Genomic DNA, 72,089 nt, shown 5'->3' with positions numbered 1-72,089 from the left:
ACAGTGAACGGTCATCTTGCGTTATTTTTTTTATTTTGACATCATGGCATCTGCCACACCGGGCGGCTCGTGACAGAATATAGGGGACGCGGTTAAATATTGGGTAATAATTTCGTTATTTCACTTTTTTAGAGGCTTTTCTTTAATAGGGATAATTTAATTATTACATATTTCGTACAATTGATAATTGTAATTGATAAATAAATCCTGACAAACCTTTCAAATTACCTTACATTTGACCCGGTCGAGCCGCCTACGCCTGTGGGACACTTCTAGACACTCCTAGGACTTGAAGTACTTCTACTCCGCTCAGAAAAAAAAGACATTTTAAGCGTCTCTATGGAGATACACAATGGCGCTATTTTCGATCGCTTGAAGATAAACACTTCCTTATGAAACTCATTTTTTAATTCACTATTATACATAATTTTCCTGCAGCTGTTCAGTTTCATTATAATATGTATTTAAAACGGTCAAATTACCGTGTGAGCAACAAGTACTGATTGAGTTGGCAATAAATTCTGGTGATTTTTGGTGACTTTTATGTCATGTTCCAACGAGAACCCCATTTTATTAATAAAAGATTACAAAAACCAAGACGTTTAAATTTGAAATGTATACCAGCTGTCAATAATGTCAATAAAACAAACCGAAATAGGTACAATTCACAGTCTGGAAAATTTTATGTAAAATTTTTTTTTGCCAACTGTAACAGTTATTGTTGCTCACCCTGTATAAAAGTTAGACGACAAACAAAAATAAAAAATCTTGTAGATGTCTCTTAAAAGACATTACCTATGTATTTACATTTTCATACCAAAAAGCCAGAAGTACTGCTTTGTGCTGGTTTGTTCGCGGATTATTTCAAAGATTTAGCTAATTTTGGTATAAAACATCTGAACAGGAGTGACTTTTAAAACTTGTTAAACCTGAAAACGTGCACTAAATAATAATTGCTACTTTGTGTAGTTAATTATATAGAAGAGAATTTGGAGAGTCTGGAACAAATAGTTATGTGGAAGAGATTACAGTAAACTATTTATTCCAGTCTCATACACATATTTTTTCACCCTTTATTTATTTAGGAATTATTATTACAGGTTATAAAATATTTATTGTTAGTAGGTATTTAGTTGCAAACTGTGCTGTAATAGATATTAATAAAGAATAATTATATATTTACTTTAAGAACAATTGGGCATGAAGGTAAATAAATAGGAAATTTTAATTGTTGGCAGGAAATGATAACTGGCATGTCTCTGGTTCTGACTGCAAAGAGAATTTTCGTAAATTGTGTTTAACAATCTAGGACAGAGAATCTTCAGAATGACTTTTCTTTGATCTGTTAGCTAAACTACATAATTCAGGCAGAAATCCACGACCTCACTGCGTTTTTGCTGAACTTTATTTCTGTGCCACATAATAAATGGTATCATTGAAAACAATGTTTATTTGCGCATTTGAAGTCTTTCCAACGGCCAACGAATCCGTGAAAGTTGAAAAAATAAGAATACTTTCCTTGATGTATTTATTTCACGCGTACATGTGTATATTTAAATTATGTAAAGAGTGTTTATATAAATTGTCCGCAGACGAAAGGCAAGTCTCATCACTGTCTGTTATGAAATTGACAATTTATTTTATAACGAATTTCCAATTACATATAATATTTAACACGATTCTTCTACAACGTCTTGTATAATTGCTCAAATATAAAAGAAGTACCTAATGAATAACATTATCAACCAATATTTCACTAATGCGGTTGAAAACAATAATAGAACCATTTTGCATCGAATTCCTTCATGAATTCCGGTTCTTCAAGAAAATATTTATTCCTCGTAATGCACACACTAAGTAAACGCATTCTCTGTTTTAAGCCAGTTTATTTGCGCATTGCATTACGTGTGTTGATTTTTCAGGATTGAAAGACAACTTTATTTTACTTGGGTTCATTTAAATACTAAAACATAATTTGAAATTAACGTTTGTTTTAAGATTTACAAAACATGAAAGCAATATTTATTATTAAACGCAATTTTTAACTACTTCGCAGAACGAAGAAAAACACAACAAATTTAAGTTTCTGTGTGGTAAATGTGCTAAGTAGATATACAAAATTTTCTCTTAAAAATTAAAAAATTGTTTTGTAAGAAAAATTAAACTTTTTCAATATCTCTCGATAACCTTGCTCCCCTTCTGCGCTCAGCATTTAGTTATATACTATCGGGCGTTCATTTACATTTATCCTCAAAGTCGGCCATGAAGAGTCGCCCGTCTGCAGAGTAAAAACACAAACAACGCAAAAAGTGGTGTTAGATTTAAACAGCTGATCCTGTAATCCGTGGTGGGTTCATAATCGAGTCTCCAGCTTTGAGGATAAATGAACACCCGATACTATAAGTAAGTAAAATTAAAATTGTCTGTTTACATAATGCTAAATATTGGGAAAGAAAATAACATATTATAATGATGAAAATCGTTATAATCTTCTTAACATAATATAACAGACAAAATTTATATCCATGTATGCATCACTTGTCCGCTTTTAAGTAAAAAATTACTGATTATATTTTGATGGATTTCTCACTAACAGTTAAAATGTTTCTTTAGATGCAGGCACTACCATGAGGGGGGGGGGGATCAGTAGTAACAAAATAATTGAAGCAAGACACTTTCAGAGCGTTGTAACCCCAATTAGATTTTTCTCCAAATATAACTTACATCACACACATAGTTTGTTTTTCATTAAAAATATAATATTTATTTTTTCTGTGGTCAAACAGATTGCAATAATATATTTATCTGGACGTTTTTCTCGTGGAGAGTTTCACGTAGTCTGTGGTAAATTGAGTGACATTGATTATTTATTTTAATTTTCCTCACGAGGGGAAACCGGAAACACTGTTTACAAAGAAGCCATTAGGTACATCAAACTTGCCTCATGAGGATAAACCGATGGTATGGTGTCAATGAAAGTGGTATCAAATGAATTGTTTTTAATCTTTGGTGTTAATTAATAACAGGAGCAGCCTTGACTTCACCCAAGTAAATTTTTATCTGCTCTGAATATGTTACGGTTCGCCATTTGTGGTCTTTTCATTCTATCCTATAAAAATATTTTTGAGTAAAAAAAGCACACATAAACTTGTGAGAAAAAACCAATTGGATCCTTCGTTGTGTTCTACTTGATTTATCGTTGTTTAATTCAGATTCTAGGAGAGACCGCAGCATTGGAAGTGTTATTTAAATGAAGCGACTGAACACACTTCACTTAAATTTTTATATGTATAACACAAAAAAGTCTGTTTTGGTTGAGTTTGATCGAAATAAAGCTTATAAACAAATTACTAAAATAAATAAATAAATTTATCAAATATTTTGAGATGCGAACCATGTATCCCATAAAGATTTAATTTGTCTCCCCTGTTAAATTTACTGTTCCCCTGTTCCTGATGGAACAACCCAATCACATCTAGAATACGGTGGGACTGGTGTTAACCGGGCCCACTTAAATTTGACGATGGCTTTTGTGCTCTACGTGAGAATTCCTAGATAATTAAAGAAGACGGACACTGGGCACTTCCCCCGGACGAGAGGACTCTAAAGGAAAAAGTAGTTACAAATTCTACTTGAAAAGGTTGTTTTGGCTAAAACACCTTTTCCCATTTGTTCGATTAAATTGGGTTGTAACGAATTTAAAAACAAATTAAAAGGAAGATTTAAAATAAAAAGTTTTTTTGTGAAATGAATGTCAAATTAAGTTGTGACTGGAAATAATATAAATGTACATACATAAGACTGCTTTTGGTAATGAAGGTACCGTAAGCTACTTCAAAGTTCATTAACCAAGCAGCAAGTAGTCCGCGTTGGTTCCGCATTTTTTTAATATCTTGAAACATCCCACTTTGTCAACCACTTCTTGGTCAAAATTTTATTCAGTTCATGCATACTTCATTTATTTTAAAAAATCTCAATTTGACGGATCCATTGGGATCATTACTATACCTAGCTAAAAAAAATACATATTTTTTTAAATTTCACTCTTCAGCTAAAACCACTTGCGTCAAGCCGATTTAATTGACTTGTACTTTATCGAAGCTAAAATAACAAGACTTAATTTTTTTTTCGGATAAATTTTTCAATTTTACTAAAACTTTTTGCTTTGACAATTTTACGAGTTGAATTTAGGCATTTTTATTCTGGTTAAGCCTGAGAGCTTAAGCTCGAGGATGTAACCTTTGAAAAAAATGCCCAAGTATCAACGAATAAAATTGTCTAAAGCAAAAATGTTTAAATGAAATTTGGGAAATTGATCAGATATTAAAAATAAGGTCGTGTTATTTTTGGCAAAATTAATTCCAGAATACAAACTTTAACGTTAGGTAATTATTTATTGAAATTTTATTAAAAACACAATTATTAAAAACAATTTGAGAATCTGACAGGAGTACCATGCAATTTTAATCACTTTGGACAGATGACAGAGTAGTAGGACGTTTTTATCGGGATAAACATTTTTGTTTGGATGAAAGCAGGCGCTCTGATTGGCTGAACACGCACGTTTGATGTACGTGGGAATTAATCACTCATATCTACTTTTCAGTTACAGTTTGAATTGTGTAACGTAAACTTTAACACTTAGAAATATGTTAAAGCTTCAAATAAGATGATCTCGATGAATAGCAAGCCTAGAATGTGATGTACCTACTGGAAGACTATAATGAGGAAGCGCTGAGCTGAGTTTGTCGACAAAACTTGAAAATGTTCAAGTTAGGTAGTCATCTTGAGGTATTTCATTTATTCAAAAATATTCAAATCAACTGGAAAGATATTTGCATTTCTAAGACACTAAATACAGATCTCATATCGACAATCAATTGTTACAATGTTTATTTATTACATTTCATTTGCAGAGTGTTAGAAATGGGAATATTTATGTCTGTTATATTTGCCAAATTTCTAACTCGATTCAATTGAATTTATTAATTATTATATACTTAATTTACATTTAATATTGAATCTATCTAAACACAATCTAAAGTGAAAAAGAAACAGTATCACCCACAATCGAGTTTGTCATTCGCAAGGTAGAGTACATTCAGATTGACATGAGCATGGGCGTGATTTGCGGCGCGACAACCAGTTAGACTCTACTGTTTGATGTAAGTAAATCTTTCTTTTTTAACAAATTTAACATTAAAGTACCTACTTATTGAAGAATTCTTTTATTCTGTAAAGACACAATTCAGTTGGAATTTACATTCATTTTTAAGAGATAATTGTTTTAATTCAACAAAAATTAATACAGCTTCAAATGCCTCCTTATAATACGATCGCGGTTGATCCAAAATCAATTATAATAACCTATTTTAAAAATATATACAGCGTGTTCAAAAACTATCACCAAAAAATTTTACACTGCAATTTCTCATATGCGAAATCGTAATGAAACGTTCTTTTTTATGCGTCTGTATGGTTTTACAGAGGTTTAAATTCCTATAAAAAGCAGCAGAAATCACAGCAATCATTTGATTATACTGTCCAGTCATAATAACGATCTATACATTGCAAATTGTAAGGTAAATCAATGTTACCAAATGTAAATTTAAAAAAAAATGAAATAAAACTATCGGTTAGAAAGCATGGTAAAAGCATCTTAAAATAAGCATCTTAAAATAATATGAACACACATGAAGTGTTTAGATACATGATCTCTTTGTTCCAGACTTTGTAACTCTTTATCTTCTGGAGACATACAAAAACTATTTTTTTAGAATGATTTATTATTCAGTTTAGCATATTTTATCATGTTCTGTAAAGTTTTGACGACTGTTTTGAAACACCCTGTATAAATAAAGTATACTTTGGAAATGAAAGTAATAACAATGAATTGAATTCGTTCCAAGAAAATAAAAATTTCTCCGAATGCTGCCCACCCATTTGAAAGATTTAAATTAAGGAAAATGATTTGCTATGTCATCATAAGCCTCTGAACAAATAAATACTGAAAGCAACTACATATTTTTAAAATAACCGTTTCCAGACAACCGTAATCATCTCATTGAAATAAAAATAAATACATATTTTCATAAAATCATAGTTATTTATGCTAAAATTATTTAATTATTCTAATACAGTTAAAAATAAATACAAATAATAAAAAATCAAAAATGCATTTGGTAAGAGAAGACATCTAGATAAGTTTTTATCATTATGGTTTACTTAACCCCAATAATCATGGTAGGTACGGATCGTTTAACATAATGTGCAAGACATGATTTCCATTTTCCCCAGAGGAAAACTAAACTTACAAATTTCACATGTTATGATAACATATCGTGCTAACTTGTGAAACTTACAGCAAGTGTACCTACTTTACAAGTTTTCCTGACTTTATAATTTTACTTACTAACAACAAATTTCTAAGCTTATTAATGCAAATTCTTTATACATTACATACCTATTATCTTTTGCAGATTTCTCTCAAACGCGTTACTTGAAATAATTTCAAAGGAAGCTGATTTTGTTCAACACGAATGAAATAGCTTTTAATACAAGTAAAACGTCAGTTGGTGCATTTAGAAAATTTTGCTCAAACACGGAGCGCATACATGTTAGGACAAAATAGTGAACAGTCGACCAGTACAACTTTGCGTAATCCCTGGTTCGCACATAAACACGATTCAGCTGGTTCGCCTGTTATTTAAAGCGAAGCTGCTGAATCGTGTTTGTATGTGAGCGGGGTATTACGCAAAGTTGTACTGGTCAACTTGTCCGGGACTATTCTGTCCTAAAACTGAATTCTGATCATACAATACTATTACAAAAAATCTTAATTATGTATAACAACGTGTCTCAGAAATAAGTACATTAATTTTAACCAGTGACAGTTCCCGTCAAGAACAACAAAATTTTTATGTATCATTTTTTCGAAATATAATTTTCATTTCAGTATTTTTCCCCCGCATAAATTAACTAACTGTCTATTTACTCGCATTTTCTAGTTATTTGACCCAATGACAGTGACCGTGAAATAATACTTTTTGTAAAATCAACATTGTGTTTTTAGAATACAGTTTTTCCGCTCTGCGGCTGAGGTCTAAGTTTTAGTTAGTTTTGTCTGACTCCACAAGGCAGGTATTTAATTCTGTAATTTAAGCCAAAATGTTGTGAAAATGGCGAGTTTATTTTCGAGTAGTGAATACATAGATATTGTGTTGGTGTATGGTGAAGCGTCGAGAGTGCTCCTCGAGTCTAGAGAATTTCCGTGCTTCTTCTTGTGGGGGTACATGAAGGACTTGGTATATTCGATCCCAATTGACACAATTGAAGTTTTAAGAAAACGGGTGGAAAATGCTGCCACAATTCGCAATAATAGTGGAAGAACTTCGATGCAAAACGATGGTCAACTGTTTTTTAAACGGCTACCTATCCTTTTTAAAATTGACTCTTATAGAGGATTTCTTTCCATTCATGTCTAAAAACTTGACTTTGATGCAATATTCAATATAAAAAATATTTTACAACATTAAAAAAATGTTGTTACACAGTCTAGGACTCGAATACAAATCTATGAGGGGCGTGATAACCAACTCAATAGACCGGGGACCAATGGCTTAACGTGACTTCCGAATCACGAGATAGAATATATATATACTTATATAATGTTTATTTACGTCAGGAAAGCATTACATGTAAACACATGGAGCATAAAGTTGATAATGTTGATTAATGTTGATAAATATCCTATTTATTCTTTCTGTTGAACGTTGCACTAAAATGAACTTGTTCATCATTTACCCAGAAAAGAAATTTCCAAGACTAAATTGAAGAAGTATACGTGTCCATTTAAAAATAGTTGATTATTGTTTAGTTTAGTAAAAATTTAAATAGTGTACCTAATACCTATTGAATTACTTAAATGTATAATATATAAAAATAATATTTTGTTTTGCCATCAATCATGAACATTTACTTTTATTTCAGATAAAAAAATATAAAAATACTTGATAAAAACCTTTAATACAATAAAAACATAAATGTTTACATTCACACAGACAAGTTAAATATACGAAGCTAGTAAAGAAAGCTGTTTGCAGTCAAAACAATGGTATCGTCTTGTGAGTACTCATTAATATTGTAATAAATTTTCAGTTCAACATTTTTTTTTTTCACTTTTTTGAACTAAGCCACACTAGGCGAAACGTTGAAACTCTAAATTCAAGACAATTCCATATTAAACACTCTGAAAAGAACTAAATAAAGCTAGGTATACAGTGAAATATTCTAGAATGATCACAGCAGAGAAAATGGAAATTTTCAGAGCGAAGGAACTTTTTGGATTATCCACAACTAACAAAATAATTAGCATATTTAGAAACTATGAAGAAAAAACACAAATTTCGTATTCTACAGTATCACTCTGCACATTCTTGTTTCTGAACAATAAGATAATTTTAACCAGTGGAACTCACACATTGCCATTGCATCAGTGACGGCTCGTTAGGGGCGGCAGAGTCGGCCGGGCCGTACCACACAAAATTACGAATTTTATTTTCATACTTTCTGATAAAAAAATGTTTACGTTATTTTTCTTCAAAGACAAATAACAACTTAAATTACAATTTACATTTCTGTCTCGTACCTATTATAATTACATTGTACTGTGTACCGTATGTGCTGTGAATACACATATTATGTAGTATAAATACCTAAACGCATCCAGGATAGTTTTGAAAAAAAAATGCGTGTGTAAATAAAAATCCACTTAATAAACGCAAAATTCTACTAAACATAAATTATGATGTCTGTTCGCCTTCATCGTTTTTTTTTAATTGCCTCAGTAAAGACCAATTTAAATTAGATATTGAAGTTAAAGTTATTTTTTCACCATTACAAAAATTAAATGCATACGAATATTTAAAAAACTACGACAATAATTGACAAAGCTGTTCCTAGGCTCTTGCGGCAAGTGTTTATTAAATAGGTAATAAATACATTCGGCCAAGGAAGGGGAAGGGTCGGCCAGTGACGTATTTGCCGAGTGCACACAGACTAATCTTTGCACTGCGATTTTGAAACGATGAATACATTCAGAAGTACGTCCAGCTGTCTCGTCTCACCAATCTTAAGTTATGTTGCTGTAACTTGTAACGGATTGCTTAGCTCGTTTCACACAACCCCGGCAAAAGTTAATTTGGCCGACAGCTGTTTCAGCGCTGTGGCGCTGCTAAACTGAGTTTGCTAAGGTAACGACAACGGTTGCGCCAATATTTCCATCTCACTTAATTTGGAGTCTATGCAATATGCAAGTTAATCGACACGATACAAACATCCCGTGACACGATACAAACATCCCGTAAAACAATGAGTTGTTGCTACCTTATTTATTTTATCATCCAGAACCTTAGAGTTTGCGTTTGCGTAGGTTAATTCCTTAATTTCAAATTCACGTCTGCTCCTAACCGTTTAACGTATCGTCTTTTGTTTCTGTTTTGTGTGTTTAATCTGTTATTAATTATTATAGTATTATTTAAATTGTGAGTGTAAGTGGTAAGTAGGTAAACACACCGACAATGGCAAATGTAAAAGATGTAGTGAGTACCAATGCCGATTTGATTAACTATTTATTGGTAAATAAATTTCATACATTGTCTTATGATGACAAAATATTTGTGAAGAAATTGCCAGTTCCACAACCCTCAATGGTTGAACAAAAAAATCGAAAAAAATCGAAAAGTGGTCATAATCGCGCGTTTTCTAAAACTCTGTACCAGAAACATATATGGTTAACGGGCAGCCAAGTGCACTTGCTCTTGTTAGTTTTACTATGTAACATTTTTTTAATTATGAACCTACATTTGTCACGCGGATGCCTATCAAAAAGTTAAATTGACTAATTAGAGCTTTACCGATCTACCCATGTTCGGCCGACCCATTTTCGCGAAACACGAGCCGTCACTGCATTGCATATACATACTCGTACATCGAGTTCGAATATTTCTCACAAAAAGCTGTCATAAAACCATGCCATAATTTTGTTTGACATCGAAACTTGAGGTAGTAATTGACACGGACGACCAAGTAATGAATCTGAATTGAAATGAATAAAATCAAATGGATGAAATTAATAAACGTACTCTCTTTTGGCTTTCATAATTTTATTTCGAGATTTTGGGTAAATGGTTTTGGCGACAGCATTTATTGATTTAATTTAGGCTAGAAATGAAATGAAATTATACTTGATTCTAATAATTTCAACATTTTGCATAAGTACACCATTATGTATTTACTTATCTTATTAATCATCAAAAATATCTAGCTCTATATCCAGACCTCTCTCAATACAGCTACAGTAATGTACAGGAATCTGGAACATGACGTTCAGGAAACTTCTCATTGTGCAAGAGTTCAGAGTTGTGCTCGTGATGCATTTCCAAATGCTTGACCACAGTTTAGAAATGGTATAGAATTGGTAATAGTCGAAAACTTAAAATTTAGAAAGAAAAAGATAATCGATGACCGCATGATGCTGCAAATTGATTTAAACTACCTACCCTTGTAAACTTACTTTTTGTGTGGGAATTTATTTTTATTAGTGTTTTCGATGCTGCCTACACCTGTCGAACAACTCGTTAATGCGGAAGAGGGAAAATGCGAAATAATATCCTATTTTGGATCATCCTTTTAAAGAAAAGTTATCTGTCGTACTTAATCTGAGAAAATTCCCAGAAAATTCACAGAACAGCCATGACAAAAAAAAGTTTTTCTTCAAACGTCCGTAAATTATGACATTATCCTGCTGCATTGATAATGCTAAAGTGTCACTTCATTGTCATGGCATCTAACGAGCTGACGAGCGGCAGATAAAGTTATTATCTCCGCTGAGGGCGACCGTGAAGTTATTATCTCCGCTGATGAGCGGCAGTAAAGTAAACTAGCTAAATCATTTGAAATTCGTACCTGGTTTCTTAACATGTCTTAAATAATTTGTTATGAAGGTTTGAAGAAAAAATAGTATATGTTATTTTAATTTTTGGAAACGAATTGTAATCAGTTGCAAGTAAATTTTGTGTTTATTTTCTTGATATTTAGATAATTACTTACATGTGATTTTACAATCTTTTGACTAAGACTGTACGTAAAAGTAAACAGAAGCACACTGAATTCAATTTTCATTGTATTTCTGTTAAAGTTCTTAACGTATCTGTAGTAAAACGTGCGATATGAGTGTAATATTGCATACCGACGTCAATTATATGCATTTTGTTCACTTTTATTGAAATTAAAACAGGTACATAACCTCAAAAACCGTGTTTTTCCACATATAATTAGCGATTACATGGAAAATCCTCGACCAACTTTTTTTGTAAATTCATTAGAAAATTCTACGATATCGATACTTTGTGTGAAAAATTTAAGAAAAATTGGCCATTTTGAAATATGTTTTTGGTCAATTTATATACGACCAATGATTGATTTCTCATAAGAACGCGTGTAAAATATCCCGAAACTTTAAAAGGTAATAAGTTAATAACTTTAGAATTCCTTGATCAATTTTTTTTTAATTTGGCACAGTACTTTAGCATGGATAGAAGGACTATTGTACCAATTTTGAGCAATTTTCGCCATTATTCAATGTTACTCCAGTTCATCCTTAATATTTCAGTATCCTTTTCTCTGATGCTGCCTGGCAAGTTGTCCAAAATGTTAATGCAACGGCAACAAAACAAATGGCTCTGTGTTGTGTGCAATTCAGAAATTTGGAATTTTGATGTACTGTCGGGAGCAATAAATTTTGGTCGTCAATGTCATTTCAAAATTTGGTTAGGTTGTCACAAACTTAAAAAATGTCAACAATGTGTCAAAAAAATGAGGACAAAATGACAATTAATGTCATACATGATGTTAGGTTATGACATTTACGACTGTTTTACAATGGAGCATTTTCGATTGCGTCAAAGAATGACCTTGACGACCAAAATTTATTGCTCGCGACTGTAGATATATTTTGAGGTTGGGATACAGCCTTCTTTTTTTTTGTAAAACGGCAGATCGTATTTTTACAAGGGTAATGAAACTTAGGAGTGTACAAAATGTTGCTCATCAATTATGTACTTCAAAAGATGACTGCTCAAATACCTTCAAAATTTAGATCAAATTTTTAACAAAATCTAATTTTTTGGTTGGATCAGACGAGCGATTTAGATAATTGTTTGTGTAGACACGTATTTTTTAATGTTTAACAATTTAACAATAATCCGCTTAATTTTCAATAAAGAAACATGTGTTAAAATAACATTTTTTAAGTTTTATTATCAATAATTGAATCTTTACCGTCTGACATATCTAGATTTTAAATTTCATAAAAATCCATTGGCAAATAACCGAGATATTAGGCTCGATATTCTTAGATGGGACACACTGTACTACTACTGCAACTGTTGTTGTTAATGTTATCACCTCTACCTTGCATATTTGAACTTCACTGGTCCGAGATCCGTATATAGGCGACTATTGCCCATCCCGTCTAGATGCAAATACCGAGCGATCATTTAAAAAATAAATCGAGTTTGCTTTGGAGCCTATGCTATAGCATGGGTTGCCATAGGTAACACGCCGACTCGATTTATTTTTTAATTGATCGCACCGTATTACGTTCCCAGCCGAGATTTAAATAATCCCGGTCATCGATGACGTCACGTGCATGATGTCTTAACAAAACCGGGATTCGTATGAATACCGGAGCCGGGAGGCTAGTCACACCATTAAAATAAACGAGATCAAAACTGTACTTTTCGAACCCTAATTTCTTCAAATTCAAAAGATATAGATTTTTTTTAATTGTTGTAATAATTTCCTAACATGAGTTGACATTGCCCCACCGAGTTGTTCCGCGGACTTTGGGATACCGGTATATTCTTGTAAATATTGATTTTGTAACCCATATGAATGTTCAAGTCAATAAGCAAACAGAAAAAATGTATAATTTACTCCGAGATAATTTTAATTACATACTGTTAAAATTTTAAACAAAATAAAGCTTCTTTAATTAGGAAAGGTTTTTAAAATTATTCATATGGTAAACTTCAACGTAATAATTTTTTATACTTTGTACTTTGATAATATGTAACTAAAGCGTCGTTTTCATGGTGGCTTTACAAGCGTGGCTCGCTCGGCTTGGAAACCGCTCGACCAATGAGAGCACAGCTTTTAGAAAACGCCGCGGCGTGGCTCGGACTTTGCTAGAATAGGAAATATTTCTATTTTTCAAAGCCACGCTCAGGCTTTGGAAGCTTGCGCATGCGCTCGAACTCGCAACTACATAATCAAATCAGCTGATGGGACAGTTCAACGCTAGCTCGCTCAATAGCGCATGCGCGCTGGCGTGGCTGTCTTGAAGTAGCAAGTCACCATGAAAATGAAAACGACTCTTCCAAAGCCAAGCTAGCCGAGCGAGCCACGCTTGTAAAGCCACCATGAAAACGACGCTTTAAAAACAATGATACAAGCCGTGTCTGCCAATTTTAATTTTCACTCAGTCGTAAACACCAAAAAAACATCTTCTTTACTTTTCTTCGTGCATTATTAAATTTTGATTTCAGGAAAATTAATTTTCAGATCTTTTTGCCATCGGCACAAAACATATTTAGGTTGTATACGAGGGTGTCGTGTCTGAAATCAGTCCATCCGCTACCGAGTGCAGTTTCGACACATATGCGACAAACATAAAGGGTAGAATTTAGGTAATCACAAAATTGCAACTTTGAAGAATCTAAAAACAAATAAATGAGTACCTAGGGAATGGCAAATCGATTCAGATGGACGTGAAGACAAGTGAGCGATGTACAAACTGATTCACATAACTTTCCGACCCTGGCAAAATTTAAATGCAGCCAGTAATACGTTTTTTAAACCCAATGGTTTAATAGATTCCGATTCAATGTTTGAAATAAAATGTCCGTTTGCAGCAATAGATGAAACAATTCAAGAAGCTATCAAATCGAAAAAGATTAGCTATTGTACAATTGACTTGTCCATTTTAGAATTGAACATAGCGATTTTACATTGTATGTTCAGCGAAATAAAAAACGCAATGTATACCTACATGTTTATATTATACAGTGTGAACATAAAGTTATTTTGAAAAATGCCATCCTGCGACGTACAACTTGTTTAAATGACGTCATTGATTTTTGCGCAATGACGTCATCACCAATTTTTTTAAATGGCAACCCCCACTTTCTTCATCTCTTTCTGATAGACCTTCCTACTACCTAAACGACGAATGAAAAAAATTGGTACCTTACATAACAATTTTTTTTGAGAAAAACGTAAATTTTATTTTAAAAAAATAATTTAATTTTTTATGTAAAATTTTTAATTAAACCTCAAACAAATACAAACAACCATCTAAGGTTAACAATAAAGTTTAACGTAAATGTTGAAATTATTCCCTGCCAACCATTTGGCACTTACCGACACTTTGTACACTGCGCTCAATAATGTCAGGGCTTTTCGTTCCATTTTAGAGCGAATTTGCTATTTTCTCAAAAAAATTGTTAAGTAAATTACCAATTTTTTTCATTCGTCGTTTAGGTAGTAGAAGGGTCTATCAAAAAGAGAAGAAATAAGTGGGGGTTGTCATTTAAAAAAATTGATGGTGACATCATTCGACCTGTCCGAGCGATTTTCTTAAAAACATCGCATAACGTTATTATGAATTTTGTTCCAAACTTTATGTTCACACTCTATGTATCAAGTACAAAGCCAGTTACATACCTATTACAAAGCGGAATCGGTGTTAATTTGTCGTCTACACAAAAAAAGATGGGAAAGTCCAAAAAGATACAACAATTAAAAATGTTTTATCTGGGCGCTTTGTTACCTGAAATAATTAATTCCAGGCGTGCCAAAAATAGGCCTGTTAGATGCATATTAAAAAAAGACCTATAATAGCAATGATTAACAACATGCAACTATTACTAAATTACGGGTATTCAGCATTAATTAAATTACAACTTCTGTAATTTTTCGTTAGAAACTTTCTGGTTTCCCAAAATCGTAATAATATGAAAATTGGTAGCCGCCTATAAAACACTGCACCAAGTTCAAATATTTTCAAGATGGAGACGCTTCCGGAAATACCGGAAATCCACGCTATTTTTGTTTTGTTTTGTTTTTAACGGAAAGGCCCCATTTTGATTTCATACTTGGATTCTACGTTAAACTTTGAGTTTAGTACCATCTGTGGACATTAAAAGCTGTGACATCCGAAAATTTTTCATTGTGTATCAAACTTTCGCTTTGTCACAAATTGTCAGATTAACTATTATCACATTGATATCACACTCTTGTAAAATTTAAATAATTAATATAAGGCCAGTTTATAGAAAGAGAATTAAATATTTAATTCCAATTAAATTTTAATGCGCCTGAATCCGCAACTTCGATTGGTTCAATCTGATCACGTGTTCAGTTAATCTCGCATTTTATTACGATTAATGTAATTTCGCTTCTGTAAACTGACCCTTAATGTTTCCATTTTTTTTTTGTTAATTACATACCTGTTTTGACCACCAACAAACCGATTCCTTGAATAATTACCAACTACATATTTAATTGGGAAAACAAATAATATCATTTGATATGAAACAAACTGAACTTGAACTTGACGGTTTTCATAAATAAACGCCATTCACCCCGTTATAATTTTTATAACCTTTTTGTAAAAAACCAAATTTAACCGACACAAATTTTGTAATTTTTGACCTTATACAATTGTCATCTTGTCCCAGCTTTTAATGTCCACCGATGGTACAATTGGTTGCAAAAAAAGCGGAAACTGTCACAATAAAATTGACACATTTTTAGAATTTTTCCATAGTGTGAAATCTTCTTACGAGAGATAGGTTAGAATTAACGTCAAAATTCAATTACATTTTTTAAAATTATTTGATAGGTATTGTCAAATAGACAATTAATTGACAAATGGACAAAATCAAATTTACATTAGGAAAATTTTCGTTTCCCGATTTTTTTGCAACCAACTGTTTGTACAGTGGCGGCCATTAATTTGGAAACACCAAGATTTTTTTATTGTAAATTGTTTGTCACTTTGACAATGTTATTGACATATCAATTTCGGCTGCGACAGTCTGTTGAATGCGCTCAACGATGACATGGGTGACATGACTCCATGACATAACGCTTACACTATCAAATATTAGAAATATCCAGTAAACTAGATTAGGCCAGTGTTTCCAAATTAATGGCCGCCACTGTACGTCTTTTTGTCAACACTTCTATCTGTCATCGTTTTTGACCTATGTCATCTTTTTCGCAAAAAGGCGGGGTTACAGGGCTTCATTAAAAACTCCTGAACTCCAACTGGTAAAAGTCGGAGTAAAAGCCTGCTTTATTTAGGTATTTACTAAACAAATTCTGAACTTCTAATAAAACAATTTATAATAATTTTAGGGAGGAAATGTCTTGTTACTGAGAAATCTAGAGTAAATTCACTTTGCCTTTATGGACTTAAAGCAACAAAAGCCGGTTTAATACTACATTTAATAATCTTTTAAAATATAGCGTAGCCTGTAGGAAAATCTATTAGCTAAAATAAAGTATACAGCTTCAGGGGACTAAATCTGACATTTAAAAATGATGCTTTCATTTCATCTAAAGCACACTGGCGACTAAAAGACTGTGTGATTGGCAACTAAAACTGAGCTTACAGTTTTTATAAGGCTTAGCGGTCCACTAAATACCTAGTTGTTCAATGGCAATTGATTGATTTTCAGGGAACATAAAACAAAATTTTGAATTGCCAATCATAAAATCATATAAATTGAATAATCTAAAAATTTATAAAATCTACAAGGATATCCGATATAAAATGTCTGAAATGTTATCTTGTCACAATTCTCGTATCCTAAGCTATATATGATCACGGTTTAACTAATTTATTGTAGGCATGGTGCGGTTTCGGCATAAGAAGTGAATAGTAACGAGGCAAATGTTCTGAGAAAGGTGGTCCATGCAATAAGTTCCTGCTAATGCTGAGAGCAGCAACGATAATAGTTATTTATGCAACAAGGAAAATCTGGTGTAAATTAAATCGTTTTAGAACCGGCCATGGCAAATGCAATAATATGCTGTTTCACTGGAATATTCGTGAAAACCCTTCTTGTGAATGCGGTGCAGAAAAAAAAACCATCCAACACATTGTGGAAGAATGTCCCCTTACTAAATTCCAGCAAAGTTTCTCCAAACTACATCTACTTACCGAAGACGCCCTAAATTGGCTACAACAAATTAAAAACATATAATTTACCATAATTATTTTGTGAATTTCGAATTTTAATTGTCTTTTTCTTCATACGAATATATATATATATATATATGCAACAAGTGCAAAAAGTGAATGATTATTGCACGCGACGTGAAAATTGTGCAATAACAAATCAAATTGTCAAGTACAATAACACTTTTTGCACGTGTTACGTACAACATTTTTTCTACGATCGAATAAAAAAAAAACGTTGTATTCAATTCGTTCCTGTGTAAATTGGGCTTTTTTTGGCACTCGTGGACCTTTAAAACGCTCGTTTCACTCGCGTTTAAACTGGCCCAATATTTTTTTCACTATTACACTGAATGAGAGATTGAGAGGAAGAGCTTCTCTACTTATTACTGCTTTAACTAAGATAGCCTCGTTATTGGCGAGCCACAACTATAGTAACGAGAAAAAAACAACGATAAACAACAGTTCAGTCCTGTGCGTGCAATAAAGATTTTTTTCCACTGAAAACAATGCAAAGAACACTCATTTTTTGCACGATCGTAGAAAATAGTTATTTATGATGTAAGTGTTAAAAGTGAGATTTTGTAAGTGGGGTAGATTGGGAAACGAGCGCAGCGAGTTGACCAACCCCACGAACAAAATAAAATCACTTTTAACACGTCCATCATACATCTATTTTTTATACAACTGGTTTGCATTGCATTAAAAAACGCAGTCGTATTTTTGATGTCTATTTTAATTTCTGCGGCAAAAATCAGGTAGCTAGTCTTGTATTGACATTTGTTTATTAGAAACGTCAAAAAAGTTTTCATTACGTTTTGTCAAACACTTTCAATTCCACATTATTGCATTCGTAAACATGGAATGCAAAGAAAACGACGTTAACGATGCCGATATCGACGACAGATTTCCCGCTGATTACTAAAAAAGCGGCAAATAGAGCCACTTTAACATTTATAAATAAATAAAAAATAACTAGTGTTAAAAAAATTTTTAATGTGTTACATACAAGATTTTTTCTAATTTTGACAAAAAAAAGTTTCTTCAAACGTTAAACGAAGTAATGAATTTCATTAATAATAAATTATTATTGTGTTAAAATATCAAGTAGGTAAGTAGGCACGGTTATTTTGCTTAAAAACAAAAAATATGACAGTGTCAAATTGATGATACAATAAATTTTTCCTAACCAGTTAGGAAAGATTTTACTTTTCGTAACCAGTTACGAAAAGTGTGACGTTTCCCAACGTCAGTTAATTTTGAAAAGTGTCACTTTATATGTCAAAATTAGAAAAATACTTTTTTCTACAGCCGTCAAAAAAACGTGACATTTTTTAATCGCTATCAAGTTGCAAAGGACCCTAAAAAAAAATTTTTTTAACAGTGAAAAAAAAAAATTTTTAACAGTGAAAAAAAATTTATGTTTTCTTCAATTAATTTTATTCAAACAGAATTACAGGCTATAGAACAAAACAAAGAGAACTATGGGTATAACTACAAATTGGTACAATCACTCAAACATCACTTATTATTGAAATAAATATTAATTGTGCATTTGGAGCCACTATTTCCTTCATTAATTCCAGAGGACTTCATTACAAATGATTCGTTCTTCTCACAGATGTTTTCGCACACTTCTTCGCACTTCTTTTTCACTCCCTCAGAAGTGCAAACCTGATTGTCTGAAATTTCGACAGCCATGTTCTGTTGATGGGAAGTGGAGGGTTGACAGTTTGAAATTTTATGTTCTATGTCATCGATTGTCAATTTTACTAACTCTTCTCGACGACAAGCGCCACTTACGCCCAAAATGAGCACAACCTGTATCGAATCATTATTATTAGCTTTGTTTATGTATACATAATATGATATGTGTATATTCATTACCTTCTTCAATAAATTTTTTTCATCGGCAGCTTCTTCTATAAATTTACTAATATCTTCTTGTGTTAAAATTTTTGATTTTTTCCCTCGATAACCAACTGATTTGTTTTTGAGATAGGGCACATTGGTGGGAACTTTTCGGACGTCGATGTTTTCCTTTACATTTAACATTGCTTTCAGCATGGAGAAGGTAGACCATAGTGTCGGTGGTTTTAGCTTTGCTGACTTTTCATCCAAATAAGCCAAAAGCACTTTCTCCGATATTCTTACTACATTTTTTGTCGTACACCATTCCCGAAATTGAATGTACGCTCTCTCATTTTGGATTTTCGATTTTCCAGGTATTATGGTTGCAATTGCAGCATTTGCTCGCTCCGTTACTTCAGGCGGAGTATCGCTTTCACTGTCATAGTCACAATCCATCAGTTCGTTCTAAAAAATTATAAAATACGTGTAATTATAACGAAATTATAGGTGAATTCGTAATTCTTACCGAAACAAATGTCAGATTTTTTCATAATAACAAAAAAACAGTTGCGCGTTCCCTATGTTACAAAATGTTTTCATGATAACTTTATATTTTGATGTTATTTCTCAATTATAATAATTTTATTTTCATAAATCTAGTTCTTTTTTTGACTGCTGTAGAAAAAATGTTATTTGTATTTCGTGCGCAATTCGTGTTTTAATGGCGCTTGAGAATGTCAAATTTTTTGTCGACAAAAAATTTGACATTCTCAAGCGCCATTAAAAAAACACTCATTTTGCGCACTTAATACAAAATAGTAGTTTATTTAACGAGTTCGCGTGTAATTTGGGCTTTTTTTGGCATGAGTGGGCCAGTTTAAAACTCGAGTGAAACGAGAGTTTTAAAGGTTCACGAGTGCCAAAAAAGCCCAAATGACACAAGAACGAGTTGAATACAACGTTTTTTTGTTCGACGAGTCCCCCAAAGGCTCCAAATCGCTGAAAATCTTTAAAATTAGCTTGACGTTTCGTTTTGACAAGTTGTCAAATTTATCAAAATCCGTTCACATAGGAGAAAATTCTCAAATTCTGACAGTGTCGAACAAAAAATAACTATTAACACGGTAAGTTATAAAGAGCAATTTTTAATCAAATTAGCTTCCACTAAAAACGTCACTTTTAATGTCAATTGTATAAAAAAAATATTTACATTAATCTACTTTTCATTTTCTTGTTATTTTTTTATCCTTCTAATAGAAACTCTTCGCAGGATTTTATTTAAATTTTTTACAGGAATCACAATTATGCAGTTAAATTTAACACAATTTTACCTTTCCTTATCAGTTCCATGAATATTTGTAGCAGCTTTATAAAGTCCTCTTAGAATTTCACAATGAATCTATTTTTCACTCGTTTCCCGCCTTCGTTAACAATTGCTATAGAAACAACGAAATAACATAACTGTTGTAGATGACATCAGACCGGTTATGAATTGTAACGGTACCGGATGCTGTTATGCACAGAAAATAAATTTAAATTAAACCAACTTTGTGAAAATTGCAGATAGTTGGAGTATTATTGTTATTATTGTCTTGAGTTCTGTCGTTAATGATAGTTTGACCCACGTTTCGAAAATCTTTTTTATTTGGTTCACCAGGCAATCAATAATAGCGTCATTTCAAACCCTTCGATATTACATGAAAATGTAAATTTGTATCAAAAAAGAAGTGTGGTCGTTTAAAACGAACAAGCCCGCTTATTATTGATCATTACAAGTTGTATGACCCTCTTTCACTTTCAAGTGTAAATTACGAAGAGCTTTCCAGGACTTGAATTCTAAAGCGCTGACATGGACTTTTAAGAGAACTCACGCATTTTAATGGAAACTTCAAATATTTTATCTACTACGAAAAATGTAGAATTATTAGTGAAGCATACATTTCAAAGACGAATTCAATAATTTATTTCTCTTTTCAGATTTGTCAACGCATCATGAACAACACAACTTGTGCTGACAACTACCCGCAATATAACAGCTGTAAGTATCGGTTTTACTTAAGTACTAATTGTAAAAGTTTTATTTCTGTGTAAAGTTCTACAGCCGCTTAACTAACAAATCCCATATATTCTGCATGTTGTTTTACTTAAAACTCGTATCAAAACTTGGTTAAATTCTTTCTCGACTTTGTTGGTATTGACTCAAAAAAGGCGAACTTCTGGTCATAACAGTCATCTAAACGACAAGTTATAAAGGTCATAAAGATTTACATCTTTACAAGGATTTGCACTTAGGTACATCATTTTATCACTTAGTAACAAAACATTGATCGTGATGTTCGTTTAGGATTTTAACGTTAACTTTAAATAATGTGATAAAATACAGGCTGATTCATATAGCCCGTTCGTTAGAATCTTTCTGATTTCCCAAAATCGTATTAATATAAAAATTGGTAGCGGACTATAATGGACTGCTCCAAGTTTAAATAAAATAATTTCAAAATGGCGACTCTTCCGGAAATACCGGAAATCGACGCCATCTTTCTTTTTTTAAATGGAAAAGCCCCACTTTGATTTTAAATTTTGATTCTACGTTAAATTTTGAGTTTAGAACATCCTTTTGTCAACACTTATCTGTCATCGTTTTTGACCTATGTCATTTTTTTACAAAAAAAAAACTGGGTTACAGGGCTTCATTAAAAAATTTATAAATCCTGAACCATTGGAAATAAATAATTGTTTTTTTTTTAATTGAATTGTTAAAGGTTTGGCTGAACTTTTACGCCATTAGTGATATTTTTTTAGGTTTCATGTGCCTACTGCAATTTTTCAAAGTTGATAATCAAAAATGTCTTCGTTTTTTTAAATGGCAGCTACCATTTCTGATACTAGATATTAATGTAAAATTTTATTTTAGGGCCACTTTTATTAATATTGTGTATGCCTATTTCCAGGCGTTTTGGCAAAATTTCTATTTTATGAATAAAATATTCTTTTTTTTATCAAGCAATTGTTTTATTTGAATTTTCCAGCACCATAGAGAACTGTGGGCTTTTCGTTGTTGGTATCTTGAATATTTCTATTCAGATCATTTCGACGGCGCGACTTTACAGTCTCCCATTTGGGGTCATCGTGGTTGATATGCTTGACATCATGAGTTGGAGTCGCATTGCAGTAAGGGGTGTAGTCTTCATCTAAATCTTCATTACTTAACATAGGACACGTGTATTTATGGTTTAGGGCATTTTCTGGTTTTCCGGAAACTTCTGGGATTAATCCATCGGGTTTGTTTTGTTTGAAAAACGACGAGAAAATGAGATTTGTCGACTTTTTTGTTGTTTCAACCAAAGAAGTTATCACGGCGTCCTCCGCTGATCTTGTACTGGACAGAGTCGTTTTTACTACGGACAATTCACTCTTCAATGACGCTATGGTTGCATTTCGCGTTTCAACCATTAGACTTTGCTTGATTAGTTGATCTTGGCAATTAAGCAGCGCTGATTTAATCGACTTAAGATACAGTACCTTACGACTTAGGGCCGGTTTCACCAACATGAGTTAAATTTAATTACAGATTAACATATACGAAAACATTGTCATAACAATCGGTAACTAAAGTAACGAAGCATTTTAACCTATAGTTAACTTTAACTGGCGTTGGTGAAACAGGCCCATAAGGAGGGAACTTACGTTTGTCCCTACGATCTGGCAGTGATCGCAGAACCAAAGTAATTTGGAGCCCTCCTACAGTATTTTTTGTTCGGACTTCTTGAGTCCGGAACACTTCGAGTGTATACTAATGTCACAGACACCACTGCACTGAATTGATTCTTCATTATCGTATAATATTTGATTACATACGGAGCACGAGAGATCCGCGACACTCAACGTGCACGCGCGTTAAAAACTTATGACATGAGTATAATAATATACCTTTTTGAATTTCAATTACCAATGTGTTCCCTAAATCCAGAATTTTTAAATTTTTAAAAAGAGATTGCCGTACTATTCCCGTTGCTGAAATTATAAGTGGTAAAATCAAATTTTTTTCTAAACACCAAAGATTTCTCATAGCAACGGAGAGCTCTAAATATTTGTTCATTTTTGTGTTATATGTCTGTGTTATACAGGGTCATTATAAATGATTGTACCATCGTAGTTGGCATTGAAAACCCACACAAATTTTGGATGTGCCGCCTGCTTCGCAACGTTAGACAAACTAGTAGACAGATTTCCACTACCGCCAGTAGCGCCACCTATCGGCGATGCTAGTCTCACTCATGTTTTCAAGCTTGCGGCACATTCAATTTAGTCACCAACGCTCGCCAACGCCTACTACGATGGTACAATCACTACAATCATTTATAATGCCCCCGTATTATGTGAATTTGGAACAACTATATCTAAAAGATATGCTTGCTTTTATTGTTTACTTATTTAAAATAATAATGTCTGGTCTGTTATGCTTAATATAACTAATATAACTGAAAATTATATAAGCTCGATATTTTCCATAAAACAGGTTTAAATTCGCAATACAATTATACAAGCGCGTCCCGCCAGGCGGCGCCACTCGTTGACATGCATAATTAATAATTATATTCAAATGTTAAAATTGACGAGTCTTAATTAGCTTTTTATTGAAAGGAAGTAGAAAATACATCAATTTCGATAACGAAAAATAAAATTAATACTTAGATTGCAAAGAAAGTATTGTATTCTATCGTGCAAGATTTAGATAAGGGACCACTAAGACTTTGACAGTGTCAAATTTTTCGTATCTTTGCTAACTCATTTAATAAACGTCAAACAACTGTCACTATTAATCAGATATTAACGCAAAAATGGTTCTTACTTCAGAACATAAAAGATTCATCATTGAATCTTACTTTCGTGGTGGTGTTTTCAATAACGGATAATGGACATACAGCGCTGTTGCCTGTTTGGCCGAGTTTCAAATTTCCAAATTTAAACTGAAAAAGCTGTATGCAACCAAAAATACAGAGCATTTGAAATTTGAACTTCTGAACCTCAAATAGATTTACAGATATAACGGGTGTTTTTTTAAATTTGGCGTCGAAGTAGGCGTTGAACTGTCGATTGTGAACGCACTATACAGGTTGCGGAGTGCGATCTCAATCGACTCTCCAACGCCTACTTCGACGCCAAATTTAAAAAAAACACCTTTATACAGCGTTATTCCATGGAGGTAGTATGTATTAACTATCAATACTACCTCCATGCGTTATTCACATAAGAGTACGACCCTAACATGCATGCAACCCACATTACACTACTGGCACCATGGTTTTTGTAATGTAAATTTAATTTGGGTTGCATGTTAGGCTAGTACAGCTCGTACTCTTATGTGAATAGCCCTGTACGTCCAAAATCTCAAAAGCTTCTTTGATCTAAGTAAATAATTGTTGATCGCACGGCACTAGTGGGTGATCCAAGTGGATGTACTCGTATATACACTGCGTCATCCTTATAGGTAAGAATCAATAACACTCTCGTTGAGTAATTAATACTAAATACAGAATATTTGATCATTACATCTTTTTCAAACTTCTTTAAATATTAGACAAATGTAATTAGTGAATACTTGTTCTCTTGTGTCGAAGGACCAAAATTGATAGTCGTATATTGGGTAACACTAACAATTTATTGAATAATGTAAAATACCTACAAGAAAGTGTTTGTATTGAAACGAGTCTTGTCTCGAGTCTTGAGTCGATCTGTCGTCGAGGGTTGATGTCCCCACCCCTTCGACAGAGGGAGTGTTCCAAAAGTGGTTGGACGAAGTTCCAACAATAATAATTTAACAAAATTTACAAAATCTCGATAGTCTGGCTAACAACGAATATTTACTACAAAATAAATATGTTTTGCACGCCTGTATATAATGAGCAACTTTACTCCCTGATTGTATGGAGTGAAGTGGCTCTTTTTTCCCCTTGGGCAAAAAACCGCAGCCAACTCAAGCTTTTAGTCATCTTTTTTCCCCTTGGGCAAAAAACCATAGCCTATTCAACCTTTTATGGTACAATCGATGGACAAATAAAATTGGGACAAAAATGACAATCACATAAGTCAAAATTTACAAATTTGCATGGTTTAATTACGGCTTTATCACAAATAGGTTAACTTTGGTATGACATATTATATAGACACTGACAAATATATTGACAATTCAATGGTCTGATTTACATAGATTAAATTTTAAGTGTCCCAGTTTTATTTGTCCACCGACCGTACATATTTATTTCGAATTAATTTTTTTTTTTCACTCGAGGTGCAGTTTGTAGCCCGAAGGCGAAGCCCAAGGGTCCTACAAAGCAACGACGGTAACAATCATGCATTCCCGAGGTGCAGATACTATTATTTGCACGATTCAAAAATTTTAATTGAAAAAACCCGAAAGGTTAAAAATTAATTTTAACTGTCAACATGACACTTCAATTTACCTTGACAGTTAGTGATAATTTACAAATTTTCGGCTTTTTTCTATTAAAATCGGTGAGTCGTGCAAAAAATAGTATATGGACCTCGGGAGTGAATGATTTTTAATCTCAGTGCTTTGTAAAACCCTCGGGCTACGCCCTCGGTCAACAAACTGCACTTCGGGTAAAAATCATCCACTTCACTCCCTCGGTACATAATATACTATTGTTGTTGAGTATGTCGACTACTTATTTATATTTCAACATGAACACATTCACTGCACTGGTCCTCGGCCAGTATCTAGGTACATTAAATTACCTGCTAAATACTTTTGTTCAATACCTCCCTAGAAAGTGGGTCTGTATCCATGGTTACCAGTGGGTGAAGGTTTCGCTTTCGCTCATTCTCTTTCGCACGCACTTTCGCTCACGTACTTTCGCTCACGCACTTTCGCTCACGCATAATTGAAATTCGATTTTATGAAAAAGAATTTGTATATTGAAAATAATTACATACCAATAATAACTAAACGTTATTCACGTTGAGTTGAACATTTCAAGGTCAAATAATTTTATTTTTTGGCTTTGTAATTAAGTATGTTTTGTAAATACATAGTGACATGTAACGTGAACGGTATTTACCTGCATGTCACTATTTGTAAAATTATTTGACCTTGAAAGGTTCAATTCAACGTGAATAACGTATACAGTGCGTTTTTTTAAGACTGGCCAGAGGGTTTTACATGCTAATTTTTCAACCCCCTGTTAACTTTTATTTTTGTGAAAATTACAAAACCTAGCGCTGTTTTTAGATTAAACAATAGTATTATCTATTCATTTACTTCATTTTGTAATACCTACCTAAATGATTGTAATAGACAATTTACGAATAAAATGTTATTTGCAAAAAATAGTGTGAACATTAATATTTTACATTTAATAACGACAGACTCATTATTTATGTTATAACAAGTTTCTTTACTTTAATAAAAATTAAATGAAATGTTCAAAATGGCCTCCAGAGCCAGTTAAGCAATCACACAATCAATTACATATCAAAATTACAAATGTCAGGTGAAATTTCAGCCTACTGAAAATTTAAAATTGGAGCAAACGGAATTCAAAAAATGTCTTTTTGCTAACTTATTACTTGATTCTGGTTATTAAATTAAAATTGTTTCAATACATTATCATATCCCACAACTTTACTACAAAACTGGGTTGAATATTTTCATGAGGACAAAAGTTAACAGGGGGTTGAAAAAAGTAGCTTGTAGAACCCTATGGTCAGTCTTAAAAAAAACTCACTGTATAACAATTCATCACTTTACATATTTCATCACGACAGCCACCGAATATGCCCATCATCAGTACAACTTTCTGAAGGATCCACTCTTGGTCCGCCGCTTTCAGTAAAAACTTGCAAACATCGTTTCTTGAAAAAGTTGTAGCTTTTTTCGGCTGATAGTTTCTACATTTTGTTTTCAAAAAGGAGGTGAGACTGTTGAACCTGTACCATTTATAATATTAAAACAACTAATAGCTTACTAAAAAACCTCTTACCTGGATACCTGGAGATATCAACGTTTTCAAATACAAACAGTATAGGTACTGTTACGTTATAAATTACTTTATCCAACATTCAATAGTAATATCGTGTTTTACTAGTTAGTTTTAATTGAGTAAACTGGGCTATAACTAGTCTGTTGTTTTAACCCACGTTGCCATTTGCACCGTGGGTTATAACATACATAACCCACGTTGCCATTAGCACCGTGGGTTATTAACGTTCATAACCCATCGGGAGCAGAATTTCATCAATAATGTCATTATCTAAAAATTTTGGAATATTGGATAAAACGTTGTATGGCATACGTGGGTTATTAAGTACTACCCACTCGAGGTAATAACCTACTCGGGCAAGCCCTCGTAGGTTACAAATACCTCTCGTGGGTAATATCTTAAATAACCCACTTATACCATAAATAACTATTACCGAAACTGGGCAACCCTGTTACCGGTTACAAATCCGGAATGTTCAGGGGTATAACGAACAAGTCGTGGCTTCGACTCGGTTTACAATGCGAACCACGAGAAACGCCGACCGAAGCTGAAAAATTGGTGAGAACAGCCCGGAGTACGGGAAATGATACACAATCTTCCAACTAATCGTTTATTCAGATGTCGAACAATGAAAATAATGATATAATGAAAAAGATAAACAACGAAGCCTGACTAGCCTAATGGCGTGTACAAATTTAAATAACCCTAACTCTTCGGAGGGTCCTCCGGGTCCCAGATATTCAACGAACGAGTACCGGCGAAACAGTAAAAAAAATTCCCTTCTTTAGCGAAGGAGGAAGGCCGACTGATCCTACGTAACGTCGCTATTCGGCTACGCCGCCCGATAAGCAGAGAGGTCCTCCAAGTCTTCCGTCGCTCCAAAAAAAAAATTGAAGTTAAGTTGTTTTTCTTCGGTACGAACCGGTGAAGAACCACGCGCAAAAAAATGTTCGGTGAGCGCGATACACAATTCCTGGCGAGGTCGTTCACGGATTGATAATCGTTCGTGAATATAAAAACCCGACGTACTTGATAAGGAAATTTTTTCTTAAGTTAGTACGATTATTGAAGTCACGCGCCTTATGACAAAACTGCAACTTTAACAGTCGAACATATTATAAATCCTAAACGCGATATACAAATTAAATTAATTTGATAGAACTATTCACCCGTCGAAATAATGAGTGACAATGGAAATTTGACTATAGTTAAATACAAACGCTCAATTAGTTCGACGGAGTGACAAAATACAACCGCAAACTTTGAGAAGCTACGGCCTGTAAAAAATGGGGTGTCACCACTGCTCCGGACTTGCTGGTGGGTAGATCCGGCACCTTCCGGTGAGTCCGGGGACGACCTGAACTGACAGGACTCGACGAGATCCTGATCCGCAAAAGCGTTCGGTTTGGAATCTTCCGTAGTGAAGTCCTTGATCCGCTTGGCGATTTGGGCGGTGGTACTTAGACGAATCGTCTCCAAAGGCCCTCGTGAACTCCACTACGTCGTCTCGTCGGCCCTGCAAATTCACTCGATCACTGTCCCCTTGACTCTCCCCAGGCACTGACAACACCACCGGCAAAAGGTCGTGAAAGTCCCGTTCCGTCTCTGGTTCCCCCGATTTATAGCTTCCACCCCCTCTATGCGCAGATTTTTCGGCGGAAGTCCGAGTACGTTTCCGTCGCGATGGTTTCTAGAACATTCTAGAAAAATCGCGAAGATTTAAAAACGCGCGGCGATTTAAATCATAACATACTCTTCAAGATTGAATATCACAACCGGGCTGATGCTGCTTTCGTCTTTTCCCTTGATCTCGGTCTGCCATTGTGTAAATATTTCCAATTCTTTCTGGTATCGTAATTTTGATTTCGTAGGCACCATTTGGTACTATGGCGGACAAAAAATTTTGAACGACTTGTTATTCCTTTGACATATAAATGTAAAACTGGCTTTATGGTCAACTATACTAACAAATTATAACATTTATTTATTAAACTTAAAATTAAAAGTTTAAAATAAAAAAACTTTACAAATAAAACTGAAGAAGTCAATATTTGATCATTGCTCCATTTTGTTGTACAACCAAGAGCAATCTATTCCTCATGGACAGGCACAGATTTCGGTGATAGTTCGAGGGTGCCTCGTTCTGTTCCACGGACGACACCCGCCTTCTTCCAGAACCTGGACGCCGAACCACCGTCCCAGTGTGTTGCCACTTCCGCATAATGGCATGGATAGTGCCCTTCGATAACCCTAAATTCGTCGAAATTTGCCCATACGACATACCCCTCTGGTGAAGGGTTACTATTTTGGCTTTAGTAAATTCAGATTCGGCTGGCATTGTATCACTAAATTATTATTATAAACTTGATAGACGTTTACTTCAAACCGTCAATTTTTCGATTTAATTTATAAACGTCATAATAACAGTAAAGGGGAGCTTACAATGACATTTTTTGATATGCCAAAATTGGATCGTTCAAAATTTTTTGTCCGCCATAGTACTTCGCGGCACTTGCCTCTTCCAGGACGTCATCAGGAACACAGAATTCTTCGTCATCCATTTACACAACGTGGTGGTGTACGCAATCACTTTATTGACTTTGCAAAACTTTGTTTATTTTGTATTTTATTTTTTTCCATAGCAACAGATCTCTCCGAAAATGTGATTTATTTATTTTATTTTAATTTTATTTAAAATTTTGAATATAAAGTTATAGACTAATTTTCTAAGGAGTTTTGTCTAGTATCGAACAAAATAAAATACAGCACTCGAGAGTAAGGCCGCTTTTGTTCACTTGAATTGTATCGACCACTCCGCTGCGCGTCGTGGCCGAACATGCAATTCGCGTGGACAAAAGCTTTACCTTCCTCTCACGTAGTGTAAATAACTATTTATAAAAGTGTTGGAAACTATTGCTTCAATTTATGTTGTACCTACTTCGATTGCTTCGATAAATGTTCTTTCCTAACATAAGTTTGATGAAGAGCCAAATTGGATGAGATGAGAGCGACCTATAAGGAAGTCTTCCTACAGCTTGGCGGGTAGATGACGGAGTTTTTAAGCAGGTACAGTTGCGGCCGTTGAAATCTCAGACAGGAAAGATTTAAACACTCTGTATAAATTCCGAAATTTGATTAGCGTAAACAGGATTTTCATCAAGGATTATAAAGTCAGTGTCAGTATTTGACAACTTTTGAAATGCCGCAATTATCTGATTTGCAAAAATGTGTTAGACCGAAGGACGGTGTGAGTATAAGAGCCATTGCGAGAGAAATTAATGTCCATAATGTTTGAGTGACATTTTGAGAAATGTCACTTTCAAGACCATTTACAAAGCTAAAAGTTTAGCGTTGTCAAAGTGTCTGAGTTGTCAACGGCCGCAACTGTACAACTCAAAAAGTGTCAATCACGCTTCCAGTGTTACCGTTTTCTTCCTACCCATAAGACTTCTACCTGGACTGGTTGGACACGTTCCCTTACATTGGAAGGAAGATAACTTAAACATTATACAGGGTGGACCATCGTATGGCATTTTGGAGATTTAACCTATTTCTAGTTGTTAAAAAAAAAATTAAACTTACAGGTAACAATCTTCAATTAAAGTACTACACCATGGTAATTTTATTTTTTTGAATTAAGTTTCTAAACAGCGTCGGGACGCTATAAAGTGAAAAAATTCAGAAATCCAATTATTTTTTTTTTAATAATTACATTTAGAATATTATGGAGAATGTATTCCCGAAATTTAAAATTTGATAGGAACCTTTGATTTTAAATGAATTGAGATTTTGTGATTTTTGTCGGCAAAGTATAAGGGATTTATTGCTGTAACTTCTGTCCACAACAAATTTGCGTTCACAATGCCCGCTGTAAAGTATTACAACCAACCATAAATTACAAAAGGTATCTCTGACGAGCCGAGGGTAGTCTTTATTTCAGGGGCGGACTTAAAAATTGTTTGTTAATCGAATTCAGATAAAATAAACAAATAGTTGATTTTTAATTTATTTTATTTTACATTAGATGTTCAAAATGATGACCTTCCTGTTCGCAAAAAGCCACTCGATTTGCAAAATCTTCACCATGCAACTCTTGGTGAAGTTCCAGGTGGTACGGGTGATATTGGTGTTTTTTCAAAATTCGAAGCACACTACTTTTGCTGATCCCAATTTGAGAGCTAATCTCTCTGCTACCAATATGGGGATTATTTTCAACTAAATTTAATACTCTGGCTTGGTTGATATCGTGGGTAATAGTTGGATTGATAAACGACTTTGCACTTTGTTGAAAAGTTCCTCTTTCACGTAAAGAAGACACTAATGATTTAAAAATTTGATGATTTGGAGCACGGTTTTGCGGAAACCTCGCGGCGTAAGTTTCAGCGGCCAGAGTAGCGTCTCTGCCACATTCACCAAAAATTAGTAACATTTCAGTATTTTCTTCAAATGAATATTGAAAAGGCATAATTACTGTTCAGAATTAATTTCACAAAAACTACACAACTCAAAAGCACGTCCAGACTGTTGGAAGTTCAATTTTGTTACAATCAGGTAAATTCTTAAAATAACAGCAGGCAGGTAAATTTTCAAATAAATCCTTTTTCCTAGTACTTAACAAATCTAATAAACCCAGAAAATACGCTTGAGTAGATAAGATTTAAATAGTGGCTACTTAAATTTTCAACTAATCTTGTTTTTACCTGGATTTTAATAAGTGGGTAAAATAACTAGATAAATGTAATTTGTCTTCGATGCTTAATATTAAATGAGTAAGCAAAGCTGTTTTAACAATGTCGCTTTCAAAAATTTAAAATAGAGAGTTTTAAATTCCATAGAAGATTTAAGTACGGGCCAGGATCTTATTACTCATAGCTCGTGTCGATTGTACCTCAGAACCACTTTTACTGGGGACAGTTGTAAATCAGCCTGACACCAGTTGACGAGGGTTGTCATTTAAGAACTCGGCCATAAATAAAAGTGTTTTCCATTACATTATTTAATATTTCGGTTTATTCAATCACTATACCAATCTAAATTCCGTTTTGCATATCATCATAATGTACGCATTGCGTAGATGCAGTGGAAGAAAAAAAAAACTGATAGCTTTAATAATTTGATAATAAATTGCTATCAAAATCAACTTTCACATCAATTTTGTTTTCTAAAAAATAATTATGCCATGTTGTAGTATCAAAATTGAAGAATTTAAAAAATGCCATACGATTGTCCACCCTGTATTACATCCCCACACAACACTGATTCAGAATTCACTGACAGCAGAAGCCATCGAATGTGGATCATTTTTATAAACTTTGCGATCTACTAAAATTTCTTTAGAATAAATTCACAATTCAGGTCCAGTTTCATTTTGTATTTTTATTGAGACAATTACAGAATTTCTAATGGTTAACCTAATAATGAGAAAGTCATCTAGTGTATAATTAGGTACACATTAAACATTTCACGCATTTACTTTTCACTTTCGACGACGACGCCTTTTCCTTTTGCTGCGACTTCTCCTCTTTCCTTGAACAATGTGATCTAGAATCCCACCCAGCATATACTTATTCCGGATTCGTTTCAATGCTCCAAAGGCAATGGCTTTCTCAATAATTCTTCTCAAATTTGACTCGTTGCTTTGACACTGCGGATATTTCTCATTTATGTAGTTGGAGATATGTTTTAATGTAGCACCGCCTTCCATGTTAAGGTTCTTGATGGCCGTCAGAACCAGACGAGCTGCTTGTTTACTAGCTTTTGAGAGTGGGGCCATTTATACTTTAATTTTGTTATAATGAACTTGTAAAACAAAAATGACAAATTAGATTTGTTATTTTTTCCCCATAGAGATGTTTCAGTTGTCAAGAAAACCGAATTAGTCCACTTGACTACATCAAGCTATTAATTTAAAATCGAAGACACAATGACATTAATTAATGTAAATTTATTTAAAATGTAACTGCTTTCCACCCGAGCATGCTTAAATTTTCAACTGCCACACGCGTCACTTAATTAAATTGTGTGCTACGAGTACGTAGATTGTTGGTCTTCAACACAAAACATGAAATTTCCATATTTGTGACATTCAGCCTAAAGACGATTTATTAAAATTCAAAACTTTCATTGTTCTGATTCAAATAGGTTATGAAAGATGCACAGTTTTAAATGAAAAATACACAAAATGTGTTATGTTTCAATCTATGTTTTGTAGCTTTACCTCTCAAAGCAAACATTGTTCGTGATGAACTCATTATTCGTATGACGTGATCCTTTAAAATATTTGCAGCCTGTTAAAATTCTATTGTCTCTACTGGAGCGTAAATTTAATGTCGTTATCACAATAGGTATTAATGAAGTGTTTTATTATCTCTAATAATGCGTTACTTCGACTTATTTCTTTACGTAAAAACGCTAAAGTTTGTCTTTCTATGTGTATTTACAATATACAGGGTATTTCACGAGAGATAATGAGCCCGACGGAATTGAAAATAAAACCCACAATACATTTCCAAAGTTAACGCGGCTATTTTAAATATCGTATTGTTATAAAACCAAATTATGAATCCATGATGGCTTTGCTTTCAATAATTTTATTTGTCATAACTGAGATTTACGAAAAAGTTAAAACACGACGCTTAAAATGCACTCGAACGATGAGAAAACAAACATGATGGCGAATATAATAAAAATTATGCAGACAATAAACATTTTCCCAAAAACTCTTCGTTTTTTTCATAATTTCATTTAACCAAACGAATGATGTTTATGTCAAAATTTACGAAACTGCACAGCTAACTATGTTTTTTAAATAAAAAAATAAATATGTATCCACATTAATTTTGCAAATGTATTGTGGGTTGCATTTTCAATTTCGTTGGGCTTATTGTCACTTGTGAAATACCCTGTAAATATATAAAACTTTTAATTAATTTTTTCGTAACCTGAAAAATCAATAGAATTTCACTACGGTCCTACAATAAAAGAAGTAACAATTAATATTCTAAAAGCCATAAAAGTGTGTTATGAAAACGGTATTGCAAAACAGAAAAAGTGACAAAAGAGGAATGTTAATAACCGACAAAATTGTTTGGCAATTTTAAAATCATATTTGTGCAGGAAACGCTTTTTCTTGTAAATTTATTGAAAATAAATTGCTTTATCTGAATTTATAATACGTCGCTGAAGAAATATTTCCGTATTAAGGGACGAGATAACAGGTTTCACACTTTCGACAATAAAAAATTGTCTAAAGCCTAAAATTTAATAAAACTGGGAAAAAGAGAAAAGCAAAGGTGATGCTAACGTTGTTTTATTTTGAATTGATTTTCTGGATACCCGTGCCATTTTATAAAATTAATTAAGAAAATGAATGAATTCTATTAAAATAAAACAATTCGCGTGTTTATGCAAGAACAGGTGTTGCTTATGAAATTTTTTGTTGGAAACAGGAACAAAGTTATAGCTTGAGAATATAAGTAATAAGAAACCTGCAACTTTTATCAATCAAAATACCAAACAATATTAAAAAGAAACTAGAAAAATTAAATTACAATTTACATATTAAATTTAAGCAAACCACACTCCTATCCAAGTCTTATTTTTGTCTAGTTTGAATGTCATATAAATTCACCATTATTTAAGATTAAAATGTCAAGACAAGATAAAAATTTGAATAACCCGATAAGATATTTATAATCAAGTTGGACTTTTTTGTGAAACTTTATTTTTACAGCAAAACAGTAAAAAATATACCACATGCCTCCGGAGAAAACGTTCAATTTTAAAACCAGACCAACATCAGGTTATTAAAATTACATTTATAGAAATAAGATCATCGAAATTCATTAAATGTTGATAAAAATTCTCGGAAGGAAATTTAAAATTATGAAACATAAATGTAAATCCACATTTAAGAGAAGTATAAAAAATGAAGATGATTATAATAAATTAGGATGAGAGACAAACTGAAGATACTAAAGAAAAACACTTAATCTTGATATCCTTGACGACTCCAAATTTGTCAAGGATATTAATATCAAAAGTCAGTTCATTATCTTGTGATAAAATAAAAATCGAAGGCAGAAAATACCTTACCCAAACTTAACGATTGTAAAGCTATAATATAGAAACGCAGGTCGTACAGTGTTAAAATCTCATTGGCTTTGCAGATTTAATCTGTATCAAGAGAAACTATTCCTTTGATCGCGTTTATTGATTTGGGAAATTACGCTTTGATGAGCCCACGATACCGCCCATCAAAACGTGAAATTGCTCTAACAAAATTTCAATCTTCGATATTTGTCATTGTCAAATTGCTGATTTCATCGCATCGACAAGCGCCGGTTACATAACCTACAATAATAATTTATAATTCTTCCTCTGGTGGGATTAGATCCTGCACAGAGTTTGCCGCGATCTGAATCAATCCTGGTGGCGTGCATTTCGTTTTCAATGGCACAAGACATATTGGGTGATTCAAAATGATTGTAGATAAATATGGCAACTATGTACGCAAATTTATGTGGCAACTGTGTGGGTGGGATAGAGTTGACATTTGCATGACATTTCATATGCGTGCATTTGATTTTTTTATACCATTGCACATTAAGCTGACAATTTTCAAAAATGCGCGACTATGAACTTTGAACTGTCAAAGAAATGTCAACTGTATCCTACCTACAGAGTTGCCACATAAATTTTCGTACATAGGTGCCATACTTATCCACAATCATTTTGAATCACCCAATACTTCAGTTATTCACTAAAAATAACAAAAATTATCAAAACGTGAATAACAAACGATTACAACACTCAACGGCCATTTTGCGTTATTTTTAATGTGGACATCTGAGTCATCTGACATCCAGGGATACGCCCACATGGGGCGACTCGTGTTACACCAGTGGAACCGGTTAAATATTGGGTAATCATTTCGTCATTTTGCTGCTTAGAGATTTTTTTTAATAGGTATAATTTAATTATTAAATACCGAGCGATCATTTAAAAAATAAATCGAGTTTGCTTTGGAGCCTATGCTATAGCATGGGTTACCATAGGTAACACGCCGACTCGATTTATTTTTTAATTGATCGCACCGTATTTCGTGTAATTGATAATTGTGAATAATAAATAAATCATGACAAATGCTTCAAATGACCTTACATTTACTCGGTCGAGCTCCCTGTGGACACTTCTACTCCTAGGACTTGGAAGTATTTCTACTCCGCTCACACAAAAAATGCTACTTTAACCGTTTCTATGGAGATACACAAAGGCGTGATTTTCGACGGCTTGAAGATAATAGTATAATTATGTTATGAGGAGCAAAAATGATGTTTTATGTGCTGCCATGACACTGAAGTGACACTTTAGCATTATCAATGCAGCAGGATAATGTCATAATTTACGGACGTTTGAAGAAAAACGATATTTTTCATATTTGTACGAAATAACGGCAGAGCAAATGTTTCAAAAATCAACCATATCCTAGTACACATTTCTAAGTAACAAAGCTTTTGTGTAAAATAAAAAATGTATCCTTAAGATTATAAGATCTTAGGATATTACACTTGATATATTTTTTTACTTATAAAAACCGTATCAATTCAAAAATATTAAATAAAAAAAAAGATCTCATATTCGAAAAACACAAAAATTCGTAGTTCCAAATTATAATAAATAATAGTAAAAAAATAAGAAGATGTACATAAGACAATATTTTTCATAATAAAAATTGAGTTAAACCCTGCAAACTCACGTAAAAAAAATAAAATATTTGGACTAAAAACAAAACATTTAATTGGACACACAGAATCAATAAATTACAACTACAATGCCCTTGCGTAACATAGAAACTTTTCTTTTTGTTTGTTTATTTTACACAGTTCTACAGGAAATCAAGAACTCACCACTCTTATCGAATCAACTTACAACGCCACAACCGTAAATTACATTCCTTCGGGACTGCTTGTCCTTACACAAATGCCTCAATATTGACTCCACAACCAACATCGATCACAATCGTTCTGTTCGTAGTTTTGGAACATTTGCATTAATAAACTTATTCCTGAAAATACAAGGAACATAAATCTGTCAAACTTGTAATTTGGTGTAATATATTTGTTGAATCCCCAAGGATGGACTAGATAACAGTGACTAAATACATATGGAATTTATCTGATTTCAGCTTGGTGTCCAACAATCTTCGATAACTACTTGTGTTGGCCTTCCACGGCGCCTGGACTGAACGTTACTCTGCCTTGTCCACAACACAAAGCAGTAAACACAGGAGGTACTTTCAGCGAAGAGTCTATCACATTATTTGAGATAAATATTTGTTTCAGGTAAAGCATACAGAATATGCAAAGAAGATGGCCAGTGGGAAAAGCACGACAAAGTGGAAGGATTTACTCACTACGAGGGTTGCATTTTGCCCCAAATTATCGACATAATGCATATGTGCGAGCAGATAAAGGAGTGTCCCCAAGTAAGGTGTTACTTGTTCGTTAGAGTAAAATAATGCCAGTTAATTTTCGTTTCAGATTACAAGAACAACGAGAACTATAGAGATGGTGGGGTTGTCCTTCTCCCTGGTATCTCTAATTATCTCCCTTTTCATTTTCTTTCAATACAGGTGTGTAAACAATTATAAGTAACAAACTGACGTAATAAAACTTTGGCTTTTCAGGGTCCTCAAGAATAACAGAACGAAAATCCACAAGAACCTGTTCATTGCAACCCTCTTACAGGTGATTTTTCGTCTTGTGAAGTATGTTGACTACGAATTCAAAGACAGAGTGATCGAACAAACGGTAGGTGAAATATTTCATCAATCAAACTGACAATTACACTTCGGATATTAGGTTTCTTAACGGAATTACGTAACTTAGATTGAATTTCATTTCCCAGATTTTTTCTTTCATTTCCAATAAACAAGTGCAAATGACACTTCTAGGAAACGTTATTCTCAACGTGAAATAACGTCTAATACAGGTGTTGCGCAGTTGTATTATTCTACAGTAATCACAGGATACTGTTGCTTGTTACGTAAACTCGGCTAATTAATTTTTGCTATTTCCTAAGTAAGACGCCATTCTGGAAAATATTACGTAAACCTAAGATCAGATTAACAAAAAGTCACGTTTTTCCTAAGCATTAACCTACTGTAACTTTAGAACAAAATAGTGGGGTTAATAAACACGTTACTTGAAACGACACCCTTTTAATTAATTTTAGTAAATCCAAGAGACACTACATATTCAAAATTTTATTAATAACTAATACGCTGTACAAGAACAAGAAAGTCATTCCCTATCAAATAAATTTACATGAATGTAATTTTAAAATTAAAATATTTAAAAAATAAAAAAGATTAATGATATACAGGTGTCTCAAAATTCGCGAATTCCGAATTCAGAGCGTGGTAGGAAAGGATCTAGTGGAGTTAGAAAAATTTCGCTCTTCCTCATATAATATAAGCAATTTAATTTTGTTCAATACATAGCAGATTCATATCCACAGTGACAAATAGTAGTTTATATAACGAGTTCGTGTGTAATTTGGGCTTTTTTTTTGCCATGAGTGGGCCAGTTTAAAACTCGAGTGAAACGAAAGTTTTAAAGGTCCACGAGTGCCAAAAAAGCCCAAATTACACAAGAACGAGTTGAATACGTTTTTTTGTTCGACGAGCCCCCCAAAGGCTCCAAATCACTGAAAATCTTTAAACGTTTCGTTTTGACAAGTTGTCAAATTTATCAAAATCCGTTCACACAGGAAAAAATTCTCCAATTCTGACAGTGTCGAACAAAAATACTATTCTAGCTATGTTGCCGTTCCATTTTTAAGAAAAATTACAGAAATTTAAGATTTTTTACTCCAAAGTGAAGATATTATTCAAAAAATTGTTTATCGTTATTATTTTCCACAGTCATCTACACCATAAATTACAATAAACACTGAACTTTTCAGCCTGTATTTGAAGAAAGCGCAGTTCAAAGAGTGCACCTTCAGACCAATGTATCTTTGTGGGGGGAGTCCCGATTTTTTTTTATTAGGGTGTCCAGAAAGTTTTGAGCGTTTTTAAGAAAAACGAATAAATATTTATTATGTGCTTAAAAAATTACAACAACATTTAAACTAAATATTCGCCGTTATTGTCAACGACTTCCAACCATCTTTGTCCCAAAAGCTCAATTCCACGACGATAGAAGATGGGCTCTTTCGAGTTAAAAAACTTTTGGCAAGCAGCTTCAACCTGGTCGATATCTTCAAACTCCCGTCCTCTTAGGAAGTGTTCCATTGAACGGAACAAATGATAATCTGATGGCGCAAGGTCTGGACTATAGGGTGGATGGGATAGAACTTCCCACCCTAATTCATCCAGCTTTGCCCTTGTTAACAGCGCGGTACGCGGTGTTGCGTTATTTTGCAAAAACACTACCTGGTTTCTGTTAACCAATGCAGGATAATTGAGACGCAGAGATTCTTGAACTCGGTCCATTTGTTGACAATAAAGTGCGGCGGTAATGCTACGACCATTTGGAATCATTTCAAAATGAACCATTCCTTCTGAATTCCATCAAACACTTAACATAACCTTTTTCCCAAAAGAATTTTTTTTGATACTGGTAGAGCAGGTTGACCAGGTGTAATCCATTGATTAGCATGATCTGGGTTTTGAAAAAAAATCCATTTTTCGTCGCATGTAATGATTCGCCGATAAAATCGTCCATCAAGGGCATTTTGGCGTAAGTGACGACACAGGTCGATACGTCGTTGCTTCTGTTCAGCCGTTAATTCTCTGGGAACTTTCCGGGCCCTTCTGTTCGCTTTTCCAATACGATGAAGATGATTCCAAATGGTGGATTTTGACACCAGGAGTTCTGTTGCCAATCTCCGAACACTAGTCCTTGGATTGCCTTCAATGGTTTGTCAGAAGCCTTCAAGATTATAAGCTAACGGTCGTCCCGAACGATTTTTATCTCTAAGACCTTCTTCCCCAGTCCGAAATTTTGCAAACCATCGCCGACAAGTAGACTCTTTTACCGTCCCCGCACCTTCAATTCTGCATATATTTCTTGTGGCTGCTGCCGCTGAATGTCCACATTTAAATTCATATAACATTAAATTACGATTTCGTTCTTTTTCCATGATAAACAATCAATTACCAGAATGTAACCAATTGAAAATTATTTAAATGAGAAACGTCAAATTGTTTATGGGCAAGTGTACTTCATATTTTAAAAAACTAACAAAAATTACCAATTGACTTTACATTTATTTTATATCCTGAAATAGAATACCACAAAAACGCTCAGAAATTATTGGACACCCTAATAATTTCCACATTTGGACTAATGAAGTGATCCCCTACAACGCTCTGAATTCGGAATTCGCGAATTTTGAGACACCCTGTAGATTTCCACTGTTGTAATAAATGATAAACTGAACTTTTCGCTCCATTTTCTAATATTTCCTTAACTCTTTCACCAATTTCTGAAATTCGTATTAGTTGTAATCGATTTCCACTCTTGCGTTCTACAATTCCTGTTAAATAGTTGACAGCTGATGAAGCTAGGCCATACGTTACGACAAACAAAAGCAAGCACCAGATCACTTTAATACAATTTTTTGAAGACAGGTTATAAGACGTAGGTATATAAAAATTAAAAGAAAATTGCATTTTGTAATAAAAACAAAATCTCAAATTTCAAACAATGAAGATGACGTCATCTATAAGCGAACATTATCTCTTAGCAGACACTTCAATCTTCTAAATCCATCTGAATTTACGAACAGAAATGGGAACGAATAGCACCTGATGCAGTTCTTAGTTCAATAACTTGGTCATTCATCAAATAAAGTTTGACGTCGTGAGATGGAGTTAAAGAGAGAAACAAAAATGAAATATATGAACACCACCATTATAAAATGAATAACACAAGAATAAAACCAGACACATCGATTAAATAATTATTTAGCCGCTGGTGCTCCAGTTGCTCAATATGTTAAACGTATTGTACAAAGCGATCAAAAAGAAAACAAATCAGAGCAGGCGTTGCAAATTATCGGTCTTGTGTTAGCGGAATCCTATGCAAATAAGCGTTCCATTCATGGGCGTAGACAATTTGTGGTCTCAAATGCTACTTTATAATAAATCATACCTGATTCCTGGTTTGGCAGCGATAGCGAGCAGATGTGGAAGAAGTTCAGCAATAACAAATGTAAACAACGACGAGTGAGTGAGAGGTGACAAGCAGAAGACCGCGGGCAAGAAAGAGAAGGAATGCCGAAATCGCCGAAAGCAAGGAAAGAAAGCAGCAAGAGAGAAAGAGAAGAGGGTAGGATGTCGGAAGAAGGCCTGAATCCATTCAGAAAGAGTTCCAGAACCGAAAGACCTCCAAGTAGAAGCGAAGAAGGAAATCAAAGCAACAAAATAGATAAGGAAATGAAAAACATGCTCAGAGTGATAAGAGAGGGTATGGCGGGAATATTAGAGGAGAGCAAAGTACAAAGAAAGGAATTAGCGCCAATTTGAGAGAAGAAGGGAAAGCAAGAAAAAGAGGGCATGCCGAAATGGTCGGAAGTAAGGAAAGAAAGCGGCAAGAGAGAAAGAAAAGGGGGTAGGGTGTCGGAAGAAAGCAAAAACCCACTCAGAAAGAGTTCCAGAACGAGAAGATCCGCAAGTTGAAGCAAAGAAGAAAAACAAAAACCAAGGAAATGGATAAGGACATGAAAACCATGATTAGCGAAATAAGAGAGGAGATCAAAGTACTAACAAAGGAATTAGCGGCAGTGAGAGAGGAGAATGGGGAGCTAAGGAAATAATTAGTGGCAGTGAAAGAGAAGATGAGAGGAAGAGAAGAAAAAGGGTAGGCGGAGAAGGCAGATTGGTTAAAAAGGACGAAAATGATAGAGGAAAAGATGGAATAAAGAGAACAGAAGGAGAGGAAGAATAATGTTATAATATCTGGAATAGGGGGAATAAGTGGAAATATAGAGAGGGGGGGTGGAAGAATGGTTAGAAAGGGAGATAGGAGTGAAAGTGAAAGTAAAGGAAGCATTTAGAATAAATAAAGATAAGATGATGCTGGCAAAAAAAGAAAGCTGGAAACATTATGCTAAATAAGAGTATGTCGAAGGAAAGAAAAGGTGAGAGGATGTATATAGATGACGATTTGACAAAAGAAGAAACGGAAACACAAAAGAAGTTAAGAGAATTGACCAGAGAAGAGAGAGATAGAGGAAAAAGGGTGAAAATAGGATACAGGAAGATACAGATAAGCGAGGAGTGGTTTAGATGGAATGAGATTGAGGAGAAACTGAAGAAAAATTTCTAGAAGAAAGAGAGAAGAAGAGAAGACGACCCGGCGAGAAAAGGTACAAGGAGAAGGTAAATAAAAAGGTCGTGGGACAAAGACAAAGTAAGAGAGAAGAGAGAGGATAGGATGGATTAAAGAGAAATGGAAGAGGAATGAAAGAATAGAGAACGAGAGGAGTGGGGGAGAGTAATAAAAATTGAAAACAGGAGTCAGAAAACCCGTAGGGCAAATAAAACTTATTACTTACTAATAAATCATGCCTCATAAATTTTAGATGTTGGAATTATAATTGTGCATTTTATTATTATTGTCTAATAAATAATGCAGAAAATTTATAAAATAAACTAGAGCAATATTTTACATTCGTAAGAATGGGTAATTTTACCAGCTTTACTGCCAAACGCGACGCCACTGGTAAGCAGACTTTTAGCAGAAAAGTCAACGTCAACGATGCGATTATCAACTTAGAAAACAATGTTTCGACTTCGGAAAGTTTATAGACGTTTCCTGTAATCATACGCAACAATTATCCCAGAATAAGTGGTAAAATGGGTTTTACCATTGAAGATAAAGCATTAACTATTTATAATTATGTAATTAATAGGAGTAATAGATTTTTCGAGAGGTATGCAACCAATAAAACGACTGTGCATAGCAAGTATACATATGCGTACGATCAAGCTAAGACGAACGTTTCGACTAAACAAAAGATGAGGTAGCATTCTTGATTTGTTTTCTTGTTGATCATCTTGTATATGCTTCAATTAGGAGAGAAGAATTTACTGATTGATTCTCTGAAGCTGAAAAGTTCATAGATTTACATACAAGTTGTACATTTTAGGGATTCACGAGAATAAAAGCTTTTCATCAAAATGTGCTCTCGTAAACGTGAAAGCTGATGATTAAACGGTTTTAAAACTTTTTTAATTAAAGAGTTTTCTGAACTTGCATCTACTTAATCTACCGTGCAATCGAAAAAATGGATTAACAAGAAACACAAATTAAATTTATAATTGCATTTTAATAAGATTTTAATCACGTAATTAAATAAAACTTGAAGAAATCTTCAACTCCACTTCATATTTTTTACTTTTTAAATAATAATATTCGACACTTTAACAAAAAAATTAATTTGACGTACTACAGCTAAACAGAGTAAGTTATTACTAAAATTGATACTTTCCGAAGAGACATCAAGCTAGATCAATTACTCATCCATTAACGCTAATTATTTTTTTATTTTCTAATGGATCAAACATTGTATTATGTTAAATTATAAGATAATGGACAGTTAAAAGTGCAGTGAGCAGTGGTGCTTACAAGAATAATTCGTTGCACCAGTTTAAAAGTTTTGTAATACAGAACATGATGACCAAAATCAATAAAAAAAAATACTTACTTTGAAACTAACAATACAAGTACGCTTTTATTGCAGTTGAAGGATTGTTGAAATATAGTTTTAGGTATATTGGCTTTTTTGCCATTGAACAGCTAAATCAATAAAAGAAGTAGAGACGCTTCCGTATTTACAATATCGTTTTAATAAAATCTACATTATCCAGATTTTTATTTGAATTTGAATGTTTTATAACTTTGAACATAATAAGAAATTCCCAGAGTTACGAAGGATTGAAAAAAAATAATTTAAAAGTAATTCTTTGTGTTGCCAATTATGCAAATTTGATTATAGAGCAGGAAAGAGCACAATCAGAAAGAGGTTTAAATACTGACAACATTTTATTCTTTGCCAAATGTTATAACAAAGAGATTTACTAAACTTACAAAGAGTCCATTATCTGTACCTGCTTCAAATTGAATCACACTAGCTCGACCCTTGAAAGGATATTGTTACGCTTGAGCGCTGAAAAGATTTTATTTCCACGCTCTTCAGAAGAATTAATCAGGGTGAAAGCTCCAAACAGACAAGTTCCAGGATGCTTACTTGATTCCCACAATTTATTTTTGATTTTAGCCAGTGCTCGAAGAAACTTGCATCGTCCTTTTAGAATACACTAAAACGGCGATGTTCATGTGGATGTTCATCGAAGGACTCTATCTCCATAACACGATTACGGTGTTGGTCTTTCAAGAGAATTCTTACATCAAGTTGTACTTCTACGTTGGGTGGACGGCGCCGGCGATTATGACCACCGCATGGGTTGTAACTATGCTACTGGTTAAAGTGTAAGCATGTTGTTTGTTTCTGTTTATGTATCTTTGTTGGATACAACCCAGACTTCATAAAAACTCAGATCTTTGCGTATAATAAGCAGATTTGAAAATTTAAATTGTATCTACATTTGCACATTTGGTCATAATCATAACTTAATAAAAACTCGGCTGGCCGTGGTGATATATGAAAAACAAGTTATATAAATATGAATAGCTTCTGAAAGACATCTTTGTTTTTATCAATCAAATGACATTAGTCAGTTATGTGTTGTTGCATTACATTGTTGAGTATAATGCAGAATTATTCGTGATTGTATTTGTATTTATTTTGTAAAAAAATCTAACAAAAAAAAGTTCCAGCTAGTGCGTCATTACAAAAATGAATGTATTATACAGGTGTCCCTAAAAAAGAAGACGAGTCCATAGCTCCCTTATTTATGGGACGATTTTAATTATCTATGCACCGAGTTAAATGGTTGCGAATAGGCTACAAAATGGCCTACTAAATTCACGTATAGCTAAGGGCTTCAAGGTTAAACCGTAAAAAAAAATTAAAATGGGAACACATACTTTTTTTAGAAATTCTGATAGAGATTTTTATTCTGAAAACATCAATGTATCACAAGTAGGTATAACCTCGCATAAAAAAAATAACACTAACTTTTGAAACAAATGACGAGCACCAAGCGAGAAGCTATCAAAATGCATTGCGTTACAGTGTAATAACCAAATTAAGTTAGCTGGAAAAACAATTGACAAATAATAACACAGGGATTGCGCAAAGATCCCGCCAATGTTTAGCGCAAAATGGAGCGCATAGACGATGGTAGCTTTTTTTTTAACTTTTTTTTTGTATTTTTGTTATGTAATTGTATAGGTACTTATACTTGTGATACATTGTTGTTTTCAGAATAAAAATCTCTATCAGAATTACTAAAAAAAAGTATGTGTTCGCATTTGAAACAACATATTTTGATAGTTTACCATTGAAGCCCTTGGGACTATACATGAATTTATTAGGCCCCCTTGTAGCCTATTCACAACCATTTAATTTAGTGTAAAATACACTCACCGGCAAAAAAAGCGGAACACTAATTAGTCAACAACAAATTATTCCCATAATACCTATTTTGATGTATTTTGACCAGGAGGCGATGATAGCAAACATAACCTTGAACATTAGCATAGGCTATTTTATTAGCAATTTCGCATAAAAACAAATGTTTTGCTTAAAAACCTTCTTTTCTTAAATTTACCATTTTTGTAATAATTAAGCAACCTGGTTAGATTTTTATAACTTTTGTAATTTTTTATTGTTGTTAACTTCGAATTTAAGTGCAGAACGTAAAAAAATGCCTCTAGCTGGTGTAAATATTGCCAGAGCAGTAGCTTTGGTTGAAGACTGTTGTTGTTTCCGTTATGCAGCTAATGCTATTGAGGCTTCTCTTGCTAGTTGTCACCGAGCTGTTAGAAGGTTTCAAAAGACTGATTGAAAAAGAGCAACCACATACCGCGACGATAGATTTTTAGTTTTAGTTAAAATTCTCTTATAAATAAGGGAGTTATGGACTCGTCTTCTTTTTTGGGGACACCCGGACAACTGTATAAGAAATGATCCCAAATGTATTGCTTAATTTCATCCATGTATGTATCTCTTTTTGTGCTTCAAGTAGAATAATTTATCAGAGAAGCTGTGTATTTTACGTCTTTTATATCATAACGTTGCAAATAAATATGTCCTTATTTAATTAATAAAAGTGGGAAAAAATGTGTGAATTAAGCGAAATGTGAGAATCGCAGACGAACAATACCAATACATTGAAAACCGCATTTCACATTTTTCATTTTAACCGGAATCCCGGAAATATCTGCCGCTCTCGATGGCTTAATTATCTTGCTAACATTACACCGTTGTTTTCTTCTATTATGTAAAAATACAAAAACACGTTGTGAATTTTTCACAAATGTACAGTAGGTAACTGGAAAAACTTAAATTGACAAAAAATTCGTGATCAAACACTATTCAAGGTTTTTAATCCTCAACAATAAACATATTAAAAGCGATTTATTTTTTCTGCCAAAAATATAGAGAACGTATTAGACAGAATATTTTAAAAAAGCATAATTTAAATTATATTCAGTTGTTAAGTAGAAAGTAGATGACCTCGGCTTTAACATTCTGCAGAGCAAATAATTTTACTAACCTTCGATAGCTCAGTTGGTAGAGCGGTGGACTGTAGTAGTTGCTCATTCGTAGTTATCCATAGGTCGCTGGTTCAAATCCGGCTCGAAGGAAGCACATTTTTTTATTTCTTTATATACATTCATTAATGACAAAAATGTTTTTTTTTTTTGTTCGACACTGTCAGAATTTGAGAATTTTTTCCTATGTGAACGGATTTTGATAAATGTCACAACTTGTCAAAATGAAACGTCAAGCTAATTTTAAAGGTTTTAAGCGATTTGGAGCCTTTAAGGGGGCTCGTTTCACTCGCGTTTTAAAATGGCCCACGCGTGCCAAAAAAGGCCCAATTTACACACAAACTCGTCAAATAAACTACTATTATACAACTGACATTAAAAGTGACGTTTTTAGTGGAAGCTAATTTGATTAAAAATTGCTCTTTATAACTTACCGTGTTAAAAGTATTTTTAAAATTTCATTAAAAAAAGTTGAATATTTTTCATTGATTTTAGTGTTAGAAGTAAGTATCACTTTTTTTCACTTAGTGAAAAAAAGTTATGACGTCAGCAATTTTTTTTAACTGCTTGGTTTTAATCCATGAATGAACGATATACCTACGTATTCTACAGAGAAGTGATTTATCAAAATGAAAATTGAAATAACGATTAGAACAATTAGTAACATTAAACCCACCTTTCTTTAGTCCACTAGTAATTTCAGGATCTTCATCTGAATCACTCATTTTGACTTTTATTGAGACTGACATAAAACTGACAAATTAATTTTACAACAATAAACATATAATATTTCCTTGGTTACCACAACTGGCCACCGCACTTGACCAAAATGGAAGCACAAATTACAGTTAAATTAGGTTTTGATTTATGAAATTTTAAAATTTTTTATGGACAACTCGTGTTAGCGTGCTTTTTTTTCATGCGTGTGGATTATTTAACTCGTCTACGACTCGTTTAATAAACTTCCACACTTATGAAAAAAAGTTGCACTTCTAACACTCGTTGTCCAAATAACTATTTTAACACTAGTAAAAAAAAAACTTTTAACACTAGTTATTTTTTATTTATTTATAAATGTTGAAGTGGCTCTATTTGCCACTTTTTCAATATCTGCGGGAAATCTGTCGTCGATATCGGCATCGTTAACGTCGTTTTCTTTGCATTCCATGTTTACGAATGCAATAATGTGGAATTGAAAGTGTTTTACAAAACGTAATGAAAACTTTTTTGACGTTTCTAATAAACAAATGTCAATACAAGACTAGCTACCTGATTTTTGCCGTAGAAATTAAAATAAACATCAAAAATACGACTGCGTTTTTTAATGCAATGCAAACCAGTTGTATAAAAAATAGATGTATGATGGACGTGTTAAAAGTGATTTTATTTTGTTCGTGGGGTTGGTCAACTCGCTGCGCTCGTTTCCCAATCTACCCCACTTACAAAATAAAATCTCACTTTTAACACTTACATCATAAATAACTATTATTACAATAATAATTTTATATTTAAATTATAACTTCAAATATATTTTGTTATTTCTTACTTATGTAGTAATATTTATATTGTTAAGTCAACATTCATTTCAGTGATTGGAGGTACTATTATTTTCTACCATACTACTGGATTCTGGAGGGACCTCGTTCTACAATCATTGTGGTAAGAAATGTTTGTCAAAATAACAGCTTTGTTAGTATATTTGTCTTTATTATCAGTTTCGATTATTCATTCGAATTAGAATTAGAATTAAAAAAATTGAAAAAGCTCCAGAATGAAACTTTGTAAGAGATGGAAACACTAACCATCAATAAATTACCATTTTATTCTATTTTAGTCAATAATCGTCTTTATACGCCCCCAAATGAGGGCATAAATTGGCCTTTATGGCACAGATCTGTCAAAAATCTGCCAAGCAACGGTTGGTTTAAATTATTCAAACAATGGTATCAAACATTATTTTATTAAAGAAAATCATACATTATAGTATACACAGCAACCCTAACAACATCAAAATAGCTAACTAAATTTGCATGGACACAACTTTTAGTTGATTTCCTTTAAGGAATACTAAATATTTGTTTGGATCTTTTAGAAATTATGAAATAGAATAAAACGTTGTATGTACCACGGGCATAATTGTCGATTATGGCCCTGGGGAATTTAAAAGCCCTCGTTCCTCGGGCTTTAAACATTCCCTCAAGCCATAATCTCCTGATTATGCCCTTAATACATAAATAACTATTATGTATTTAACTTTATTTACTTAGGATCAAACATAATATTTAGATTTTAATTGGTCCTATTGGAGCTCAGTGCACACGTTGCTTACACAATTTGTTCCAAATTGTTTGATATTATTACCACATACAGTGGCGGACAAAAAAAAGTAGGACAAGTCTTATTAAGAAATTTAGCCAAAATTGAGTTCAGTAAACCGGGGTTACTATAATAAATAAATAAATATTTTCACAGTAACCATAGAAAGGGCAAGCAAATTTACATTAGCGAAAAAACATTGTCCTACTTTTTTTTGTCCGCCACTGTATGTATAATTTTTTTTATGCAAGTAAATAAAAAAATAAAAAAAATTACAAAGTTATTTTCATGAATATGTAATTCCAAATAATTGCAAAATTCATCAACCAGTGTAGTATGTAGATACAGGGTTATTCTAAATGTCGAAGTAGGCGTGGAAACTGAATGTAAAATTTATGGTTGCCGCTCCACATAAAAAACCATAAAGATGATGTGAATAAGTGAGTACACACCGTTCACACACGGGAGTTAAATTGGGTGCAAAACAACTCAATATTTTAAAAATTGATTGCAAAACAACTCAATATTTCTGGATTCAATCGTTAATTTAACAAAAATAAATAAAAATCTCATCGACCGCACTTTTTACCTGAAAAATGACAGTGACAGGGACAAAATTGACAGTTCACATGAAAGCGGCAAAAATGTAATAACATGGGCATGGCCTACTTCGACTACAATAATTTAGGATAACCCTGTTTATGGGTGTTCATTTAAATTCCCCCTCAAAGTTGACGTTGAAGAGTTGATTGTGAACGCACCGCGCATTACAGATCAGGATCATGTATCAGTTTAAATCTAACCTCCCTTTTGCGTTGTTTGCGTTTTTATTCTGCAGACTGACGAGTGGTGCGTTCACAATCGACCCTTCAACGCCAACTTTGAGGATACATTTAAATACCTTTAAATGTGTTTTTTCAATAGGGTGAAACTCAGGTTTTTCAAAATTTCTTCCATACTTTTTATTATTCCATATAAAATGTAATTGGTCGTTTTTTCAAATAATTTTGTGTATATTTTATATTTTAGTAGGTACATACAACATGTCTCAGAAATAAGTACATTCATTTTAACCAGGACAGTTCTCGTCAAGAACAACAAAATTTTTATGTATCATTTTTTCGAAATATAATTTTTATTTCAGTAATGTACTTATTTCTGAGAGACGTTGTACATGTATATCAGGTGGCCCCCACGAAATTTTAGAATGGATTTATTTCGAGCACAAATTTTAAATTTTCGAATATGAATTGAGACATAAGAAGACGTAACTTAGTATAGTTCTCATATTATTAACTCATATTATTACTACATATTATTTTTTTTAATGTTGTTTAAATATTATTTACTCCTTCAAAGAAATATTTGTTAAACTTTTGTATTAATTTTTAGCAAGCACCGACAGAATTTGTCTGTACACTAGATCAAACAGAATGTAATTGAATTACATTATAAACTATGTACCTACTAATTTGCATCGTTGTTTCACAGATTAACCTTCTCTTTTTGATAAACATCATTCGCGTGTTAATAGTAAAGCTACGAGAGAGTCACACCAGTGAAATTGAACAAGTCAGGTGAGAATTTCAATTACTTGCAAATTTATATCACTATTTGCTTATCAGTGAATCCTAAAATTAACAGTAACAGCACAACAGTACGTAAATGATCAATAAGTCAAAAGCAAACTCGAAACCACTCACAACAGCATCTGTTTACTGTCAATTTTAGTACAATCAGCACTTCTAATTAACAAGATTTGTTTGATTTAATCACAACAGAAAAGCGGTCCGTGCCGCTATCTTCCTCTTACCCTTGATGGGAATTGCCAACATATTTTTTTGGCTGGATTATCGATTTACCGAAGCCTGGAAACTGGCATTGTGGTCATACACCAGCTACTTCCTCAACACATTTCAAGGCTTCTTTGTTGCTGTATTGTACTGCTTCTTGAACGGAGAAGTTCAAACTGCCGTTAAGAACAGTTTCTACTTGCACATGTCTTTGAGAAACCACGACTACACCCCTTGCAGGAATTTGACTTTAATATCGACAGCTCCTGAACCGGAAGCGCCTGTTGAGAGGTAAGCGAACGAGAATTTCACTTTATTAAAAGAAGTTTTCATCCTTAACGATCAAATGCAAAACCGATGCACCCTTGTAGAATTCCCTATTTCATAAATGTGAATAATCGCAAGCAAAGGTTCCAACTACAGATTTTAAATAAAACTCGTAATTGAGGTGATAAAAATAAATGTTATTTCTTTTAAATTACACAATGGCATATTCAGTGTACTAATTATATCATAATGAAAATATTTAACTATATTCTGGTTTCATCAAATTACACCAAAGTTATGTTGTGGTTCAGGTAAACAGGTCTGTGTTGGCGTAAAGTCGTAAAGCTCTGCTTTCTCAACGTTTTATGTGCAGGTCAGCTTCACCAGAACAAATTGCTGTGGAAAAGTAGATCTCTTGAACAGTCTTTTTTATAAGTATGTAACTTTACTATGGTTAAATAATTTTACTTTGAATGCAAAAATGTACAAGTAGTTTATTGTTATAATTAGTTGGTGCGATTCTATTTTAAAATTTACCAATATTGCTATATAACAAGGTTGTAGTTGCTATTATAAGAAGCTGTTGATTGATTTGATCTATGCAAAATCAATGTTGTTCAATAACAATATTGCTAAATTTTGAAACAGAATCGCACTAACTGTTTGATATTATTTCCATTAAGAAATTTTTCTTTTAAATCTGTATTGAATAGCCCCTTAGATAAGACTGTTTTGTTGTCAGTTTTGTTTGTTTAATTTTATGTTCTGCGAATTAGAAAATTTTTAATTTTCCTCGAAGGTAAAATAACAGAAAGAGAAGAAAAAAGTGGGGGCTGTCATTTAAAAAAATTATTAATGGCATCATATTTAGGAGATGAAAAGCTGTCAACATAAGTAAAGTACTGAAGAATATGTACTTTTTAAAAACAAAGTTGACCTCTTCGAGGATTTTTCTCAGAAATTAATACTTAATTAATATTGAGTTAATATTGAATCTATTCCGAACTTTACGAACGCACTGTATGGACAATACTTTCAGGGAAATTAAAACAAACTCCAACAATTTATAAATATGTTAGAAAATAGAGCTAACATTCATTTAGTGAAAAATAGACTCTGTGAAATTGCTCGCTTTCCCAGAGTAATTGATGCCACCAAAGGGACCAATATTAAAATTTTAAATCCTGTTGGAGATGATGGCGAGATTTCGACAGAACAATTTTTAATAACAGCTGCATGAGAGCATTACTCAATGAATGCAATTTTGTTGGGTGATGTAGTTACTCCGTAAAATCATAGTTTTTTTCCTACTGCAAACCCAACGAGGCCTCAAACATTGTACACTGGCTTTCAAAACTTTCCCGTACACCTATTTTTCGCTGTATTAAATCAGGGTAGTAATTAATCAACTCTGACATTTAAACTTTTGAAAAGTCAAAATGCCTCGACTGACAGAGCAAGACAAAGTTTTGATGCTTTCCAAATTAGAAGAGGAGTGGTCCATAAGAAGGGTTGCTACTCATAATGGGCTAAATAAAAGCACTGTTCTCCAAGTAAAGAAGAGGTGAGAACAAGAAGGGACCGTGAGTAGAAAGTAGACCGATCATAATTTTTTTAGTTGCCGTCAATGTCATCTTTAACCTAATCTCAAAATTACCCGTTCACAGTGCTTAAATTTTGCAAAATCGTTGTTACTTGATTTTGAATGTGTACGCGATAGTTTTGAAAGCAAGTGTACAACGAATCCCATATTAAAACAAAAAAACATGTAGGTACTTAATTGGATCTCGAAACGTAGTTTCTCCGTACTTGCTTATTGAAACTTGATACGGGTTTGGTAGTTATTATAGCTACCATAATAATTTACAATTTCGACAGAGAAATGAACCAGAGCCTCCACCAACAGACTGTATTATAGATAGACCAACATAAACTGGAAGACTTCATTGGAAAAAGGATAGATTCCTTTTGTCCCGATCGGCAGAGAAAGCGTATTCTTCAGTCAAACTCGTGACAACTTTATAAATAATTATTTTGTCGTTTTGCGTTAATAGATATTTATCAATTAATAAATTATTACGTTTTATTTAAACTTCTGATGTTACATTCTCTAATTTCAGTTTCCTTTCTTTATCTTCAAATTCACACTGTTCTTCATTTTTTATTTGCTTTCCTTTAGAGTCGTACTCTAGTACTTTAGATCAACCGGCTTATACAGGTCATTATAAATGATTGTCCCATCGCAGTTGGCGTTGAAAACCCACATAAATTTTGGATATGGCGCTAGCCTCGCAACGTTAGACAAACAGATTTCCACTACCGCCGGCAGTGCCACCTATCGGCGATACTAGTCTCACTCATGTTATGAGGCTTCCGGCATATTCAACTACGTCACCAATTTCCACTTCGATGGGACAATCATTTATAATGACCCTGTATTTTCGCCAAATATTAACTTCTTAATTTACAGCTGTTGAGTTTGTTCGGGATGTCCACAGTACTTTACTCCATTTATTGTTGTCATTTTGGACATTCTGTAAACAAAAGAAAATGTTCTACATTTCACTTTTATTTTATTTATTGCTAATTCTACTGATTTCAAGGTATCTCCGTCATCGCTCTTCTTAGGTCCTCCAGCTTCCCAAACGTTCTTTTCTTCAGCAACTGTTTTTCGTGTCTGCAAAATACATTTAATAACAAATCTATGTAACAAATCTGCTTAGCGAAAATACTTCCTAAATACGTGTTATATTCAAATGAAGAGTTTTTCTCCAGTAAATATATACATAAATATAATTTGGGCAACGCTTTTTTTTCTTCTTTACTTCACTTTCTATTCTATTTACTTAAATCGTTATGTTCTAGACTTTTCAGAAAGCTTTTGACAATCGAAATTATTATTTGTTAATGTAGTGATTGGTGACAATTGATCTAGATTCTGTTCGTCGTCGAAGATATATTATAGTTACATTACAATAATTATACCTAGCGATCCAAAAGTCTTTCTATCAAGCGAGCCATGACATTATTATAATTACACCATAAAATAAAAAAATGTGAAATTAAAAATATCAAAGGACAGACTAATAAAACATATTTCTAATTTTCATTTAAATATGCGCCAAATATGCTGCAGCCCAACGGCATTCGTTTCCACTGTCATTCATGACCCACTTGATAGAAAGACTTTTGGATCGCACGGTATTAATTTTGTTACGAAGGACCCATCTAATTCATATTTAACAAATGTTTTTAAAATGTGCGGTGAAATGTAAAAATGTTTAATAATCGATTAAATCCTAATTTATTTAATATATAATTAACGTAAATCTATAGTAAATAGGCATAAGTTAATTTCAGTCAACATTTTCCAATTTTGTTAAACAAATTCGTTGGTTCCATATTAGTCTAACAATTACAAATAAAATAAAACATATTTTTCGTAATTAGCGTAACCTCTTAGGAAATGAATTTAATTCATTAACTGTTTCTGTTACCAACGCTTTCACGTTTCCCAATCTGTCCCGCTCGATTCCTGTGGGCTTTAGCATTATTTGCCCAAAATAATTATCGTCGGAAAACAGAGTACACTGATTTAACAGTATTTTGTTAAGACAACGTTTATCAGGCCAAATGTCAACAATTCTGTCCCATTAATAACAGTTCCCAGATGATTTTCAATTCAAAATAAAGAAGAGAAATCTGTTTTCTTTTAAACCTACGTACAATACATAATTGTCAGCTGTTCAGTTACGACTGCATTATGTTGCAGCAACAAGTAGTCTTCAAACTCATCAAGTTTAAAAGTGAATCTTAATTTACTTTTACTCTTCTTCCAGAAAACTTGAATTGATAATTTCTTCTATTTTTGACTTGCAAGTTATTCCTAAAATTGTATGCATAATACCTAGAAAGAGAAAATTATTTTTGATCTACAATAATTTTAATTTTGATCCAATCATGTTTGTTCATCCATTTCTCTGATTACCACTTCTATACTCCAATTGTTTTCTAATTTAAAATTGGAGAATGTTTGGCACCTAAAGTCTAGTCGAACAATACATCAAACTTTATCAAGACTTGCTACGTGATGTCCTTAATGAAAATAGTTACGCGACTCTTTGCATCTGCTTTGCATTTGACTTTGAACTTGATAGTATTGATAGTTAATATACAGGGTGTTTCTGAAATAAGTACATTAATTTTAACTGGTAATAGAACTCATCAAAAGGAACAACTTTTCTCTTTGACATTTTGGCGAAAAACGTTGCGTAGTGGCTTAAAAAAATAGGAAAGATTTTCCTAAAACCGTTCATATCTCCAAAACTAAGCTACCCAAAAACGTGAAACAACCAGATTCTTACGAAGTGAATTTTTTGCTATACGGGTAGATTTCTTTGAATTTCGATTTCTGCGTTAAAACACGTTTTCTGGATGAAAATGGACGTTTTTTTCATATTAGCACTGATCTCAATTAGCCATTGCAGTATTTAGTGGCCTAGGGCTATTTTAGTGAAAAATCTCTCCAATTTTTTTTTTTGAATTAAACATCGTTTTTCGGCAGAATGGTAGATAGAAAAGTTGTTCCTTTTGACGAGTTCTATTACCAGTTAAAATTAATGTACTTATTTCTGTTACACGTTGAATGTACCCATCTGCTAAAATTGTAATGGTAAAAATTAAAAAAATTAAGAGTAATGTGAAACTCAAAAACTGTAACAGCATCTGCTTCTATATTTATTATTTTTCGATTCTATTTTTAATTCTAATTTTGGAAAACAGATTTGATAAAATGTTCCTGTTGCAGAATGTTAAAGGAAATTACACAAGTGAGATTGAAAAAATATAGCTAAATTAACTCTCTTTATCTTTTCATCTATTCAAATTAGCAAATATTTTATAATTTAGATATACAGGGTGATTTACGAGGAATAATGAGCCCGATGGAGTAGAAAATGCAACCCGCAATTCATCAGGAGAAAAACCCGGACATTTACCGCTTCGATGTCCGGCTTTTTGTTCCAATGTATTGTGGGTTGCATTTTCTATTCCATCGGGCTTATTATTCCTCGTAAATCACCCTGTATTTCTCTATTTTTTTTTTACCAATATGATCTACCTACTCGTAATTGACCATTTGGTGTTCACTGCAATAACATTTTATTTTTCCCTTAAACCAAATACATACGCTTTTTAATTTTTTGTTTAACACTTTCTAAAGCACAATTTTGTTGCAACAGTGTCAGCTCAAACTGGATTCGCTACTGTCTGAGGCAAATCAAGAAAGCTCCAGAGGAAAAGGACATCAAGTAAGAATTTCCAAAATATCTGTGTACTCTTGGCTTTGTGTACTAATGCCTTTGTTGTCCAAAGCATATGCGATTTGAATGGTCGTCGCAATTCTGCCATTGTTACCGCTTTAAATATGGTGGAAACGAAGTCCTTTACAAGGTTCGTTGCGCTAAGTCTGGCTTTTTGCGCTCCCATCTTACTCGATACTGTACTGATTTCAGTCCTTCTCGTCTTTCAGAGAAACCGGACAAAGTTGTCCCAGGTGGTCAAACGATGAAACCGACACCACGATAATCGAGGAAAAGTGCTCAGAGTAGGTAAGCACTCTTTAGAAGAAATGAAACTGATGTGGTAAATGTAGGACCAAAGTTTGACAAAAATGCAGGCGAAATTTGACACAAGTCAGAAAACAATTCTTTTCTGTAAAGAAAGTCGTCCCGTTATTGACGTCACAATTGGAATAAAATATTGAATAATCTGGATAAGAGCCAGAGGGTTTGATCGACCACACAGTTTATGTCAGGTGGAAAGGCTCCAGGTAGCAAATGTTCTCTCGGTGTTTGTACGGCGAAACCTATTTTATATGTCCAATAAAAATACAACATTGTATTTAAAATGTTATTTGTTATGTACGTTAACTCATAAATGACTGTAGATCTTACTTGTAGTACCTGGTTCTGTGTAATAGATATATTTATTCAATATAAAATTTTGTAATTAATTATTTTTTTGTTATGTGCTCCACAGTATGTTTGCACATCTGAAAGAAAACATATATTATTCCCCTGTCTCAGCCTTTACTACAAACAAGTGTCTCTCGGGTATTGCCACGTGCATTGAAATTGGTTTCTTGATGTTTTACTGCCCGCACTATTTGTTTCGAGCTGCCCCCACGAAGATGTGAAGTGTAATTTCCAATACTCTAAGGAACACACTTTTCCCAAATCAATTTCTTTATTAGGCACTAGAAACTAGATGGTGATATTGGCTTTGTTAATTATCTAATAAAAATACCAGGTTTTTAATTTGGATATTCGACTGACTCCGTCAGCGTACCACATTTTTCAAAAAATATGTGATCAAGAACGGCTGTGAAAATCAAAGGATTTGGAAACGTGCGTCTTGAATAATCGAAACATACATGTCACTATTACGTTAGCTCTCATGATCGGAGATCAAATATAGTTTTGGTTTGAGGACGATTCCTATATGAATGAGTCACTTTTACCAACATTCACAAATTCAAGCTTAGGTTATGTGGATTTTAGTTTTTAGTATATGGTTATGTGTAATAATAGTAATAATGTAAAGCTCTGCCACACGTTTTCGATGCTTTTCGTTTCAAACCTTCTTGATCATAATTTTTCTTATAACGTAATGTAGTCATAGTCGGCTAGAAAATCTGGAAATCAATAAATCCAGGTGAATAATTAATTTTCAACGCTATAACTTGGTGACTGAAAAAAATCTAAGTTAATTTCGCCTAGACCAATAACAATCTCAAGGTGGTGATCCAGGCTACTGCATTGGTAAAATTAATGAGCCCTAAAAGGTAAGTATTAAGCCAACAATTTTATCCCTGTCCCTTAAGGCGCGTTCTCACGGATCGATTTTAGTTATTCAAGTAAAGTTGATCAATAAAAGTTGAACATGAGTTGAACGGAGTTCTCGTTCACACGTTTCGGTACAAACTGATAGCCAGTTTCAATTTCAATATGGCGTCGAATGCAGTTGTTCGTCTAGGTGTAGAGGTACTAACCGTTGCTTAAGGGACGAACTGAGAAAATTTTTATTGGATATGAACAAGAAGCGCAAGAAACGTAGTTTTTGGGCGAGACCATAGATTCTAAGAAAAAATAAATTAGGAGCATCCGAAACTTTGCTGAAAGAACTAGCATTAGAGGATACGGAAGGCTATAAAAACCATTTATTTTTCACTTTAGTATAATTGCATGATAACTCCTAGGATACGAAATACGTAAACATGTCCATAACAACCGGGGAATAATAACAGGGCGTAATAAGAATAAGCGGGCGTAATGAATTCATAACGCCCTCATCAATTCATAATTGCAAAGATGCCATTTTTTTTAAGAACACGTATAGTAAAAAATAAAATCTTGTATGCACCACGACGTCAACGAATGATTACGCCCATCGAACGATATCCATCTCTCGGGCTAAAGCCCTCGAGCTTGATTCATCGTTCTCCGGGCGTAATCATCGTTGTACCGCCCTTGGTGCATAAATAGTTATTGGGAATGCCTGAAGAAAAATACTATGTTAAAATTGTCACTTTTTAGTGAATATCAAATAGCACGTAGGTAGTCAAGTTGAAATCGGTCTAGACACTGGGTTCACATGTTTCAAGCAGGTTTCAACCTTTCAGCGGACCGAGTATGACTCAGTTCTTGAACGATAAAGTTTGACTCGGTCAAACTTTTGTTGATCCACTAAAAACTTGATCAACTGAGTTGAAACACAGGTTCTCACGACAATTTTCATTCAACTTTTATTGATCAACTTTACTTGAACAACTAAAATCCATCCGTGAGAACGTGCCTTTTACCACAGTGGTTTGCAAAAAATTTGTGTTGAGATATTGTGACAAGTTTGACTAATTTGGGTAATTGTTCACTTTAGCTATAGTTTGTCTCAATGTCTATGGTCTCAATTCTAAATTTCCACCACCTGTTGAATTATGTTGGCAAAATAAAAATATTTCTCAATTGAGGATTCTTAATAACCAAAGTTGGCAATATAATTATTTCACAAATATTATTCAAAAACATTAAAATTAGTTCACAAGTTTATTTTGCTTTTAGAATTTGATTTTCTACCTACTTACCTACTTGCTGCATTTTAAAAAAGGTCCTCGTTCTTTTCCTTTATTTTAAAATTTTGAGTTGTAAAAACGGAAATTGACAGGTAACCTAACAAATACAATCTGACGCATTTTTCATCAAACAGTGTTGCCGGTTGTATTTCCAACGTAGAATGCAGTGTTGGTGGAAATTTAGAATTGCGACAGACTTTACTTCTGGAATTTTCGCGTTTTTTCTAGCTAGACAGCCTCAGAGCGCAATCCTAGATCGTTTCCCACCATTCAAACCTTGTGCAAATGCCTTTTTTTCTCTCTTGTTGTGTTTCAAGGTCGCGCCAATGTCTTAGTATAACTAAAGGGCAAGGAATATTCATTTGCACAAGGTTTGAGCGGTGAAAAACGATGTAGGAGGACGCCCTGAGGCTGTCTAGCCAGAAAAAACGGGAAAATTCCATGAGTAGCTAAAGTGAACAATGACCCTAATTTGTTCTTCATTTTTGACTGTACGTATATTAATAGTTATTTACATTAGAGTACGGTTGGGGTATTTTACAACGTGACAACTCAGGCTCGAGGCGAAGCCGAGTGCCTGATTAGTTGGAGTAACCCATTACTCTCAGTAGTTACTAGTTATTACCGTCGTAATTCCCTTGATACATAAATAACTATTTATAATAATATAATGAAAAAAAAAAAACTTAAATACCCATTACTGTTCAAAGTTTCAATAGATATCGTGAAAATTATTTTTTTTCCATATCTAAATAACATTATTTAAACAATATAAATATTTATGTACCCCAACCAAAATGTTCCTGATTTCAAATAATAAATATATACAGGGTGTTTTCGAAGTTGAGGCGTTCCTTGTAATACGAGATACTATACATTATTCTCAAGAATTTTAGCATAAATATTCTCACTAAAATGTTTAGGTATGTTAACAGATATAATTAATTGTATATTTTTATAGTTTTATAAAATTTTGAGTCCGGTCCTGTCTATTTCTCCGCTGTACCAGATTAATAAACTGACGTGGCCCAAGATGGTGTCTTTTCGGAAATCGCTCTGCGTCCTCTCTTGACGCCACTGCTACAGTGGCGAGCACGGAATTTCGCACACATGGGACATTTCACTGACATAATTTTATTAAAATGAGATACTGGCGGCAGTTTCGTGACAGTTTAAGTGAAACATCAGTCATGATCACATATATCATGATTGATTATAATGACCATAAAGCTTAGACTACATAGTTTTTTTTAATGACATACAAATTGGTGTGCGAAATTCCGTGCTCCCCACTGTACATTCTGATATCATTGCCCATGCATTAGCAATACAGGGTCTCCCAGAACTGGCGGACCAACATAACACGGTGAAATCATTATCTTCTGGCAATAATAGGAAAAATATTTAAAAAAATCCATCCTCATTGGATTTTAAAATAAGAACGTTTTTAATTGACCAATCGCGTGTAGATATAAAATTACCTTAAAAAATTATATTGGTAACTATCGAAACAAATTTGATTGTTGCAAAGACATTATAATTGAATATTATGTCATAATAAATTATTTCTGACAATTCTGCCAAGTCATTAAAAACGCGTAATGTTTACCGCTTCAGAATATTTTGATATGCTTGTCTTATATGGACAGTGTGATGAGAGTGCCACAGTTGCTCCTCAGGAGTACGCAGTTCGTTTTCCCAATAGGGAACATCCTAGCAGAAATACTATAACCTGAAAAATACTATAACCTAAAAACGTCCGTCATTGCACAAACAATGCGGATACCCAACAATGCATATGCATCATTTGAAATGTATCCATAATTACAAATAAAGCAGGAAAACTAATTAATAGGTAACTTAACATCAACAACAGCATTGGTCACTATTTAAGATAGATTTTTTTGAACATTTTTCCTATTATTCCCAGAAGATGATGAATTCACCGTATTATTTTGGTCCGCCAGTTCTGGGAGACCCTGTATATCTCTGACCATGGTATTTTCATAATGATAAGCCATTCGGACTAATTAGATGACAACTATGACAGTATTTTTGATTAACGTCCATGCTCATTTGATTTTTTTTGTCAACTCTAATTTCTAACAAATCAGCGTAAATTTGAGCAGGACCGAATTCCAAAATTTCAAAAAAGTTAATTTATTTTATCTCGATTTTACTAAGGTTATTTTCGCTAAAACTCTTTAGAACAACGCATACTATCACATGTTAAAAGAAACGCCTCAACTTCGAAAACACCCTGTAAAAACAAACATTAAAAAAAAAATCATCAAAATCGGAGCTGTTCTTGAGGATTAAGAAGTTTCAGTAATTTTTCCGTTTCCTTGACTGGATTAATTATGATAATTTGTTCATTTTCCGTTTCACATTATGCTACACAAATTTCTCCAATAGATGATTTGTTGAAGCCATTTAATTAAAATTTACCTCGCTCGCTTGGCTAAACTCGACTCCCACGAATACACTCGTGCGTGACGATTTTAGCCTGACGCATGCTGAGGCGTGAAACTACGTAATTTACTGCCCGTATGGTGCGCCTAAAGAAGTTTCCAGTTCAAAATATTTATCCGAAATATAATACATGTAAATGTGTTTTTTGTTCGACACTGTCAGAATTTGAGAATTTTCGAAACGTCAAGCTAATTTTAAAGGTTTTAAGCGATTTGGAGCCTTTAAGGGGCTCGTCGAACAAAAAAACGTTGTATTCAACTCGTTCGTGTGTAAATTGGGCCTTTTTTGGCACTCGTGGGCCTTTAAAACGCTCGTTACAAACTAGTCAAATAAACTACTATTTTTTATACTATCGTATGATCAAAAAGTGTTTGGATCAGGGTTGCCGTGGAATTAACAAGCTATCTATGAAATTATTTATTTCAATTATTTGCTTGACAACTTTCAAGTTAGCTGGTTATAATTCAAAATACTTTAAAGAGAATATAAAAATGTTATTATTAAATCATGTACTACAGTAATCGAAATCGTGGTGAAAATGGTAATTGGGTTTATTCGCCTTGTTTATGTTTAAATGAGTTCCGTGCGAGATTAGCGCTCCTTTGAAGTACACAAAAACTACGGGCAGTAGAAGTAAATAATTCTATAGATGGTTTTTACATTTCATGGCTATCGCGATCCAAAGACTTTTTGATCATACGATAAATTAAAGCAATTATGAACCTATGAACACTTTAATTTTGTAAATTGTAAATGTAAAACGAGTATTTATCCCTGCGTGCTGTCGCACTCGCCCAGAAATTTACAACATCCATCGGTAAATCGCGGTATTGAAAGGTAAAGGTGTGTGTGGATAATGATTGCTATTACTCGTGAGGATGATTTTGTGTCACGAGTCGAAGGTGAGTGGCGTAATTCATCCGAGCGAATACCGCGAGTAGAATACTACATATATTTTTTCTATGGCTATGAAGAAAATTGATAAATAAGTTTCATTATCAGACAAACTGAAACTGATGTTTTAAAATTATTACTTTCTATACTTGATACCATTGCATTAAAATCTGCGATTGGATTTCATAAACTAGAGTAGAAAAAAAAATCTACTCGGATATTAATGTATTAAGAACTAACTATTCCGAGATAATAGTACTTTTAATAAGTATTAAAAGTTAAACTAAGTAGTTTAAGTCCAATAAGTAATTTTTCTGAGTAATAAATAATAATTAATGTTCCTCATTTTAACACAATACTGTAAGTTTTCTATTTTACCGACAAACACAAATTAAAAAAAAATAGATCAAAATTGAACTATAGTTTCGAAATGTCACTCTTTTCGCAGCTGCTTAGAAAAAAAATATTAATGATGATATTGCATTTTCTTCGGCCTTTTCGAAAAGAAAGTAAATATTTTTCGCGCACAAATCACAGGATAAACGAAACTTCAGACTGACAAGGGAAAAAAACGTTATTTCCCTAAAAGTTCGAAATATAGGGAGTAATTTATTTTTGACCCGAGAGTAAACGTCATTACCTGATTTTTAGTACAAATCAGAAACTACCAATTTTGTCAGTTTAAAGTTTAAAGAAGCTTTATTGTCAAAATCTTATATGTATTAGGAAATTCCTAATATAATAAGTGCATAACTTGTATGACATTCCATCCGATACGCAAAATGAGACTGGTCACATAAATATCTATTAATGACATTTTCCAATGTTGTGGCGGTTATTAATAATAATCTCCGAATTGATCTAATCAAATGATATATTGTACTGCAAGAGTTGAAAAATTTGCAGCACTAGAAATTTCTCCACAGATTTAAGTTCTTTCTACTCGCACCGTCTATTTGTATTTGATGGTGAATGTAAAAGATATAAGTACACATAATTTTTTCTGCTCCGATGTTTAAAATGCCATTTATCGCGTAGGTATGTTTCCATGACGCTAAGTGATCTTTTAAATACACCTTGACAAGCTGTCACTTTGTGCGCTTTAGTCACAAGGTGAAGTTAGCAACGGGCTTTTTAGTCACGGGCTAAAGTTAGCTCCAGTTATTTTAATCGCAAAAATCATGTGACACTCAAAATGAAGATAGTTCTCACTTCTCAATTGACGTTTATCAGTTTTGAATTTTATGTTTAAATTAACATTTAATAAAGAAGTTACTTGTTTTAGTTGTTTTATTTATTTGATCGTAAAAAACTCGTTTATAAACTCTCTAGACACTCGTTTTGTTAAACACTCGCTACACTCGTGCTTAATAAAACTCGCAACTAAAATGGCGTTTATAAACCTTGATGCATAATATACCTACTATTACAGGTCACCTGATTTCTAAACAATTTTAATCTCATTCATTACAATTTCGTATCCCACCTCCACCTGGCGGCACGGCAATTTTGCCGGAGTACATACACTATTACGGATAATACTATCAGTGCTTATCAACATAATTACCGGCGTCTCGCCTCCACATTTTGACTTTTTTGTGTTTTATGTTCTGTGTCAATGTTAAGAAATTTCCTCACGATATGACATAAGTATAATAATATACCTTTTTGAATTTCAACCACCAATGTGTTCTCTAAGTCCAACATTTTTAAATTTTTAAAAAAAGATTGCGGTACTATTCCTGTTGCTGAAATTATAAATGGTAAAATCGAAATTTTTTCTAAACACCAAAGATTTCTCATAGCAACGGAGAGTTCTAAATATTTATTAATTTTTGTATTATATGTCTGTGTTATATTGTGTGAATTTGGAACAGCTATATCTAAAAGATATGCTTGCTTTTGTTGTTTATTTAAAATAATAATGTCTGGTCTGTTATGTTGAATATGAATGTCAGTTAAAACTGTACGATCAAAATAACAATTAGGATTACGATTAATATTTTACTGTACTTCTTACATTAACAAAAAACAAAGAATTTTCTTCTATAAATCATAAGATCTGCTTTTAAGATAACCACATAAGTATTGCGTTAAATGGTTTCGTCTTTCCTTCCACAGTAATTGTACATATATTTTATTTCCACAACAATAAAAACTATTTCAGGGTCAAAAAATTACAGAAAATTTTGATTGGTCTTCTAGAGAAAATTACAAACAATTGAAAACAATAACAATTTCTGTTTACCAACAAGTTCTTCCATTTTGCTGTTCTGGCATCAAACCATATCAAAGGCATCAGCATTCTGTGTGGCAATGTGAGTCCTTATAGAAGTGCTGCTTGAAATGATGTCATTCGCACTTTATCTCTGCCCTAGGAGAATTCAGAATTGTTTGTATGTGAGTTCACTTTATAGACTCATACACGAAACTGCACTATTTATCAGAAGTAGTATGATGTTGTGAAGTTCCACGTTTTTTATACTAACAATAAGTGTAAAAATGTAGGTAAGTACATACATAAGCCCGATAAGTGTATTAAAATGCGACACGATTTTGGGGCCGGATATACCTATTTACCATTAGGGATATTTCTATCAAATAATGATGAATCCCCATTTTTGATATTATTACGAGTATTTATTGAATAATTATTATTATCTTAGCCAAGAGCCTATAACGAGGTAATTTTTTTAAATATTCTTACTAAACTTACACAGAAATGTTGCAATTACTTTAACAACTAGAGCTGCCAACGGTGCATACATTTTAAATATTAACTGGTAAGCTATCATTCAATTAGCGCAGGCCTTCTTGTGTATAATTTGACAATCTTGGCAGATAAATCGATATCAAATTAATTTATTAAAGTGTAGTTCTAATTATATTCAATCACTTTCCTACTTATAATACTTACTTTTAAACATTACTGGAAGAAAGGTACAAAACAAACCAAAAAATACGCATTAGATGTAGATATTGATAGATATTAGTGACTTGGATCAGTAGTATTTTTTGAACTATTGATTACAGCCGTAAGTGTGGCTTTTCATTAATTTTATAATCATTTATTCATTATATTAAAAGATTATTTAATTTGTATCACATTACGCGTAAATAGGAATCTTGTTACTTGAAATTTATAAACTAGGTAATCACCAGATATTTACCTTAAAATAAGCAGGTTTGTCTCAACTAACGTGCTGTTCAGAAATCGATTTTCAATGCACAATAATTTACTCATTATAATGGTAATAGCTACCAGAAAGTTCAGACTTAAAATTTGTAATTACGTTTTTCAATATTCAATATTTTACTTTAAGCTTATATTAAGGATCGTCTATATTCGACGGCCCTAGCAGGGTTCAATAATCAAATATGCTTTACCGTATACACTGTACACTGTACATAATGTCGGAGCGTTTTCAATTATTAAAAATCAGACATGACGGTGTATTGCTTGGCCAAGTTTCTGAAATTTTGGTTAATAATTTTTATGTGTAGGATGAAAAAAATTTGAAACAAAGATGTAAGAGTAAGTACCTTAATTGAAATCATTGAGATTATAATAACCAAGTCTAGTATTTTTCAGGTTCTAACTATTAAACTTTCAGACTTTTCCCAACCACGGGAAAAATAAAATTTTAACTACCATTTTGAAAATATTCCCCAATATAAATCCCTTACGTGGCTGTAAAAAATACTTAACAAAGAGGATTTTTTTATTAAGTAATACTTTTCGACCATTTGGAGGAAATTGGAATCACATAAGATTACCGATTAAAAATGCAGGAGTGGTTTAATTTTATATATGATAATTTATTGTCTCGCCCTTCTTCGGCCTTTTTGGACTAACAAACAAACGGGACTTGCAGCTTAACACAACTTGATGCCATTCTTGTCTCCAACTACATAACTCGTTTGTTGCATCAATTGCTTCACTTGATATTTCAATTTTTGCAATAATTTGTGAATTTTGTAGGAACAATTTTCAACGATTATAAATCTTTCCGTAATTTTTTAGTGGAGGAAAACCCAGGGAAGTTGTATTTTATGAACTAAATTTTATTATTATCAAGACAGATTTTTTTTTGAATGCCTCAAAGGGCCAGTGTTTTTTGCAATTTTTACATTCGAGTCGACCGGGAAGCACTCGTTTCGGAGCGAGCGTTGGATGTTGGAAGCGTTGCTTTCAAGGCTATGAGTACAAAAAGACTTATTAGGTGATGTATACGAATGACATGGCAACTGTGTTCTATATATTCCCTTGCCCTGATTTCCAACAGCCCATGTTGTGGATAATCTGTCTCAAAGGTCCAAAATTCTAGGGGGGCTTTCTTAACGTTCTAAATTGAGCTAAAACCACGAATTGAACATTAATAATAATTTATGTTACATTAATTTCAGTTTTCTTCAATAGGACCCCATTGCCTAATAAATCATTGAACGAAATACACCTACGTAATAGCGAAAAGTAACGAAGTAGGTATATGTATATGTATTTAAGATAAGCTAATATGATACCTTTAAATGTTTGCACGTCGAAAACATACAACTTTGTTTTGCTCTTTTCGTTTGCTTTATGTCAATTTTGTTTGGAATCTAAAGTTTCGTGTTCTACTAAATCGAATGAAATATTTCTCTTGAATGAGTTTCTAAAGAGATTCTATTTAGTTATAAATCTAAAGTTTATTTTCGACTACGTTCAAAAAGTAAAAACAATTTGTTATTAACGTCGATTCCATTTTTTCAAAGTCTCGCCAATACGATTAAGCAAATAGTGTTAAGTTCCTTGAAGAGAGTTGTGTAATAATGTTTTTACAGAACAACTTTCCAAGTAATCAATATCACATTTCCAGCTTTAAGCGACGGGAGAAAAACTTGTTTTCTATATGTATAGATAAAAACAAACATTTTGAACTTTATTTCGGCACAATTTATTATTTTTAAGAAGTGGATTATTCCTTGCAGTAGTTTTTAACTAGGTACACTAACTAATATATTTTATGTAGATATTTGTTTTTCTTAAACCAATCATTTTATACCCTGTAAGCATTATTCCAAGTAAAAAATGTAGACATAAGAAAACATTTTCAACAAAAGAGAGATAAGGTCCGACTGTACAAAACAAAACTTTTGAAAACGTGCGACACAACTTCAGTCGTACTAACTAACACTGACGAAGTTCTGCCGAAACTGCAACAAATAAGATTGTGTATGGCAAATTCGTTTTTGTTCCGTTCCCATTTCAAAAATACAGTTCTCTGACAAATACTTTTGTAGGTATTTTATGTTCTCGAGTGAAAATTACTTTTAAAATAAAATGGAAATTAAGATATACATCGGAGTATCGTCCGAATATTAAAACTAAAAATAAGTGTCTGAACAATCTCTTTCGAAATATGAAAAGAGAGAGTAATAATAATAAAACACTTCGAATAGCCAAGTTGTTCTCAAGTGTATGGTGGGCTGCCTAATTTTTATTTTTATTAATAAATTTAAAAACTAAACGTTTTTTCCAAAATCGACGATGTAAAAAGAAAAAATTATAAGAGGTAAATATAGATATATAGATCTCTTTATAACGTTAGTGGCATAATTCCTTTCTTTTTGAATTGTTATCGATTAACGAAACTTTAACTATCAATCATAGTTTGAAATGTTTGTAAACTTTGAAGATTATAAATAGAGTATTCGAACCCACGACTGCCTCTCGAATGTAGAATTATCGCTAACTCTTGAGGGAAATTATTTAAACCACCGTTATTGGAAGTTGGTTGGTAAAACGACACAGTATTGTTTGGTGTACGTTATGTTGCATAACTTACTCCATAGTGGCAGGAAAATGAAAACGAATAAATTTCGATAGGATGTATCGAGCGATCAAATTAATTTGTATACGAGTCAACCATAGATTTGAATCCGTATGTCTTTTGCGATTGATATGTGGAGATCTAACCTGTGTTTATTGGAGCGTCGAGTTCAAGTAACGACATACGATTTCATTAACTTAATTATTAAGGGGGTTATTCACGAAACTCAGATATTCTGCAAATCGTTAACGAAACGGCAAATACAATGCTTCAACAATATCAGTTGTCACGGTTTTGAATTTGCAATCCCTTATCGAGCCTTACCGGGTTTCGTGAATGATCCCCTAAGTTGTTAAGAATTATTCTACAAATATTAAAAAAGGAAGTTTAAAATGTTCATCACTTAGACCGTCCATCAAGAAAGAATCCACTTCTTCAAAGTCTGACATTGATAAATGGAGGGTCAGGTGTCTTTTAGAAAAAAAAAAAATAATCCTCTTTCCTATCCTTCTAAATATTATTATAAATTTAAATTAAAAAAATGCTTGGAAGATATGAAGATCTCATTTAAAACAGAAAGTTATAATTAATAGTAAGTATTTTGTTAAAAAGAGCTTATATTAATAACATAATTACATAAACATTTTTGTTTTATAATACAAAAATTTCCGATAATATTGCGGAATCTGGAAAAGTGCCCCGAATGCTTGCAGCGTTTCCACGTTGAATGGCAAGGGAAATCCTCTCGAAAAGGAATTTCTTTGATTTTGAATCGCCTGATTCCGCGATAAGTCGGTTTCCGATGACATTAATGAAATCGATGGCTTCTTTGCACCAAGGGCCTAAGGTTTCAAATGCTAAACCTTTAAACACGTAGTTTGACGAAATGATTGAACTATATTTGCTATGTTTGCGTTTGCAAGCCATTTCAGCGGCAGAACCTGAGACTTCAGATGATTTCAATACGTAACTGTCTGCAAGTGTATCTACAACAGTGACGTCCCAAACCAAAAGTTGACCTTTAATCCACGGTACTAAAGTCATCCCATCTGGGCGTTTTCCGTCATCCCGAGACAGTCCGTTTGGTTCTAAAGTTGAATTCACATGAATAGAAGTTAAAGACCGGTTGATAATGGAATTAATTTCAGTGTGTCTTGAAAATCTACCACTGCTTTTGAAACAGCTTAGACCGTGGGTGCCAATTTCGTCAACTTTCGCATTGCATTTGCAAATATGAGGTGTACAAAGATTACAACCCAATCTTAAACCAATACAAACTTGGAAGGAAGTGTTATCTAAAAGAGTACCAATATTAGGAGAAGGTATTGCATGTAACCAAGATCCTGATTCTCTGCATTGCAAAGCTTTAAAACGAGCCAAGTCTCTAGGTGAATTAAAGATTAAGTCATTGGCAATTATTCCTTTGATATTAATATTATCCCAATTCTTCTGAAATTGTGGAATTGTTGGTATTTCGTTCTCATTTGCTACACCCCAGACTGCTAAAGCTTCATCATAATGGTGAATATTAAGCTCATTATCCTTTGAGTTTAATAATAAAGAAACAAGCTTTTTAACCCCATTAATTGAAGATAGGAAAGCAGGGAGGCAAATATCGGAAATGCGACGAATTCCCAGACCACCAAATCTAATCGGTAAAGTGGACTGACGCCATTGTAAATCAGTTAAACGTAAATTAAGTATTCTCTCTAAACAAGACTTTAAAGAAGAATCAATTGAATTAACATAATTAGAAAATTTCCAAAATGGAGTTGTTCTTAATAAAAAATTAAATTTTGGTATGAAAAGACAGTTTTTGATTAAAGTATAAGCCACGTGTCTGTTAAGGAGTTCAGCTTTGTTTAAAAGATTTTCAACTGTAATTATAGTTTTTTCGACGGTGTTTTTGAAACCTTGGTCAAAGATTGGAGAGCCTAAAAGAGATAAACTTTCTCGGTCACAGATTTTAATGCCTGGTGCTAAATTTTGAAATTCCTTTATGACTTTTAAATCTGTGTCTTCAGAACAGCAAAAGATCTCGCATTTGTTAAAGTTTAATTCAAGGCCAATTTCCTGAGATAAATTTATAACTTTCTTAAAGTCGGATAAAACTACTTCTGGGTAATCAGCTAAGGTTCCATCATCTAAATACCATATATTCATTTGAGAATCCAAAGATAAAATAATTGGTTGAATGGCAAGACTAAAAATCATGGGACCGCAGGGATCTCCTTGCTGGGCTCCAACAGAAGAAGAAATTAAATGATTACCGAAAAATAAAGTTGAAGGATTTCTATAGCATTGATAAAGATAAGGGTACGACATTGGACTTCTTTCAGAATACAATCCCGTTCGACTGAGTTAAAGGCGTTTTTGAAATCTAATTTAAGAACAACTTTGCCACGGTTTTGATCGTTATTAACAAAGGTTCGTGTGGTATGAATTGCTGCTTCGCATCCTAATTTAGTTGCAACTCCAAGTTGGTGTGGAGATAAATACGAATTTACAATATTTCGACTTTGAAAACAGGCTAGCTTTGAGGTCAATCTTCGCAAACAGTTTCCGATAGCGATCGGTCTAAGTCCTCCATCTTTCTTGTTAAGGGCACATAAAGACGCACCATACAATAAATGGCAGATTTCTGAAGGAAGTTGCCCAGATAATAAAAAATTGCACAGTTTGGTTAACGCTCTTAGTGCCTTCTGACCTGCTTCACCCGCTGACAAAGATATGATATCTTTCAAGTATTGTGGTCTCATGCCATCTAAACCTGGTGAAGAACCGGCAGGAAATTTATTTATAGCTTCTCTAACGTTTTGCTCATTGACTATTAAACTAATGTCTCCTGGTTTGGAAGGGTCTGGGAAAAAAAGTTCGCGAGATGGTGAAGGATATTTTTTTTTTAAGTTCTTCAGCAACATCTTCGTTGAATGAAGCTAATGAGTCATCCGAGGACAATAATTTAACAGCTCCTCTGATATCAAAATCGGCTACTTTTGCTTCTACTTTCTTAGCTAATGATAAATTTGTACGTTTCTTAGAAGCAGTTCGTATTTGAGGTTCTTCAAAATTAGAAAGATTTTCTTTTATATGCTTATTCAACGACTTATCAGATTTCTCTGCTACATTGAAAGCTCTATACGAAAAAAGCAAAAGATTCTCAAAGGATGATAATGATTTGGTCGAAAGACAATTATTAATAATGGAACTTAATTTATCTGCAGCTAAATGTCTACAAGCTTTTGGAATTCTTCTAATAGTTGGTAACTGAAGTTTCAAATTAATTAGCAATTTTGCTATTGAATCGGTTGAAGAAGAAGTAGAAGAAGTTGATAGATTATTATCGACATGATACTTATCTACGTGAATTTTCAATCTGTTGTTATCCTTAAATGATTTTCCAGGACACAGAGTACAACGTAATCGTTGAGATCCATCAGGTTGACTATCTTCTGATCCGGATTGTTTCTCATAATCCATGGAAGTAGGTGGAGTTTGATGGATTTTTTCATTTTTCCTTGTTTTATCAATTTTTGAGGAAAATGATTCA

General features: G+C 33.2%; 1 protein-coding gene and 1 non-coding gene across 3 annotated transcripts; both read left to right on the top strand.

The window, feature by feature from the left end:
• The first annotated feature begins 21,114 nt into the window (after nt 1-21,114).
• On the top strand, nt 21,115-57,245 carry LOC138131061 (PDF receptor-like). 2 transcript variants are annotated; one of them, XM_069047813.1, is made up of 13 exons: nt 21,115-21,197; nt 37,349-37,453; nt 37,506-37,648; nt 37,704-37,795; nt 37,850-37,973; nt 44,455-44,666; nt 48,446-48,515; nt 50,664-50,749; nt 50,954-51,256; nt 56,473-56,541; nt 56,606-56,683; nt 56,763-56,837; nt 56,886-57,245. In XM_069047813.1, exons 1-13 carry the CDS (start codon nt 21,152-21,154, stop codon nt 56,896-56,898), a joined length of 1,416 nt encoding a protein of 471 aa, XP_068903914.1. In that variant the 5' UTR covers nt 21,115-21,151; the 3' UTR covers nt 56,899-57,245. The 2 variants fall into 2 exon arrangements, with proteins under 2 accessions (XP_068903914.1, XP_068903915.1); XM_069047814.1 differs by lacking the exon at nt 56,606-56,683.
• On the top strand, nt 46,858-46,949 carry TRNAY-GUA (transfer RNA tyrosine (anticodon GUA)). Its single transcript is given in 2 exon segments — nt 46,858-46,894; nt 46,914-46,949. It is a non-coding gene; the product is annotated as a tRNA-Tyr (tRNA).
• Nucleotides 57,246-72,089: the final 14,844 nt, after the last annotated feature.

This window comes from Tenebrio molitor, chromosome 5 (genome assembly GCF_963966145.1).
Source record: "Tenebrio molitor chromosome 5, icTenMoli1.1, whole genome shotgun sequence".
NCBI lineage: Eukaryota > Metazoa > Arthropoda > Insecta > Coleoptera > Tenebrionidae > Tenebrio > Tenebrio molitor.
This window is presented reverse-complemented; position numbering and strand designations above follow the sequence as displayed.

Excerpts from the sequence above, each read along its gene's own strand:
- LOC138131061 (XM_069047813.1), top strand. The coding sequence starts at position 21,152 with ATGAACAACACAACTTGTGCTGACAACTACCCGCAATATAACAGCT. Across the intron at positions 37,974-44,454 it reads ACAGAGTGATCGAACAAACG|CCAGTGCTCGAAGAAACTTG; the intron begins GTAGGTGAAATA and ends TTTTGATTTTAG. Across the intron at positions 56,684-56,762 it reads GAAACGAAGTCCTTTACAAG|AGAAACCGGACAAAGTTGTC; the intron begins GTTCGTTGCGCT and ends CTCGTCTTTCAG.